At 33.6% G+C, this 72,089-nt stretch overlaps 4 protein-coding genes across 6 annotated transcripts; 2 read left to right on the top strand and 2 right to left on the bottom strand.

Annotated features, from left to right (window-relative positions):
- Positions 1-24,210: 24,210 nt before the first annotated feature.
- On the top strand, positions 24,211-29,861 carry LOC115712643 (UBP1-associated protein 2A). 3 transcript variants are annotated; one of them, XM_030640949.2, is made up of 2 exons: positions 24,211-25,904; positions 27,405-27,725. In XM_030640949.2, exon 1 carries the CDS (start codon positions 24,390-24,392, stop codon positions 25,902-25,904), a length of 1,515 nt encoding a protein of 504 aa, XP_030496809.2. In that variant the 5' UTR covers positions 24,211-24,389; the 3' UTR covers positions 27,405-27,725. The 3 variants fall into 3 exon arrangements, with proteins under 3 accessions (XP_030496809.2, XP_030496808.2, XP_060970081.1); XM_030640948.2 differs by having other exon boundaries at positions 24,251-25,915; XM_061114098.1 differs by lacking the exon at positions 27,405-27,725 and adding an exon at positions 29,721-29,861 and having other exon boundaries at positions 24,264-25,904.
- On the top strand, positions 29,838-34,361 carry LOC115712642 (ABC transporter F family member 5). Its single transcript, XM_030640947.2, has 9 exons — positions 29,838-30,737; positions 31,169-31,510; positions 32,088-32,228; positions 32,352-32,531; positions 32,633-32,788; positions 33,379-33,480; positions 33,583-33,711; positions 33,793-33,897; positions 33,983-34,361. Exons 1-9 carry the CDS (start codon positions 29,838-29,840, stop codon positions 34,076-34,078), a joined length of 2,151 nt encoding a protein of 716 aa, XP_030496807.2. The 3' UTR covers positions 34,079-34,361.
- Positions 34,362-34,733: 372 nt separating this feature from the next.
- Positions 34,734-37,252, bottom strand: LOC115711981 (DNA-directed RNA polymerase II subunit 4). The gene is made up of 6 exons (XM_030640184.2): positions 37,038-37,252; positions 35,867-35,975; positions 35,591-35,668; positions 35,425-35,458; positions 35,232-35,300; positions 34,734-35,031 (listed from the first exon to the last, which is right to left on the bottom strand). Exons 1-6 carry the CDS (start codon positions 37,084-37,086, stop codon positions 34,954-34,956), a joined length of 417 nt encoding a protein of 138 aa, XP_030496044.1. The 5' UTR covers positions 37,087-37,252; the 3' UTR covers positions 34,734-34,953.
- Positions 37,253-42,233: 4,981 nt separating this feature from the next.
- LOC133037217 (uncharacterized) lies at positions 42,234-44,408 on the bottom strand. The gene is made up of 2 exons (XM_061114097.1): positions 44,218-44,408; positions 42,234-44,096 (listed from the first exon to the last, which is right to left on the bottom strand). The coding sequence occupies exon 2, from the start codon at positions 43,905-43,907 to the stop codon at positions 43,353-43,355; it is 555 nt and encodes a 184-aa protein (XP_060970080.1). The 5' UTR covers positions 43,908-44,096; positions 44,218-44,408; the 3' UTR covers positions 42,234-43,352.
- Between the last annotated feature and the right edge of the window lie 27,681 nt (positions 44,409-72,089).

The raw sequence follows: 72,089 nt of genomic DNA on the forward strand, positions 1-72,089 counted from the left end.
ATTTTATTCCTTAAAAAAAATAAAAGGTATAGCTGAGTTTAAATTTTAAATTCCTAGATTTTATCTAATCAGTTGAATATATACGATATGGTTTTACCATTCAATGAAACGATGAACACAAATTTCAGCCTCTACTTCTTTCTCTCCACTTAGATAATTCTTAAATCTCTCATAGCCTCTATCACACCAAATTACAGCATAGCATAAATTGAAGCCTCTATCACAGTATTCGATTTCTAAGGTAAAAACTTTTACTGTCTCTTAATGTTAGGGTTGGATGTAGGTTTTTCGTAAGTATGTTTTATTTTCGTTTCCAGAGAAATAGGTTTTCATAAAACTGCCATATCTCTCTCCTTGTATGTCCGTTTTCAGTGATCTAGGTACCGTTTTAAAGATAATTTAATGTTCTACATTTTTCATGAAGAAACTATTTCCTAATTCTGATTATTTTGATGTCAAAAAATTCATGTTTTACACTGACTTTCGAATTACAGTTTTTTTAAAATTTCTTTTCGATATTGCCTTAGTAAAAGTGTGATATCCCTCTCGATATCTATTATTTTCAAGCGATTCTTGTACTGTTAGAAAGATAATTCAATAATCCATATTTTCTTTGAAGAAACCTTTCCCTAATTCGGAGTTCTTACCAGTCAAAAGTTAGTATCTTTACTCGGTTATGATATTTCGTTTTAAGTTTTATTTCAGAAAAAGTGTCTTCAGTAAAAATTCAATATCTCTCTCACTTTTGATCCATTTTAAAAGATATTTATCTCGTTTTAAAGCTTAGAAAAATAGATACATTTTTTATGAAGAAAGTATTGTCTAGATCGGGGTGTAACTATTTTATAAATATTTATTTTTGGGCTGTATTCAGAAATCAGCGTGATCCAGAATTTTAAAGAAACTGTTTTGAGAAAACATGCATAACTCCTAGGTTATAGCTCCGATTTTGATGATCTTTATACCGTTAGAAAGGTATTTCAATTAACTAAAAACTTTGTGAACAGTAGGACTTCTAATTCAAACGTTTTATGAGTCAAATTCTAGGCTAAACTTGCTGTACAGTAAGAGTAATAAATATATTGAGTTTATCGGTGGACTAAGGGTTTCACTAATTGTTATAGGGCCTAGAAGGTATCGTAGGAGTTAATTACAGCGGAGTTGAGGTAAGAAAAAATAATTATACTTTATACTTGCTTTTTATATGATTTGAGTATCTAGTATGACTGCTTGAATAAATTGTATTGAAACTGTGGAATGTGATAGTTTCGGTGAAATAGTGTTTTATCGATGAATTGTATATGGCTGTTTAATCATGTTCCAGGTACTTGGAAGTGGTTGGAAACCACACATGTATGGTGATGTGGTAAGTGAGGCAGTGTACGTAAGGGTGCACTGGTTATTGGTACTGCGTTCTGGTTAAGAACGTAAGACACTCCAGATTTGTATGGAAGCTGGAGTGTGATTGTGAGTGTGAGTGTGTGGTATTTCAGTATTTGTGTGGCTGCCTCTATTTATACTTATGATTAGGTTGTTGTATGTTTGATGTATATGTTTGTGCTATGATGTGTGAATGCTGGTACATAGTATTTTGTTTTTCCTTACTGGGCTTTGCAGCTCACCCCTTATTTACCCCCTATGTGCAGATAAGTAAGCCTGTAAGCTTTCAGTGACAAGTTGAGTCTGGGCAGCATGGGGTGTATCTCGTGTGATCATGTAACTGCGTGTGGTCTTGGCCATCTTCCGCTGAATTTTTTTTTTAATTTATTAAACTTATCGAGGATGTTGTCGCTTAAATTTTCTATTACTTTTCCCTAAGTGGTAATACTTTATTTTCAACTGGGTACTCATGTTTTGAAAAGTGTTATTTTTTTTAATAAAGGCAACATTAGTATCTTAACGCCAGTTTATTTATGGCATCTTATTTTACGTAAGTAAGGGCGTTACAAGGCGAGAGTCAAGGTTATTCTTATTTTATGAGCTTCCACCATTGTTTCATGTTTTATAAGTTTATCTCTAAGTAGTCAACGTAGGGGAGAGTCTAATAGAGACGAAAACTTACAAAACACTTATCAAATGAGATCTTACGGTGTTAAATGCGTTCAACGAATAACCATCCATAGGGGGACGAAGTCTAGCGTCTCGAGGTTATATTGAAAACATTTAACTATTGTAAGACCAACAATGGAGACCGAATGTCCTAATAATAATAAAGCTCATTATTTAAGGAGAGATGTATTTTCTTTGATACTTATTTTAATCTATTTAATTTAAATATATATTTATTTAATTAAAATTTCCAATTTAGAATCAAAAATTCTAAATATAAATTTTAATTTAATATTTATAAATTTTACTTAGATGGATATGAAAATAACATAAATTATTTCCATCTTAGTAATAATTTCCAATAAATATTTAGAAAAATATTCAATTTAAGTTGTTACAAAATTAATTTACAACTCAAATTTAATTTTCTATAAATATATATTGCATTTCGAAAAATTGAAGTATTTAATAATACAATTTTCGAAATTGCTTGTTAAAATAAAAATAAATCCTAGAAAAATTATTCTAATTTAATGTTGGCCCAAAATTAATTAATAAAATTAATTTACAACAAAAAAAATATAATTTTCCTATTTAATTAAATATATAAGAAAAATTTCAAATATTTAAGTATGATGATGAAAATCAACTTAAATATTAATTTTCTATTTAATTAAATACACTAGAAAAATATTTCAAGCAAAAACAGATATATCTATCTAGATTTTCATGGACTAATTAATTTATTTTCTAATTAAATATATTTTACTTCATTTATTTTCATTAATCATTAAAAAAAATCATTGATTTAAGTTGGCCCAAAATTAAAATAAATAATTTACAACTTTAATCTATTTTTCAAATAAAATTCGAAATTCCAGCATTTAAGAAATGCAATTTCAAAATTTGATTAATAAAATAAAGAAAAAATATATTTTGAAAATTATTTAAATTTAGTTGAAAAAATAAATTTCAACTTAAAATAATTTTCTATTTAATTAAATGTCATGAAAAAGAAATATTTAAGTATCATGATGAAAATCAACTTAGATATTTAATTTTCAAATTAATTAAATGTATTAAATTCAAGAAATAAATAATTAAGTGTAGAGAAGGCTTAATTATTAATCTCTAATTTAATACTACGAAAAATATACTTAAAATAAATTGTACCAAAATTAATTATTTAAATAATTGATTTCACAATGTATAATATTTTCCTATTTAATATTAGAAATAATAAGTAGTCTAGAAATAACTATCTAGAAAATATCTTATTTGACTAAGTATCTTTTCCTCAAAATTTGAAAAAATATCTAATTTAAGTTGTTTAGAAAAAATCTAGAACTTAAATATTTTCAAATTTAAATTTAAATAAATGTCAAAAATTAAGTTGTAACCACTTAATTTGAAAATATTCCATTTTAAGTTAATATTTGAAAAAATATCAACTTAAAAAATATCTAAAGAATCTTAATAACCAATTCCTAAAATTTCTCAACTTAATTTTGAAATTTTAAATCCAAATGATATTCAGGTTTAAGTTGATTAGTTAGTGATAACTAATTTTCAACTTAAATAGGAATATTTGATGAAAAATTCAAATTAAGCTTCAAAAAAAATCTAGATGGTTATAATTCTATATTTAATTAAATACAAGAAAATATATATAGTTTAGCTTAGAATAAAATTCTTTAAACTATGGTTTTCTTAAATTAATTTCAAAATAAATAAAATTAATTATGTTGCTAATCAATTTTATTAGGTTAAACTAATTTAATTAACCTAGTACAGTTATTCAAATCAGGCAAATGGACCTTCACAATTGGGGTGGTTCATGTGAGGGGGTGCTGGGTTCAGTATGCCGTACCCACTTCTATGGCTCCCAACTCTCACACAAGGCCCAAAAGAGAGGAATTTAACCTTAAAATGAACAACCGTTATTAATTGAATAGGCCCAAAAACTAAATGGGCCTAAATAAAATCTATCAAGAACTATGATATTTTATTTAGCAACAACAACCTATATGCATCTATAATAAAATTAAACACATAGGCTCACATAGGCACACAATTTGGATGGATCCTATCGTGTTGCTAGGTCATACACAGATGAAAGAAGATTGTGAAAATTACCTGTTACAAATTATTTACTTGACCAAGGGAGCCATGAGTTAAAATCAGATCATTGGATCTGTCAACAAGTTAACCATGGCTATTTGCAATCAAGCAATAATAGGTTTTAAAAACTTACAAACAAGCTAAAACACATACTCCTGCAACAAGGTTAGCTGGATAGTTAGATGTAGGATTTATTTAATTTTAAATAATTAAATAAAAAAAAATTATTTTCGAAAAATAATAAAATAAAATAAAATTTAAATATTTTCGAAATTAATAAAATAATATTTAAAATTAAACCTACAATTTTAAAAAATTAGGTTTCAACTAACCTAAATATCATTTCAAAATTTGCTAACTACCTTTTTAAAATTTAATGTTATTTTATAAATTAAATATTCAATAAAAATAAAAAAGATAAATAAATATCCTTTTCAGATTTTATGATTTAATTTAAATAAGATAACAAAATTTAAAAGTTAGCAAAATATCTTAAATCTATTTAAAATATCATGATTATAGTTATCTTATTTTAAATTTAAATAAGGTCAAATTATTTAAAAAAATTAATTTAAAAAATTTAATATCTGACCTTAAATTTAAAAATAAGATAAGATATAATCAAATTTAAAAATAAGATAGATAATTAAGCAAAAAAAAAGATAGATATTTACTATTTTCAAATTTAAATTACACTAATATCATGAATTAAATTTAAAAAAATATTAATTAATTAATTATGATAATTAGAATTGAATTAGGAATAGTAAATGTATAAATACAGAACTACACAAAAAATCGGAAGTTAAATCCATGAAATAGCATGAAAAAACGAAGAAAAACGAAAAATTTGCTAGATGTACGGACAGTATGCATTGCATACTATCCATGGGCGCGCAACAGGGTGCTTGGGCGTGGTTTCTCGGCGCAGGGGGCTGCTAGCAGCCTCTCCGCGCGCGCAAATGGTGCAACGACACCACCCCGATATTTTCAAAACTTCAAAAAATCATAACTAATTCAAATTAAATCGAAATTGAGTTCTGTAAAAAAGTAAATTTCTTAATTTTTTCCATACTATCCAATAAAAATAATTTCAGAAACAGATATTCAATTATTTTTTACAAAAATTCACAAACATCAATCAATCATCATATAACACTCAATACAACATGATACCATCCAAAACATCAAACAATCGTTTTAAGTCCAAATTTCTTGCAAGCAAATCAATTACCATGGCTCTAAGGCCAGTTGTTGGAAATTATTTTACCAGGATCTTAGATCTACTCACAAGTATGTTGATTAACACCCTAAATATGAACTTTCTAAAACGATGAAATAAACACATATAAAGTTTAGGAATCCTTACATTGGGTGCAGCAGAATAATATGACTCCTTCCGTTCAGATATCTAGCCCTTGATTCCTTTATGTAGCAGAGCATTATCAATATTTGAACATGGATCTCTTTCTCTTATTCTTTAGTGCTGAAACTCCTTCTTGCTGAAAGTCTTTCTTCACGATCTTCCTCACTATGATTGAGGTATCACTTGCTGTGTGTGGGCACTACTCTCACACTAAGAATTTCGAAATCTCAATGAGGAAGAGAGAGAGAGAGTGGTCGGCCAAAGATAAGGAGAGAGAGGCTCAATTTTTCTAAATGAAAAAGTCAGAAGAAAAGTGTGAAATTTTAAGTGTGTTAAATTTCCTGAAGTTTTCACTATCTATTTATAGCATTCCACTAGGGTTAGGTTTGAATTATTTGGCATTTAAAATAATGAAAATATCAAAGGAAAAACCCTACAAAAGTGGCCGACCATGAATAGTGGATTTGGGCCTCACTTTTTGTAATTTTGCAGTTTTATCTTTTCTACATCTGATTTTCTCAAAAACGCCAATTTTCAAATTCAACCATTTAAATGCCAATTCTAACTATTTAATAACTATAAATAATATTGTCATTTATCATATTTATTAATTGAACCATACAAAGTATCATAATTAACAAATATGCCCCTAACAACTCTTTCTTTACAATTTCGCCCTTACTTAGTGAAAATTTGACAAATAGACATAGTCTAATTTGAGAATTATAATTGATTAATCAAAACCAATTACATGAGTCTTACAAACAATATTATCTCAACTAGTGCGGGGACCATGGGTCTATATAACTGAGCTTCCAATAAGCAGATCAAGAATTTATAACCTAAATTCACTAACTTATTAATTATTCGTTGAATCCACACATAGAACTTAGAATTGCACTCTCAGTATATAGAATGCTCTATATGTTCCACCATATAGACACATCATTAGTTATTCATTGTTATAATCCTAATTTGATCAATGATCCTCTATATGAATGATCTACACTGTAAAGGGATTAGATTACCGTTACACCCTACAATGTATTTTATCCTTAAAACACTTAACCCCGTATAAATGATATTTCAGCTTATGTGAAATGAGATCTCCACCATTTATTTTCGTTTGGTCAAGCTCAAAGGAGATCATCCTTTACTTACTATTCGCCAGATAGAAGCTATAGATTCCATGTTTATGATAGCACTCCCACTCAATTGCACTACCGTGTTCCCAAAATGTACGTATCACCCTGACCCAAAAGTAGGCTTAACTAACAAATCAAAGAACACGAATAGCCTCTAGAGATCGAGCCTAATCATAACAGGATTAAGATCATTTGATCTATGATCAACTAGGCGATATTGACTTGAATAGATATTACGGTAAGTTTAATAAATCTAAGTCAAAGTTCAATATCGGTCCCTTCCGATGCATACTCCATGCATCCAACCTGAGCTTTACTTTAACCAATGCTCTGGAAAGAACATAGCATTTCTCCAAATGCAAGTAAACTCTGTTGTAGATTATCTTATCAGTAAAACCCTGTGTCTGATAAATCTAGGAAACTTTATTCACGTAGTCATGTTTACTTTCCAATGTGTTGACAGCACAATAAACAGAATCAAGTATGTGAAAAGGGTTTCAGATGAATTCATACATTATGTACATATAATCATGAAATAAATCATGTGAACCATGGAACATTAAATGTCATTTCTGATCTATATTAATAAGTAAATCTGATTATATTGAAATGAGTTTTATTTAGGGCATAAAACCCAACAGAACCATGTTATTTTCTGTTATTAAGTTGTAGTTTAATTTCAAATCTTCATTGTTGGTCTAACTTGGTTTGTTTTTCTAATGAGATAAATTCGTAATGGATTTTCACCATTAGACTAACATAATAGTGTTAGATCTCGAAAGATAAATATTGTATATGCAACATCTAGATGTTCATCAATTGATGACACCTTAGAATAGTATTTTACAATATGAAACAAGAAGATTGTATAAATAAGATTACTTTGACTCTCGCTAATCGGAGCATCGTTGGATTCTTATTTAATACGAAATTATCCTAATTCCTCTTAGCTTATTCATTTCGAATTAGCTCAATGACATATTATTGGATGAATGGTCTATAAATCATATAAAGTCATTTTATATTTTCTCTTAAGAAATTAAATGACGAATATGATTATATTCCCAAAATTCTATCTCGAAATGATATAAATCCTCAATCTTAGAAATCTCCTACTTGTATGGGCAAATCAACTTAGAGTTAAAATTACTAGTGGTGGTCCAAGAAAGAATTACTCATTATACAGTTACACTTTCACAAGTGTTTAATAACCATTTTCTTTCAATGGATTCAAACTGTATGAGTTTAGTATTCTGTGACCAGAATCCACTTGCACTATTCTAAGAACTCTTTGATGTAACTAAACCTAAGTCATCAAAAGACACAACCATATTTTATAAATCTATGGCATTTGTATCTTGTTCATAGTGGTTTTGACAAGATCGTTCTCTGCAAAGAGTTAATATGCCTATATCCACTGAAATTAAGTTCATCTCATTCGCAGATGGATGTACAATCAGGGGTGGATATGAGTTTTCGTTGTATTCTTAAAACGATCACTCTATATTTTACCTTATGCAAAAAGAAATTTGAAATGTTTGAAAAATTTCATGAATTTCTAGCAATGGTGAAAAACCATCAAGGTAAGTGGTTAAAGATCTTGCGAACTCATAGGAGTGGAGAAATAGTTAGTTGATATGCAGTTCAAAGATCATCAATTTAATTTTTGAATTATATCCAAACTTACCTCCCCAGAAATTCGATTTGCATATTGATAATTAGTTACTAGTCGTTGCCTAAATCTTTCTATGGTAATATAATTTCAGAATGATGCAATGGTTGTATACTTAATGTAAATCATTACTAGATTCATGGATGACCTAATCGAAATCTTAAGAAAAGCTAAAAATGCTAACCATGGTTTGCATATTTGTTAGCTATTCTAAGTGATTAGGGGTGGACCATCCCATAGTCATTAGATAAGAAAGTGTTTGTTTAAATAAATACTACTTTTCTTAGAAAATGACTAAGTCTGAAAATAAAGTAGCAAATAAAGGAGATAATTTTTTTTCTTGATTCCAAAAGTGTTCTATCATCTTATTTGACATATGATGATTCCACTGCCTCTGTTGTCTTGACACAACCGAAGAGGTCAATACCATTTAGTTTTCTTAGACATAGTTCACGGTACCTTGTCGTAGTGGGAGAGTTTCTAGGAACTCACTCTTCTTATGACTCGGAAGACACTAGTGGTTAAAATCCAATGTGAGTTTAAACAAGTAATGGATTGTCAAGATAAGAAACTAAGAAGAAAAACCAAGAGAACTATAGTTTGATCCATTCACATGGAGTAACCTAAAGTTTTCTATTACAAGGACATAAAAGGAAATTTTCGTTAATAAGTCTATTCAATGGACTTAACAAAACTTCTTGTTCCTAGTATTATAGGTTTGAGTTTATCTAAACCTATGGCTTGTGGTATACCTGGTAATTACTTACTCTAATGCAAGCAACTTACTTTAATAAGATGCTGAAGCATTTTCTTTCCAATGGCAATCTATAGAAGTTTCACAACTTCTAAGCATAGATTTTATTTATCTAAGGAAAAGTCTCAACTATTCCAGAAAAGATAACGCCATGAAACAATTTCTTAAATCAACAGTGAGAGGTGTCAGATATGCTTTTGTATGCCTTAGACCAGACACCTGCTGTTGAGTGGGAGTAATGAGTAGATATCAGATTAATCCAGGAAAGGAACATTGGAAGACAATCAAGTAAAGCTTAAGATTAAGAAGATGAACTATATGTTAGTCAATAAGGGTGTGTTTAAAACTCTTAGACTACACCACATCAGATTTCAAGACTTGCCTTCGTGCTAGAAAGTCTGCTAATAAAATGGTGACTACTCTGGGGGTGGAGTAGTGACTTTGGAGAAGTGTAATAACCTATCTGAAGTCTCTTAGTCTACCAGAAAGAGACTGAATGTTAAAGTTGCAGGAAACGTACTTATTCAGTCTAAGGAAAGTTCTATACATTTGTGGCACCGTTCCAACTTGCCTTTTACTAGTGTTACTTCCTGAATAACCAAGAAGTAGTTGCCAAAAGTATAGAATCCAGTATCCCAAGAGAGTAGACATACAGAGAGGAATTTCACGTTATCAAGGATTTTGTGATTAAGGAAGAGTAATGGTGGAGAAGAGGTTGTGTTTAATTCAACCTGTCAGATCCTATTACGAGGAGTTTACTACTATTACACTTGATTTGTATATCAAGGTGTTGAGATTATTTGAAATGCACATTTTGTTTTATATTAGTGCAAGTGGGAGTTTGTTGGGTTTTATGCCCTAAATAAAACTCATTTCAATATAATCAGATTTACTTATTAATAAAGATCAGAAATAACATTTTATGTTGCATGGTTCACATGATTTATTTTATGATTATATATATAATGTATGAATTCTATTTAAGTCCAGAACATATAAATTTGTTAAAGATTATAGTGTTGTCAGCACAGTGGAATATTATCTTAATTATATGTTCGAAAGTTTATTCCCTAATTTATCAGAACACTTGATTTAGACTGACATGGTATAATCAGCGATAGGTATTCTTACTCCTTGGAAAAAGTGTTATGTCCTTTCCAGGACATTGGCAAAGTTTACCAGTATCGGATGTATGGAGTATACATCGAAAGGGACCGATATTGAACTTTGATTAGATATATTATAATTTACCGTAATATTTATTCAATTCAATATCACCTGTTGATCCTAGATCAAATGATCTCAATCCTGATATGATTAGGTTCAATCTCAAGAGTGTTATTCGTGTTCTTTGATTTGTTAGTTAAGCCTACTTTTGGGTCAGGGTGATACGTACATTTTGGGAACACGGTAGTGCAATTGAGTGGGAGTGCTAACATAAATATGGAATCTATAGCTTCTATCTGGCGAATAGAAAGTAAAGGATGATTTCCTTCGAGCTTAACCAAACAAAAATAAATGGTGGAGTACTCATTTCACTTAGCTGAAATATCATTTATACAGGGTTAAATGTTTTAAGGATAAAATACATTGTAGGGTGTTACGGTAATTTAATCCCTTTACAGTGTAAATCATCTATATAGAGGATCATTGATCACATTAGGATTATAACAATGGATAACTAATGACGTATCTATATCGTGGAACATATAGAGCGTTCTATATGACTGAGAGTGCAATTCCAAGTTCTAAGAGTGGATTCAATAAGGAATTAATAAGTTAGGGAATTTACTTGATAAATTCGGTTCGCCTTATTGGAAGCTCGGTTATATAGACCCATGGTCCCCATACTAGTTGAGACCATACTGCTTGTAAAACTCAGTTAATTGATTTTAATTAATCAATTATAATTCTAAAAGTTAGACTATGTCTACTTTATGAATTTTCACTAAGCAAGGGCGAAATTGTAAAGAAAAGAGATTCTAGGATTATTTATTAATCAAGATACTTTATATGTCTAAATTAATAAATATATTAAACGGCAATGTTATTTAATAATTATTCTTAAGTTATTAAATAATTAGAATCGACATTTGAATGGTTAAATTGGGAAATTGGCATTTTTGACAAAATGGGAATGAAAAATAACAAAATGGGAAAGTTGCAAAGTGAGGCCCAATTTCCTTATATGGGCCGCCCACTGTGCATAGGCTTTTACCATTTTATTTTTTCATTATGTTAATGCCATACAATTCTAACCTAAACCTAGAGGGTATTCTATAAATAGAAAGTGTTGGCTTCAGGAAACTCATGACTTGCACATTTGTTTCTTTCAGAAAAAGCTATGCGCCACTTTCTCTCTCTTTTCTTCTCTTCTCTAAAATTTCGAAAAATTCCTTGAGTGATAGAGTAGTGCCCACACACATCAAGTGGTACCTCAATCATAGTATGTAAGACTGTGGAAAATCACCAACAAGAAGGAGAGAAAGAGATCCAGATTCAGATCTTGATTATGCTCTGCTACAGAAAGGAATCTAGGGCTAGAGATCTGAATGGAAGGAGTCATAATATTCCGCTGCACCCAATGTAAGGTTTTCTTAAACTCTTATGTGTTTATTTCATTGTTTTAGAATTCATATTAGGATGTTAATAAAACATACTTGGTAGTAAATCTAGATCCTGGTAAAATATTTCCAACACACCCACTTGCACTAATATAAAACAAAAAGTGCATTTCAAATAATCTCAACACCTTGATATACAAATCAAGTGTAGTAGTAGTATACTCCCCGTAATAGGATCTGACAGGTTGAATTAAACACAACCTTTTCTCCACCATTATGTTTCCTTAATCACAAAAACTTTGATAATGTGAAATTCCTCTCTATATGTCTACTCTCTTGGGATACTGGATTCTATACTTTTGGCAACTACTTTTTGGTTAATCAGGAAGTAACACTAGTAGTTAAGAAATGTTGGAACGGTGCCAAAAATGTATAGAACTTTCCTTAGACTGAATAAGTACCTTTCCTGCAACTTTAACATTCAGTCTCTCTCTGGTAGACTTAGAGACTTCAGATAGGTTTTTACACTTCTCCAAAATCACTACTCCACCCCCAGAGTAATCACCATCTTATCAGCAGACTTTCTAGCACTAAGGCAAGTCTAGAAATCTGATGTGGTGTAGTCTAAGAGTACTAAATACACCCTTATCGACTACCATATAGTTCCTCTTCTTGATCTTAAGATTTACTTAATTGTCTTCCAATGTTCCTTTCTTGGATTAATATGATATCTACTCATTACTCCCACTCAACAGCTGGTGTCTGGTCTAAGGCATACTAAAGCATATCTGAGACCTCTCACTGTTGATTAAAGGCATTCTTTCATGGTTTTATCTTTTCTGGAATAGTTGAGACTTTTCCTTAGATAAATAAAATCTATGTCTAGAAGTTGAGAAACTTTTATAGATTTCCATTAGAAAAGAAAATGCTTCAGCATCTTACTAAAGTAAGTTGCTTGCATTAGAGTAAGTAATTACCAGGTATACCACAAGCCATAGATTTAGATAAACTCAAACCTATAAAACTAGGAACAGGAAGTTTTGTTAAGTCCATTGAATAAACCTACAAACGAAAATTTCCTTTATTGTCCTTGTAATAGAAAACTTTAGGTTACTCCATGTGAATGGATTAAACAATAGTTTTCTTGGCTTTTCTTCTTAGTTTCTTATTTTGACAATCCATTACTTGTTTAAACTCACAATAGATTTTAATCACTAGTGTCTTCCAAGTCATAAGAAGGTGAGTTCCTAGAAACCCTCCCACTACGACAAGGTACCGTGAATTATGTCTAAGAAAACTAAATGGTATTGACCTCTTCGGTTGTGTTAAGACAACAGAGGCAGTGGGATCACCATATGTAGAATAAGATGATAGAACACTTTTGGAATCAAGAAAAAATATCTCCTTTATTTGCTACTTTATTTTCAGACTTAGTCATTTTCTTAGAAAAATAGTATTTGTTTAAACAAACACTTTCTTATCTAATGACTATGGGATGGTCCACCCCTAATCACTTAGAATAGCTAACAAACATGCAAACCATGGTTAACAGTTCTAGCTTTTCTTTAGATTTCGATTAGGTCATCCATGAATCTAGTAATGGTTTACACTAAGTACCCAACCATTGCATCATTCTAAAATTGTATTCCCATAGAAGGACTTAGGCAACGACTAGTAACTAATCATCAATATGCAAATTGAATTTCTAGGGAGGTAAGTTTGGATATAATTCAAAAATCAACTTAATGATGTTTGAACTGCATATCTACTAACTATTTCTCCACCCCTATCAGTTCGCAAGATCTTTAACCACTTACCTTATTGGTTTTTCATCATTGCTAGAAATTCATGAAATTTTTCAAACATTTCAAATTTGTTTTGCATAAGGTAAAATCTAGAGTGATCGTTTTTAAGAATATAACGAAAAACTCATATCCACCCCTGAATGTACATCCATCTGCGAATGAGATAATTATACTTTCAGTGGATATAGGTATATTGTCTCTTCGCAAAGAACGATCTCGTCAAAACCACTATGAACAAGATACAAATGACACAGATTTATCAGAATGTGGTTGTAGTCTTTTTTATGACTTAGGTTTAGTTACATTAAAGAGTTCTTAGAATAGTGCAAGTGGATCCTGGTCACAGATTACTAAACTCATATTCCATACTAACATACAGTTTGAATCCATTGATAGAAGATGGATATTAATCACTTGTGAAAGTGTAACTGTATTGTATTCTGGAAATATAAATATAAGAAATTTCTGTTTGGAATCTAAAGTTAAAGTCAAAGACTTTTATAGCAAATATAATGAGTAATTCTTTCTTGGGCCACCACTACTAATTTAACTCTAAGTCTGATTTGCCCATATAAGTAGGAGATTTCTAAGATTGAGGATTTATATCAATTCAGGATAGAATTTTGGGAATATAATCAAATGTGTCATTCAATTTCTTAAGAGAAAATATAAAATGACATTATATGATTTATAAACCATTCATCCAATGATATATTACTGAGCTTATTCGAAATGAATAAGGTAAGAGGAATTAGGATAATTTTGTATTTAAATAAGAATCCAACGATGCTCCGATTAGCGAGAGTCAAAGTTATTCTTATTTATATAATCTTCTTGTTTCGTATTGTAAATACTAGTCTAAGGTGTCATCAATTGATGAACAGCTAGATGTTGCATTTACAATATTTATCTTTCGAGATCTAACACTATTATGTTTGTCTAATGGTTGACAATCCATTAGGAATTTGTAACATTAGACCAACAAACCAAGTTAGACCAACAATGAAGATTCGAAATTAAACTACAATTAATAACAGAAAATAACATGGTTCAATATAAATTCACACACAATTCAGAAATTATTAAACAAACAGCAAGTAGGAATGACAATCGAAAATACTAAAACATACAATCCTAAATAATTCCCAAGGTCTTCAACAAACTGATATTAGTGTCCCGTTTAGGCGAGAGTCAGTGATACCATCCATTGAATAGAGTTGTCAGCTCATCTAAAATGACAAACATTATAGCAACCTTTTATTCGATCAAGATTAGAATTCAACGTTGTCCCGTTTAGGCGAGAGTCAAGGCTATTCTATCTTATGAGCTTCCACCATTGTTTCATACTTTTGTAAGTCTTATATTGTCGCCACCATTAGGGTGATCATTACAAATATAAAACACTTACAAAAATACTTATCTTTCGAGATTCTACGGCGCTAACTTGCTAATGAACGTTCCTCCATTAGGGAGGATTACTCACTAAAACAATAGCTATGTAAAACCAACAATGGAGATCGAATGTCCTAATAATAATAAAATTCATTATTTAAAATGTATTTTCTTCTAATATTTATTTTAATCAATTTATTTTAAATATATATTTATTTAATTAAAATTTCCAATTTAGAATGAAAAATTCTAAATATAAATTTTAATTTAATATTTATAAAATTATACTTAGATGGATATGAAAATAAAATGAATTATTTCCATCTTAGTAATAATTTCCAATAAATATTTAGAAAGTTATTTAATTTAAGTTATATCAAAATTAATTTAAATTAATTTACAACTCAAATTTAATTTTCTATAAATATATATGTCATTTCGAAAAATTGCAGTATATAAGAATACAATTTTCAAAATTTCTATTAAAATAAAATAAAATAAATTATTACTAGAAAAATACTTCAAGTAAAAATAATATCTATCTAGATTTAATTATAATATATTTTAGTTCATTAATCAATAAATGAAAAAATCATCGATTTAAGTTGGTTCAAAAATTAATTAAAATAATTAATTTACAACTTTAATCTATTTTCAAGAAAAATTCAAAAATATCTTGCATAATTAAATGCAATTTTGAAAATTGATTAATAAAAAATATATTTTGAAAATTATTCAAATTTAAGCTGTTATGAAATTTTAAAGAAAATTTCCAATTTAAAATAATTCTCTATTTTAATTAAATAACATGAAAATAATAATATTTAAGTATCATGATGAAAATCAACTTAGATATTTAAATTTTCAATTTAATTAAATGTATTAAATTCAAGAAATAAATAATTAAGTATAGAGGAGACTTAATTATTAATTCTAGTTTAATACTAGGAAAATATACTTAACTTAAATTGTACCAAAATTAATTATTAAACAATTAATTTTACAATCTAAAATATTTTCCTAATTTAATATTAGAAAATAACTAGTTCTAGAAATAACTATCTAGAATATATTTCAATAACTAAGTGTTTTTCTAAAATTTGAAAAAGTATCTAATTTAAGTTGTTATAGAAAAAAAAAAATCTAAAATATCTAACTTAAATATTTTTCAAATAAAATTTAATTAAATATTAAAATTAAGTTGTAACCACCTAATTTTAAAAATATTCCATTTTTAAGTTGATGTATATTTAAAAAATATCAACTTAAAAAAATATCTTAAGAATCTTCAATAACCAATTCCTAGAATTTTTCAACTTAATTTTGAAATTCAAAAGATATTCAAATTTAAGTTGATAGATAAAATTAGTTAGAAATAACTAATTTACAACTTAAATAGGAATATTTAATGAAATAATTAAAATAAGCTTCTGAAAGAATCTAGTTAGTTATAATTCTATATTTAATTAAATACAAGAAACATACAATAGTTTATCTAGAAATTAATTCATTAAACTAAGTGTATTTTTCTTAAATTAATTTAAAAAAAAAACTTTGAAATTAATTATGTTGCTAATCAATTTTATTAGGTTAAACTAATTTAATTAACCTAGCACAGTTATCCAAATCAGGCAAATTGGCCTTCACAATTGGGGTAATTCATGTGAGGGGGAGCTGGGTTCAGTATGTCGTACCCACTTCTATTGGCCCCAACTCTCACAGCCCAAAAGAGAGGAATTTAATCTTAAAATGAACAACTATTATTAATTGAATAGGTCCAAAAACTAAATGGGCCTAAATAAAATCTATCATGGTGTGACATTTTATTTAGCAACAACATATATGCATCTAAACATAAAGTAAACATATAGGCTCACACAGGCACACAGATTTGGATGGATCCTATCATGTTACTAGGTCATACACAGATGAAAGAAAAATGCAAAATTTACCTGTTACAAATTATTTACTTGACCTATTGACAATTGAACCATGGGTTAAAATCAGATCATTGGATCTTTCAACAAGTTAACCATGGCTATTTAGATCAACCAATAATAGGTTTTAGAAAACTTACAAACAAGCTAAAACACATACTCCTGCAACAAGTTGAATTGGATAATTGGATGTAGGATTTATTTAATTTTAAATTAATTAATTAAAAAAAATCGAAACTAATAATAAATAATCAAAAATATTTTTTTTTAGTTTTTTTAAAATAATTAAATAAAAAATTTAAAATTAAAACCTACAATTTTGAAAAATTAGGTTTCAACTAACCTAAATATCATTTCAAAATTTTTTTGCTAACCATCTTTTAAATTTCATGTTATTTTATAAATTAAATATTTAATAAAATAAAAAATTGATAATTAAATATCCTTTTCTGATTTTATAATTTAATTTAAATAAAAATAACAAAATTTAAAAGTTAGCAAAATATCTTATATCTATTCAAAATATCATGATTATAGTTATCTTATTTTAAATTTAAATAAGGTCAAATAATTTAAAAAAAAAATAGAATAATAAAAAAAATTAATATCTGACCTTAAAATTTTAAAATAAGATAAAATAACCAAAATTTAAAAATAAGATAGATAATTAAGCAAAAAAGATAGATATTTACCTATTTTCAAGTTCAAATTACACTAATATCATAAATTAATTTTAAAAAATCCAATTAATTTAATTCTGATAATTAGAATTGAAATAGGAATAGTAAATATCTAAATACAAAACTACACAAAAAATCGGAAGTTAATTCCATGAAATAGCATGAAAAATCGAAGAAAAACGAAAAAAATTGTGAGCTGTACAGATGGCTTGCAAAGCACACCATCCAGGTGCACATCCTTAGGCGCAAGAGGCTGCTTGGGTGCACAAAAGGTGCTGTCAGTAGCATCCCGCGCGCACAAGGGTGCGTCACCACCCCAGATTTTTGTTGGAAATATTTTACCAGGATCTAGATTTACTACCAAGTATGTTTCATTAACATCCTAATATGAATTCTAAAACAATGAAATAAACACATATAAAGTTTAGTAAACCTTACATTGGCTGCAGCGGAATATAATGACTCCTTCCGTTCAAATCTCTAGCCCTTGATTCCTTTCTGTAGCAGAACATAATCAAGATCCGAACCTGGATCTTTTTCTCTCCTTCCTTTGATGTTGATTCTCCTTCTTGTTGTTTGGAATCTCCTACAGTCTTACACACTATGATTGAGATACCACTTGATGTGTGTGGACACTCACTCATTCTCTCAAGGTTCGAAATTGAAGAGAAGAAAAGAGAAGAAGAGGGTGGCGGCTATGTATAGAATAGGAGGCTCAACTTTCATCTAACAAAGTTAACAAAGTTAAGTGTGAATAAGAGCCATCACTATCTATTTATAGGTAACCACCTAGGTTTAAGTTAGAATTATTTGGCATTAAAATAATCAAAAAATAAATGATAAAAGCCTATAAGACTGGCCAGCCATGGGCTTTGGATAATGGGCCTCACTTATGCAATTTTGCTGTTTTATCATTTCTGCATCTCATTTTCTCAAAAACGCTAATTTTCAAATTCAACCATTTAAATGCCAATTCTAATTATTTAATAACTAAAAATTAATTATTAAATAATATTGTCATTTAATATATTTATTAATTAGACATATAGAGTCTCTTATTAACAATAAAACCTAGAATTTCTTTTCTTACAATTTTGCCCTTGCTTAGTGAAAATTCACAAAGTAAACATAGTCTAACTTTAGAATTATAATTGATTAATCAAAATCAATTAACTGAGTCTTACAAGCAGTATGGTCTCAACTAGTATGGGGACCATGGGCCTATATAACCGAGTTTCCAATAAGTCGAACCGAATTTACCAAGTAAATTCCCTAACTTATTAATTCCTTATTGAATCCACACTTAGAACTTGGAATTGCACTCTCAGTCATATAGAACGCTCTATATGTTCCACGATATAGATACGCTATTAGTTATCCATTGTCATAATCCTAATTTGATCAATGACCCTTTAATAGATGATCTACATTGAATAGGCATTAAGTTACCGTTACACCTTCAATGTATTTTATCCTTAAAACACTTAGCTCCGTATAAATGATATTTCAGCGAAGTGAAATGAGATCTCCACCATTTATCTCTGTTTAGCCAAGCTTGAAGGATATCATCGTTTCACTTCTAAATTCTTATAGAAGTTATAGACTCCATATTTATGTTAGCGCTCCCACTCAATTATACTATCATGTTCCTAAAATGTACGTATCACCCTGACTGTTCAAAAGTAGGCTTAACTAACAAATCAAAGAACATGTATAATACTCTTGCGATCGAACCTAATCTTATCAAGATTAAGATCATATGATCTAGGATCAACGGGTGATATTGAATTGAATAGATATTCCGGTAAATTTTAATATATCTAATTAAAGTTCAATATCGGTCCCTTCCGATGTATACTCCATACATCCGATACTGGTAAACTTTGCCAATGCCTTGGAAAGGACATAACACTTATCCAAGGTGTAAGAATACCTATCGCTGATTATCATGTCAGTCTAAATCTAGTGAACTGACAAATCAGGGAATAAACTTTCAAACATATAATTAAGATTATATTCCACTTGCTGACAACACTATAATCATTAACAAATTCATATGTTCTGGACTTAAATAGAATTCATACATTATGTATATATATAATCATGAAATAAATCATGTGAACCATGCAACATAAAATGTTATTTCTGATCTTTATTAATAAGTAAATCTGATTATATTGAAATGAGTTTTATTTAGGGCACAAAATCCAACAATTTTTTTAAAACTTCAAAAAATCATAACTAATTCAAATAAAATCGAAATTAAGTTCTGTAAAAAAGTGAATTGCTTAATTTTTTTTTTCCAAACTATCCAACAAAAATAATTCCAGAAACGAAAATTCAATTATTTTTCATAAAATTTCACAAGCATCAATCAATCATCATATAACACACAGATCAACATGAAACCATCCAAATCAACACATATCATTGTTTTAATTCATATTTCATGAAAGTAAATCAATACCATGGCTCTGATACGAGTTGTTGGAAATATTTTACCAGGATCTAGATTTACTACCATGTATGTTTTATTAACATCCTAACATGAATTCTAAAATAATGAAATAAACACATATAAAGTTTAGGAAATCTTACATTGGGTGCAGCGGAATATAATGACTCCTTTTGTTCAGATCTCTAGCCCTTGATTCCTTTCTGTAGCAGAGCATCACCAAGATCTGAACCTGGATCTCTTTCTCTCATTCCTTTGCTGCTGATTCTCCTTCTTGTTGATTGGATTCTTCACAATCTTCCACTCTATGATTGAGATACCACTTGATGTGTGTGGGCACTTACTCATTCACTCAAGGTTCGAAAATAGAAGAAGAAAAGAGAGGAAGAGGGTGGCGGCTATGTATAGAATAGGAGGCTCAACTTTCATCTAACAGAGTTAAGTGTGAATGTGAGCCATCACTATCTATTTATAGGTAACCACCTAAGTTTAGGTTAGAATTATTTGGCATTAAAATAATGAAAAAATAAACGATAAAAACCATTAATTGTGGCCGGCCATGGGCTTTGGATATTGGGCCTCACTTATGCAATTTTGCTGTTTTATCATTTCTGCATCTCATTTTCTCAAAAACGCCAATTTTCCAATTCAACCATTTAAATACCAATTCTAATTATTTAATAACTAAAAATTAATTATTAAATAATATTGTCATTTAATATTTTTATTAATTTAGACATATAAAGTCTCTTAATTAACAAATAAAACCTAGAATCTCTTTTCTTCATAATTTTGCCCTTGCTTAGTGAAAATTCATAAACTAGGCATAGTCTAACTTTAGAACTATAATTAATTAATTAAAATCAATTAACTGAGTCTTACAAGCAGTATGGTCTCAACTAGTATGGGGACCATGGGCCTATATAACCAAGTTTCCAATAAGCTGAACCGAATTTACCAAGTAAATTCCTTAACTTATTAATTCCTTATTGAATCCACACTAAGAACTTTGAATTGCACTCTCAGTCATATAGAACGCTCTATATTCCCACGATATAGATACGCTATTAATTATCCATTGTTATAATCCTAATTTGATCAATGACCCTCTAATAAATGATCTACATTGAATAGGGACTAAATTACAGTTACACCTTCAATTTATTTTATCCTTAAAACACTTAGCTACGTATAAATGATATTTTAGCGAAGTGAAAATGAGATCTCAACCATTTATCTCTGTTTAGCCAAGCTCGAAGGATATCATCGTTTCACTTCTAAATTCCTATAGAAGTTATAGATTCCATATTTATGTTAGCGCTCCCACTCAATTATACTATCATGTTCCCAAAATATACGTATCACCCTCACCCAAAAGTAGGCTTAACTAACAAATCAAAGAACATGTATAATATTCTTGAGATCGAACCTAACCATATCAGGATTAAGATCATTTGATCTAGGATCAACATGTGATATTGAATTGAATAGATATTACGGTAAATTTTAACATATCTAATCAAAGTTCAATATCGGTCCCTTCCGATGTATACTCCATACAACCGATACTGGTAAACTTTGCCAATACCATGGAAAGGACATACCACTTATCCAAGGTGTAATACCTATCGCTGATTATCATGCCAGTCTAAATCCAGTGAATTGACAAATCAGGGAATAAATTTTCGAACATATAATCAAGATTATATTCTACTGTGCTGACAACACTATAATCATTAACAAATTCATATGTTCTGGACTTAAATAGAATTTATACATTATATATATAATCATGAAATAAATCATGTGAACCATGCAACATAAAATATTATTTCTGATCTTTATTAGTAAATCTGATTATATTGAAATGAGTTTTATTTAGGGCACAAAACCCAACACAATGCTCATATAATTTAAACTGTTGCATAAATAATTTTAATATTTTGATAAAATTTGGTTCGGGATAATTTTTTTAAATCTTTATAGATAGAACGTGGCTATCTGACGGTTTTTGTTGGTTTAATGAAATATTTTAAGAAAATAAAAATATTCTATTAAATTTAACGGTGTTAGTAGGTTTAATTTTATAAATATATATAATATTAATATTATTTGTTTTAAGTTAATTCAACTTATACTAATTTTAAATTATTTTAAATATATGTAAATATTAATATAAATTCGAACTGAGGATGGGTTTTTGGAGTTAGCACAGCCTCGAGGGATCGCGACCCTTTGTCATTATTTATAATATTATTATTCTTTTATTATTAATTTTAATATTGAGTAGTATATTTAATTTTAATTATCTTAAATTTAATATTTATTTTTCTTACATTAAAACTTTAAATATTTTTTAAAAATAAATAAAATTAAAAAATTAATTGATTTTCTTTAATTTATAAAATTTTAAAAATACACACAACAAAAATAAAATTAAAAATATAATTGAGTATACTTAACAATAATTTAGTATATTTATATATTTTGATCAAAATTCAACATTTAATTTATTGGGTGATTTTTATAATGCACCCCTTTAAAAAGAATGTATTGATACACCCTTAACTTATTTCGGCATCTAGAAAAAAAATTTAGTCTATTTTTTTTTTTCATATTCATGTACGTTATAGCTATTTAAGATATCCTACAAAATTTTGAGAAATTCAGAATAATTTACAATATAGAAAACAATGTTCAAACAGTCGATTTTACACGCGTATAAAATAAAATAGTCACAGGTGCAACACACTATTTGAACATAGTTTTCAGCATGTTAAACTTTTCCAAATTTCTTAAAATTTTGCAGGATGTCTTAAATAGCTATAACGTACATGAATATAAAAAAAAAAACTAAAAAATTATTTTGGATACCGAAACAAATTAAGGGTGCATCAGTACATCCCTTTTAAGGGGGTGCATTGTAGCTATATTTTTTTAATTTTTAATTACTTTTTAAAATTTATTTAATTTAAAATTTGATAATTCGGTATGTTTACTAATGGGTGATTTTACAATGCACCCCCTCAAAAGAGATATACTAATGCACCCTTTACTTGTTTCGGCATCCAGAAAAATTTTTTAGTCTAATTTTTTTTCATATTCATGTATGCTATAACTATTTAAGATATCCTACAAAATTTTAAGAAATTCGGAATAATTTACAATATAGAAAATAATGTTCAAATAGTCTATTTTACCATCGTATAAAATAAAATAGTCACGCGTGCAATACACTGGTTGAACGCAATTTTGGCGTGTCAAACTTTTTAGAATTTCTTAAAATTTTGCAGGATGTCTTAAATAAGTATAATTTACATGACCATGAAAAAAAATTGACTAAAAAAATTATTTCGGATACTAAAACAAACAGAGATATATCGATGTATCCCTTTTAAGGAGGTGCATTATAGAATTTCCCTTTACTAATTTATATATAGTAGAGCCTCTATTTAAGAATACTCTATTCAAGAATAACCTCTAATTTGTTATAAAAAAATAAAGTCCCAATTTGGGTCAGTTATAAATAAGAATAATCTCTAAATTGTAATTAGTTATACATTTTCTAAGTCCCATATTAACAAAGTATACCTCTATATAAGAATAATTACATCTTAATAAAATATATACATATGTTTTGTAAATTTATTTACATAAAATTAATAATTTTATTCCAAATTGTAACATATGTATTACCATTATATTTATTCTAAAATAATTCTATTATAATATAGTATTAATAATTATTTATTGTTATTATTGTTACATTGATATTTTTTAGTATTTTAATTTTTTTTTCTAGTATAACTCTATTTAGTTATAACCTCTCAATTAGAATATAGTTTGATTGGTCTAAAGTCTATTCTTGAATAGAGGTTCTACTATATATATAATTTAGGATGATTCTACAATGCACCCCTCACTTGTTTCGGCATCCAGAAAAAAAAATTTAATCTATTTTTTTTTTTTTATAATCATGTACGTTATAGCTATTTAAGATAATTTATAAAATTTTGAGAAATTTCGAATAATTTATAATATAGAAAATAATTTTCAAACAGTCTATTTTACACGCGTATAAAATAAAATAGTCACGTGTGCAATACACTGTTTGAACGTAGTTTTCGGCGTGTTAAACTTTTCCAAATTTCTTAAAATTTTGCAACATGTCTTAAATAACTATAACGTACATGACCATGAGAAAAAATTTGACTAAAAAATTATTTTGAGTGTTAAAACAGATAAGAATGAATCAATGTATGATTTTAAGGTGAATTGTAGAATTTCCCTATAATTCACAAATTTTATAAAGAAAATAAAATAACAGGAAAAAAAAATTAAAAAAAGGCTTGGATTCTGACTTTGGTCGGGTTTTGGGCGTAGCCATCGTCAGCTCTCTTCTTAGAAACCCTAACTATCCGCCACTCCTGAACCTCCGCTCCGGCTCCGATGGCGAGGAAGCGAAAATTGGAGTCTAGATCCAAAGATCCTAACAAACCTCCCAAGAAGCACCAACAACTACAGGTTTTTGAGGATCCTAAGTATCCCGAGGAAGAAGAGTACGAAGAAATTGAACAAGAGTACGAAGAAGTTGAAGAAGAGGAGGAGGACGACGACGACGATGAAGAAGAAGAGGAAGAAGATGAGGAGGAAGACGATGAGGAAGAAGATGACGACCAGGAAGGTGCTCTTAAGTCAAGCGCCGCCGCCAATCGTGTAAAGCGGAAGGTTGAGACATCCGCCTCAGGTAGGGCTGGTGACATCGATGATGAGGAAGAGATTCAGAAGCTTCTTGAACCATTCAGCAAAGAACATCTTATGAATCTCTTATGCGAAGCAGCGGATAAGCACCCGGACGTGGCGGATCGGATTCGGAAGGTTGCTGATGAGGACCCGGTTCACCGTAAAATCTTCGTCCACGGTCTTGGTTGGGACACCAACGCAGAGACGTTGAAGAACGCCTTCATAGAATATGGTGAGATCGAGGAATGCAAGGCTGTCTGCGATAAAGTCTCAGGCAAGTCCAAAGGGTATGGCTTTATCGTATTTAAGAATAGGGGCGGGGCGCGTAGGGCACTAAAGGTGCCTCAGAAGAAGATTGGTAATCGGGTGACGGCTTGCCAACTCGCTTCACTTGGCCCAGCTCCAACTCCTGGTGCTGGGGCGTCGGCAGCAGCCCAGTCGGCGCAGCTGCAGACTCCGACTTCTGAGTACACGCAGAGAAAGATATACGTGAGCAATGTTGGGGCGGAGCTGGATCCACAGAAACTGCTTACATTCTTTTCCAAGTATGGAGAAATTGAGGACGGGCCATTGGGGATGGATAAGCATACTGGGAAGCCTAAAGGGTTTTGCTTGTTTGTGTATAAGTCTGTGGAGAGTGCGAAGAAGGCTCTTGAAGAGCCACATAAGAATTTTGAAGGCAACATTTTGCATTGCCAGAGAGCGATTGATGGTCCTAAGTCGGGCAAGTCCCAACAACACAATCACCACCACCATAACCATAGCCAAAACCCAAAGCAACATGGTGCTCAGTTCCAGAGAAATGAAAATGCTGGGTTTGTTGGCGGGAGTGCAGCTGGGACGGGGCACTTGATGGCACCAGGTGGAGCTGGGACTGGATTCAACCAGGGAGCTGCGGCAGTTCAGGCATTGAACCCTGCACTTGGGCAAGCTCTGACTGCGTTGCTGGCAACTCAGGGTGCTGGTTTGGGGTTGACTAACTTGTTTGGGACGATGGGGGCTGGTACTGCTGTGACCCCAGGAATAGCAGGAGGAGGTCATGGAATGCAGGGTGCTTATGTGAATCAAGCTAATATGAGTCCCGGTATGATGGGAGCATATGGGAACCAAGGGGGAGTGCCAGGTGGATACCTGAACCAGCAGATAGGGCAGGGGGGACCTGGGAGAGGACAGCAGGGCGCCGGTCAATATGGGGGTGCTTCAGCATATATGGGGAACTAGGTGAGCCACAGGTATTGTATATGTACTTTACTAGGTGATTTTGATCGGTAATTTAAACTTTTTTCTACCAAGTAAACAAGAAATTGAATCATCAAAGCACAATTTACGTAATTATATGATTGACATGCTAAGAATAATTGGAAGTGTGTAAGCATTTCCCTTTTAAACTTTGCCGTATATTTGTTCCCTTAAAAACCTTCCTAATTTCTTTCTGAAGCTGTGATAGTGAGACCAAAGTTTTGAGATATCGTAGCTAATAATAAACTGATGTTGTAGAACGTACCACAAGTTAGATAGTTAAGAGCATTTCTTTTTGATTCACATAATTTAATCTATCATATATTTATATATTAATATAGTTGACTAGAAGGATGCTCTAGTATATTATATCCCCTTATTTATATATTAATTTATTTGACTAGAAGGATGCTCAAGTATATTATATCCCCTTGCAATATATCTATGTGTATAAATACACTTGCATACTGTGATATATTTGCTGTAAAACATTGTACTTAGCTATTTGTAAAGTAGAATTCTGCAATTCTTTTGCTTGTTTTTGAGAAGAATTCAATGCTCAATACCCTATGGGAAAAAAGGGAGGATTTAATGAGAGTATTGAAGTGTATCTGGCGCAAATATTCATTTGAAGGAGAGAGGGTCCTTGTGCTCAAAGATTTTGCATACAGAAGGTGTGACTTTAGGATAGTAATTGGTGGAATCAACGGCTGCATCAAGTTAGTAATCATCCACACCTGCGTTTCAATGGATTATAAAGTCTCGTGGAAGCTTTATGAAGAGTTCTGTTGATCTATTAGGTGTATAATCAGTGTTCATTTTGGTTATTTAGAATATTGTTTTCCAAATTTATTTTTTGGTCGTACACATATTCATTGATCATTTAGATTGTTGAATATTAACAAGGATATTTGATATTGACCTCTACCTGCAAGATTGGCTTGTTATGTAGTGTATCTAATTTGTGCAAGAAAAAATTGATGGACCATTTTAGAAGGCAACATATTTTTCTTGGGGATCTGATGAGAACCTGCTGCCAATTTCTTAAACCAGTAGCAAAATACACACACAATAGCAAGAGTAACTGTTGGGCTTCTCCTTTATGAAGAAACACACGATCTTATTTTAAAAACTATTTTTAGAATATGATTCAAATTGTTTTTAGAGATGTCATTGTTATCCCACTTTTTAATTAGCACCTGATGTGTTAAGTGACTTGTTGGCTTTTGATTGGTAAATGTATTAATATTTCCATCAATTGAAAGTTTGAAACATGACAAATCACAAACACATGCGCTATTTAAAAGTTTGGATAATACCTCACATTTTTAGCATTAATTTCTTTGTAAACTATATTTATCGCCACTCATCATTTTTGCATTTTATGCTTGCATGTACCGAAATGTTTTAAAAGAGTTACGGTTTTGAACTGATTTGGTTTTTTTTAAATTGTTTCTTTATGGTTTTTTATTCAATGTGCAGATCCACATAGGTGCATCAGTCTTTTTGTACTGGTATGCTGAATCTTCTGAAGTTAAGGAGCTGATGGTTATTGCAAAGAGCAGAATCTTAAAAATCTTAAAATGAAAATTCTATTTTCATGATTGCATTTTCCTCTCCCACCCCCCTTTAAAAATATTTGTAGTTTTCTCTTGTTTAAAAGCTGAACCATTTCAGTACTTAATTATAATGATCAATTTGTGTACTCTTTAAGTTATTGAGCTTGAACAAAAAATGCTTTTTGAAAATTTCAATGTTGTGTTTTAAATAAGTTTTATATAAGATTTGTTTTAGTTGTTTCAAGTTTATTAATCAATTTCTTCGGCGTCTTGTTTTTTTAAGTTGTTAGATGCAATTTGTTTAACTTCGCAAGTGTTCCAATTCTATTTGATTCTACCTCGTTGAACAATTTTATGTGAACTGTATTTTCTCAGCTCTAGAGTTGAACCATCACTTCTTTGTAACCATAATGGTGTTTATGTTTGAAATGTCCCAGTGAGGTTTTAATATGTTAATAAGTCCGAGTTGATCCTCACTTGTTGCTCTTGTCCTCAGTTTGCTCAAAGGACGGACCTATCTTTGGTAAGGTATATAATAATTCCAACTGAGTTGGCTTTAATTGCTAGATTTGTTAGTGAAACAGTTGTTATATTGCTTGTTAGCGAAGCTACTTGGGTTGGTTACATCTTAAATTTTGATGGCTTGTTTGCTTAATTTCAGTAACAACAGATGTGTTACTCTGTTCTTCCCCTAGAAGAAAGTATTAACAGTCATATCAATTATCGAAAGTAATGTGAGTTATAGCTTTATACCATGTGTGTATACATATATTGTGTACAAGAAGAGGATCTCATCTCTATTTCTTATTCTAAAAGAGTAAAATCTCACTGACAAGTGTTTCTCTGAAGTTCCATTTATGCTGACTTTTAAATTTTTTCTTGTGAGGTTTGGTTCCATTTATCAGGTGCAGTGAATTATTTTTTGAAGGAATAGGTATTAAATTGAAGTTTGTGTGATTGCAGATATGATATATTTCTTATGTAACTTGTCAAAGTTGTTGGTGAAGTGTTAATCTCTTTGCCTAGAAGAATTGGAGTTGTGATGTATGATTTTAACTCTGAACTCTTCTTGGCCAAGATATCACTTCTTAACTTGAAGCTAATGTCTTGCTCTTGAACAGCAGGATAGCAATGTCTTTGGGATTTGTTCTTTCACCTCTCAAGATAAATAATAATAACAATAACAGCTCTTTTATATGGTGAGCTGAGTATTATCTTTAATGGCTGTAGCTGTTTGACAAGGGGGCGACCAAGATATTTCTTTGCGACTATTGGTTAAAAAAAAATAAAGAAAAAGGTTTTGGTACTAGGGTATTCTATTCTTCTTTTCATTTCTAATAATTCTTAATAATAATGTTGCAAATAAAAGAACACGATAAAATATGAGAGAATAGTATATGGAAAAGTAGATAGAAGAATTTGATATTCTTTTTTGTGCCTCACGTTCTCACTATAAAGTTTCTTTATGAACTTCATAAATGTCAGGAGTTAAAGGGATATATATCCATTACTCCCAAGTATGTCCTAACAAATACTAATGAATTACACTTGTGGTCAATGTTTTCCATTTTTTTACGTGTCTGAAACCATTAGGGCAGTAATGAACATATTTTTCTTTAATATCTCCGAATGTAATGGCGTGGGCTTTCTTTTACCTCAAAATTAATGACACGTGTCGCGAAGTTGCAGGAGTGTATCGAATTCTTGAAATTCCGCCCACCTAATAAGCACCACAGAAATTGTTTTTGCCACGGGCTCTGTTCTGTTATCTTATAACTTTCATTATCTTTATTTTTCCCAGCCACAAAATAAAATTGTGCGTCTCAGCAATTTTACTTTTTTAACCTCAGTATTCCATTCACTTTCTTTGTATTTATACATTCGTCTAAGCACTTTCAGTAAATTCCTAATTATTATTATTATGTCTTTTTTTCAAGCTTGGATAAAAATCTATGTCACAAACTCGTAAGAGTAAAAAAATAGTGTTGGAAATTTTGGAAGAACTATTGGCGTTACTGTCAACAGAACTATATAGTATTTTCGCTCGAAAAAGAAAGATTGGAAAATTCCAAATTAAATAAGAGCCAAAAATAAAATCTTCATTACTTATTATTTTTCACATTCTTCACCGCTTGTTTTTGTTTTTAATTTTTAATTTAAAAAAAGGTGGAGATTTGTAATCTTATTATATTATATCTGAATTTTTTCATTGGCTATCTCTCTCCCTTGCTCTGTACAGAACAGGAGAGCCTCTCACAGTGTTGTTCGTTTCATTTCCTGATTCCTGCAAAGCAAACGGAAGTTTTTATTTTGAAGTTTTATCCATAACTTTCCCACTCTTTCTTAGTCCCCAAACATGGACTTAGCCGCTAAGCTTCACCGCCTCGACCTCCGCTCCAGCTTTTTTGCCGGAACCGCCCTGGTCGATGCCCGAAACACCGTCGCCCCACCTCTTCCCCGCTCTGTCTCAACTCGTAATTCTACTCATTCCACTAGAAGTAACAATTATTCTATCAAAACCAGAAATTTTAGTACCCCAAGAAAGGCCAGTTCTTCTATCACAGCTCGGTTATCCACTGTGGCTGTGGAAGAATCGTCCTCTGAAACTATGAGCAAAGAGGACATTGAATCCTTGTTCTCCAATGAGTCTGTTGATGAGTTTGATCGGAAACGTAATGGTAAGCATTCGAATAATGGGGCTTCTGGTATTTCTTCTGGTGTTAAGCTTGAAAATGTGACAAAGACCTATAAGGGTGTCACTGTTTTGAAGGATATTAATTGGGAGGTGAAGAAGGGGGAGAAAGTGGGTTTGGTTGGTGTAAATGGAGCTGGGAAAACAACCCAGATGAGAATTATTGCTGGCTTAGAGGAACCTGATTCTGGGAATGTGATTAAGGCGAAATCCAATATGAAAATTGCGTTTTTGAGTCAAGAATTTGAGGTTTCGTTGAGCAGGACGGTGAGGGAAGAGTTCACTAGTGCGTTTAAGGAGGAGATGGAGGTTTCAGCGAAGTTGGAGAAGGTGCAGAAGGCTTTGGAGAGCACGGTTGATGACTTGGATTTGATGGGAAAGCTTTTGGATGAGTTTGATTCGCTTCAAAGGCGGGCACAGGCTGTTGACTTGGACGAGGTTGAGTCAAAAGTCAGCAGACTGATGCCGGAACTTGGATTTTCACCAGAGGATTCAGAAAGGCTGGTGGCGTCATTTAGCAGTGGATGGCAAATGAGGATGTCTCTTGGGAAGATTCTACTTCAGGTATATAATAACTTAAATGTTCTAGATGACAGGTGCTGATCAAGCAAGTGATTGCGATAATTATGCTTGCTAGGTTCTATAATTTGCCAGGAAAATCAAGCAAGTAGATTTTTGTGCTCCTTTCAGTTATGTGACAAAACCTATTAATGGTAGTTTAGTGAAGGTTAAGTCCTTATTACCAAACTATAACAGATAGGAATATAAATGTATTTACTTTAATACTATACGAGGATTGCTTCAAAGTGCTATTCGCTTGTTGAATGCTGCAATTCTTGTATCACTGTGGTTGATACAATTTATGAGGTGGCTAAGAGACTGCGTATAGTGTTTCTTTGAGTCCCTTCGGTTATTCCTGCATACCTGGTCCTGCTGTTGTGCTATCCTCAGCTTGTGATTGATTGTTTTTTACTGTCTTGAATCTTGTTCTTCAGGATCCAGATTTACTACTACTGGATGAACCCACAAATCATCTTGATCTTGATACAATTGAGTGGCTTGAAGGTTATCTTGCTAAGCAAGAAGTACCAATGGTTATCATATCCCATGACAGAGCTTTTCTTGATCAGCTCTGCACTAAAATAGTGGAAACTGATATGGGTGTGTCCCGAACTTATGTTGGAAATTATTCTGAGTATCTCCTTTCAAAAGCAGCATGGATTGAGGCTCAGTATGCAGCTTGGGAGAAGCAGCAGAAGGAAATAGAACATACGAAAGACTTGATAAGTAGGCTTGGTGCTGGGGCAAATTCTGGTCGTGCTACTTCTGCTGAAAAGGTACAATGCATTCACATGTATAGTAAGAATGCATACAGTTTCATTTATCATCCCAGTACAAATAGTAATTTTAGATTTCTACCTGTAGTTGTTGAGGAAATATTTCATTTTCAAATGCTGCAATATGTTGTTCCATCATAAGTTCTTTTGGATATTGGGCAAAAAGAAATTGGTTTATTATTTTCAGCTACTGGAAGCTTCAGTTGCCATATTTACTACACTATTCTTACTATTTCTGCCACCCTGATTTTCTTACTATATCTCTACTTTCTGTTTTCACTTCAATATGCAATCTAGACTTTTATAAATTCTTACACTGCTCAGACCTAAAATACAATCTTTTTAACAGTATGTTTCATAATTCTGCCGCTTAACTTTTTGTTACAATGTTAAATCAAAGATTTAAATTTTCTTGCTTGCCTTGCAATGGGAACTTTTGTTTTGTTTTATTCTGTCCTATTTTTCACAATATACTCTTGATTATTTTCACGGTATGGCATTTGGTGTATATATTTAACTTAATCACTCACCTAGCAAGTTCTTGTTTTTCTTTGTCTTCCAATTTGGATAACCACAGAAACTGGAGAAGCTTCAAGAAGAGGATTTGATTGAGAAGCCATTTCAAAGAAAACAAATGAAGATCAGGTTTCCTGAGCGTGGAAGAAGCGGGAGATCTGTTGCAACAATGAAGAACTTGGAATTTGCTTATGAGGATAACGTGAGTTGATTCACATCACAAATGAATGAAAATAATTATGAAGTACTTGTGCAAATATACATGTTTGCACACATGCACAAGCATATATTCATAATTATAACTGCGATATGGGTGTTGTGACAGGTCCTATTTAATAAGGCAAATCTTTCTATTGAAAGGGGAGAAAAAATTGCAATCATTGGCCCCAATGGATGTGGCAAGAGTACTTTGCTGAAACTAATAATGGGATTAGAGAAACCAAAAGCAGGGGAAGTTCTTCTGGGGGAGCATAATGTCCTGCCAAACTATTTTGAACAAAATCAGGTGCGAATATAATATCATATGCTATTGTTGGGTGGTCTAATAGGCATGGCTTTTTCATAATGGAGTACAAGACTGCTTATTGAGTTTCATTATCCTCGTAGGCCGAAGCTCTTGATTTAGACAAAACTGTGCTTGAGACAGTAGAAGAAGCTGCTGAGGATTGGAGACTTGATGATATAAAGGGTCTCCTTGGGCGTTGTAATTTCAAAGCTGATATGCTCGATAGAAAGGTTTCGCTTCTAAGTGGTGGTGAGAAGGTAGAGAATTTATGAGTTCTGTCTCAAACACACTTGTCTCTATTTTATTAGGCATTTTCTCTCGTTTTTGTGGGTGCTTGCGTGATATGTGTTGTTTCGTGTTTTGTATATCTAATTTGAACTAGTTGGAAGCAGGCAGCAACACCAGACAATCTTTATGATTTCATGGAACCTTGTTGTCTGCCTTCTTAATGGTTTGATGTGGATTTTAAACAAATCAACATTCTTTTTCTGGTTAAAATAAATAAAATATGCATGCATGATTCTGAAGAATTAAATCTACATTAGCGATTATGTCTTAAGATAAATTCTTTAGGAAGAACTTTATTATTTAGCGTGAAATTTGTCTTTTATTCTTTGGGTTTTTACTATGTTATACAACTATTATTTTCTTCCTATCGTTCAGTCCTGACAATGCTTGGGTTTTCTGGGATACCTTGTTAGTTTTTTAACATATGAATCTCTGGCAAAGATTTTACTTACCATTGAAACGAGCTCATTTTGTATAACACTGTTTTAATCATCTTGCTTTCATCAATGATTTGGTGTCAGTTGGTTTTATGCGAACATTAATGTTTCTCTTCTTCTAGGCACGTCTTGCTTTTTGCAAGTTCATGGTGAAGCCTTCTACACTTCTAGTTTTGGATGAGCCAACTAATCACTTGGATATTCCTTCAAAAGAAATGCTGGAGGTTTGTCTCTCATCTCTCTCCATAATGCTGTTAACTACTGCAAATGTTCCATAAAAGTTATCATCCCATCTTTTTAATACAAGTTTCTTATTCTTCTATCAGGATGCCATAAATGAGTATTCAGGTACTGTCATCACAGTTTCTCATGATCGATACTTTATAAAGCAGATAGTTAATAGAGTAGTGGAGGTTAAAGATTGCAGTTTGCAAAATTACGCAGGTGATTACAATGTAAGTGCTCTCTTCCGCTCCTTGTTGATTTTACTTGATTCTGAATTCTGAATTCTGATCTCAATTTTCATCACCCTGCAGTATTATCTAGAAAAGAATCTTGATGCAAGGGCAAGAGAGCTAGAGCGTGAAGCAGAGCTGGAAGAAAAGGCTCCAAAAGTCAAAGCCAAATCAAAGATGTCAAAGGTAATCCTTTGCTTTAGTTGTATCTGAAAACCTAAATATAAAATGGCAATGTGGGCTAACATTTCTAGTTGTCGTCCTGATTTAGGCCGAAAAAGAAGCAATGAAGAAACAGAAGAGGCAGGCATTTCAACAAGCGAAAGCAAAATCAAAAGGGTCCAAAAATGCCAAGAGATGGAATTAATTGGAACATTTTCTTTCAAAATTCACCAGTATTATAAAGTTTCTTTTCCTTGTGAAAGGAGTAGGAGGAGGTTGAGTAGCTTATTGTTTTAGGGCTACTTCACCATGTGTATATTTACTTACACACAATTAATAGACTTTCACGTTTTTGTTGCTGCCAATGATCTTTCTGTAAATTTTCATTATTTCCTCTTTTGATTCAAAACTTACATGAGCTGTTAACTTCTTAACATAAGTTACGCTTAAAAACTACAAGGTAATATACTTTACGGGTCTTACAACAATTTTGGTGTTGTTACAAAATATATATATATATATATTTTTTTTATATATATATATTTTACTATTACACTTTGTATTAAATTTTTAGAAATGCTATCTTAAAATTTCATAATTATTGTAATAGAGAAACAATTGAAAAAGAAGAATTACCCATGTACTATATTTTACAATTTGAGTAGTTTTTTTAGTAGTTTCAATGTGAATTATTATACCATTTTTAATTGCAATTTAAATTGTTCTGCTAATTGCAATAAAATTTTTTATATAAAACTTCATAATATTATTTAAAATTTATTGTTAACAATAATTTTAGTTTAATTACGTAATTCTTTTAATTTATAATGTGTAATGAATTTAAATTTAATTTATAATGATTAAAAAAACAACAACAATTTTATTATATAATTACATTTAACATAACATAAATATTCATGCATAATTTAAAATTTTAATAATCGCTCTGTTCCCTATTAATACATTAAAACAAAGTGCGGATGATATAATAATTATCAAAGAAAATCCCATGATAAAAAATTCTTCCAAATTCTAAATTTCTTAAATTACATTAGTAAATAAAAATAGCAGATGAAGCCGCTACTCAAATTTCTTTATTAATGATAAATCATTCAACATTTTCTCAATAGCTTCATCATCGTGTGCCCTTCCTTTGGTCTGCAATACATTAAAATCATATACAGATGTGAAAAATCTTTTGCCTTAGTTTTCATAAAAACAAAAAAAAAAGAAGAGATTGGTTTTACGAATCCTGTTAAGATTAGACAACATTTACTAATAGAAAATGAAAAAAAAATAGTTTTTTTCTAAAATATGAGACCCATTGCAAAATAAAAGAGAGTGAAATAAAATTATACCTTTATAGATGGTACCATAGCAATTGCTTCTTCCACAGTTTCAGGACAGAGATTGCCAAGCACACAAAGCTGCATAATCAAGGAGACATTAAGGCAACTGTTTGTAAGAATATTCACAGAATGTAAGAATATTCACAGAATGATAATTAAATCCTTAACTACAAATTACCACACCAGTAAGCATATTAATTACCTCAAATTCAGCCAATTGATATCTGCTTAGAATTCTGAAGAGCAGCAGTTAAGATCAACGAGATGGACAAAAGTTTGGAAGAAAAGAACAAGATCATGAGTATTCAAAAATTTAATAACCAAAACAACATTATAATCAATGAATATTATCACAAATTTAAACATACTCTCGAACTTGTCTAACTGCATCAGGATTTTTATAGCGGCTAAACCTCTTTACATATTGCAGAGACTTCTCAAACACCCTGAAAAAGAGATAAAATAGCCAATAGGACTTAAGAATTTCGTTTGCATGTTAACAAATTAGATGATATGAAATAACACATTTACGTGAAGTAGGAACACAAATCCTAATCAACAAATTATATGTTGTCCGAAGCCATTAAAATTGAAGAACTTAACATTTGGCTTGATGGTAGAAAAAATTAAGGTCTGGTACTTACTGAGAAACTTGATTTAGCGGATCATCAGACATTTGTTGAAGCTGATCATATTTACGTTCAAGAATGAGCGCAACTTCACAATTCATAAGACATTTTGCCTTCAAAAACTCTAAAAGAGAGAAGAACGAAAACAACAAGTTAAAGAGGCATTGATCTGGATTAATTTGCTCATAAAATATAAAGAACACGAGCAATTGTATAATATCAAATGATTCAGATTTCATCTAGCTACTTATTGTTGATTTCTTTCATTGTTAATGATAATTAATGCTACAATAACAATCTTGCTAATAATAGACCAATTTAAACTAAGCAAATCTACCCATTGTTTTTTCTTTCATGAAGCTAACTATTGATAATTACATGAATATTTTGTCAGTTTTTCTGATGCATTACAAAGAGAAAAAAATAATTTTTCAATCCTGTCATTTACTTCATATTAATTTTGTTTTATAATTAATGTTTTATATGTATATTTCCTCCACAATAGAAAAGCTAAATTATCTACCCCTAACACAACACCTTTGGCAGCTACCTTTTTCTTCCAAATTCAAAAAATTTCAAACTTATTTTCTCTCAATAGAAATGGCAGCTAGGGTTTTATGGGTTAAGAATTTTTTTTTTTTTCTTCTTCTTGCGACAGCCGCACACAAGTTCTAGGGTTAAAAAAATCTCTTCTTCAGAAAAATGTGTTTTCTAGGGTTTTGAATTTTCTTTCTCTTCTTCTCTCTAAACTCACGGGTAGGTTAGGATTGTTAGGGTTTTGATTTCTTCAAGCTTTTCTTCTTTTATTCTTACAACTGCTCACACCCGAAGCTCAAACAACCATGGTTCAAGTCCAGAAACTCGAACCAAAGCTCACGGTTTAAACACACAAACCCAGCAAAATAATACCTCACACAAACCCGAATAATAAACTCAGAAAAAACAAATTTTGGTCAAACTCCCAAACAGAAACAAGAACAATAATTCAAACAAACAGATTTTTTATTTGCCCAATTACGAACCTAATATTAAGTATAACCAACAAATTTAATAATTTCCTAACCTCAAAAACAAAAGAATAGGAACCCTCAAAATAATTCAATTATTGTTTTTTGTGATTAAGATGCTCTGAAGTTAAATTTTACAGGTTAAGAGAGAGAATGATAGAGAGGGTTAGAAGAAGTACCATCTCCAATTTTGAGCTCAGCGGCATTCTCTTCCTCTTCTCCAGACATTATTTATTAGTAAAAGTTACGAAATTTGATTATGGTATTGTAGTCCGAGGATTCTAATTTCAGAGCTTAGAAACACTTTAAGGAGGTGAATGGTGATCAACGATTTGGAGAGTGAGAATGTTGAGAACCTTATTTATAGACTGTCATACTAATCCTATTCCTAAACTATATATATATTTATTTAATTTTTAATTTTATAAAGGGAAATTTCACTTTTTGCCCTTAATAATATACCTCATATCAAAATTTATACTCTCCCTTAATTTGTACAAATTTAGTCCATTGATTACATGAACTTTCCATTTTACCCTTTTTTTTTTTAAAAAAAAAATAAAATTGGTAAAAACTGAAATTGGTCTTTCTCTCTCTCTTCCCTCTCTCTCGTGCACCACTCTCTCTCTAGAAAAAACTGAAAAATTTGTCAAAAAATTTCTCTCTGTCCGTCCCACTCTCTCGTCCCTCTCTCTCTCTTCCCTCTTGAATGGTTGTTTCTCGGTGGGTGTTGGTGGAAAACCGAAGCACAACCCAATATCACTCAAGAATCTTACACCATTATAATGGGTAAGTTGTGTTTTAAGCATTTTGTTTGACTTTATGTAGTTTAAAATTGTTATATGTGTGTTATTTGTTGGAACTGCTGTTTTTTGGTCTGAAATTGTTGAGATCTGGCAGATCTGGTTTTCAGTCGAAATCTGGGTTTTCCAGTGTTATCGATGATATATCGATAACTTATCGATGGTTTGTCGATGATTACACGAGGAAAGGTCAGTGATGACCATTATCGACGTTATGTCGACAGTATGTCGACATGTTATCGACATTAAGCAACCAACATATTATTTACATTTTGTCGACAGTTTGTCGATATCATGTCGACAAAAAGCATTTATCTTTTTTTAGAAGTTGTCGATATTTTGTCGACACCATGTCGACATTATATCGATGCAAATGAAAAAAGCCATTAATAAAACATAACATAACATTAAAATAAACTAACATAAAAACATAACATAAAAAAACATGAAAAAAAACAGAAAATAAAGTTCATAAAAAAAAAAACAAACATTAAATAAAACTCACCACAAGCCATAACATAACAAATTATTTTTTTTTAAATTCTTTGGCTTGTGGGTGAGCCTTGCAATACTTGCATAATGTTCCAGGCTTCACCGGTTTACCGTTAAAGATGCCTAGTTTGCAACGACGGCATCCTTCGGGGAACCCTGGTGGTGGAGCCGGCCATACACCAGTTTTGCAAAATTCTCTTTCAAGTTTCATGAACCTGAACTCGTTCCCACATCGTTCTCTTTCGAAAGCTCTTTGGGCGTCAAAAACTTTCTGCATTTCAGGAGTAATGATGCCATCATCCTCCTGCTTTAGCTCTTCAGGAGTTAAGATAGGGAATTTGCCCTTGTTCTTTCTTGGCGCCATATTTAGAACTTAAGAATAAGAGAAATTTTTAAGAGTAAGAGAGAAGTAGAAGACAAGAGCACTTATGAATAGGAAAGGGATTTGCTTTTATAGAGCATTATACATGTTGGGAATGTAGGAAAATTTAATGGCCATTAAATGTGTAACTGAACAGGTGAAACGCATGAAAAGGTGTATTTGTCGACCAAATATCGATACTATGTCGATATGATGTCGACAACATGCCAATTTAGTGACACGGCAAACTTATTTGTCGATACAATGCCGACGTCATGTCGATAGCATATCGATAGTACACGTGTCTGACATGGTTGGGAAGGGTTGTTGGGAACGTAGGTAAAATTTATTAACATTAAATGTGTAACCGTAAAACATGAAACGCATGCACTGTGTGTTTGTCGATTGAATGTCGATACTATGTCGATTGTTTGTCGACATAGGAATGGATTTATTACCATTGTACACGCGTCTGTCATGCAAATTCCTTTGGGAGAATATGTCGATATAATGTCGATGGTGTGTCGATGTTATATCGATGACGAGCATGCTTGGTGTGGTTGTCGACGTTATGTCGATATTATGTCGACAAAATGTCGACAATTAGTGTCATATTTTCTGCTGTTGTTGTTATCGACATTATGTCGATTGATATCGATGGGATGTCGATTTTTTTTTTTTTGGTGTTTTTTCCTTTACTCACCTTGTTTGTTTGGTTTGCAATTGCAGGAGAGAAAGTGTTCCTTGTTGTATCGTACGATGGTGTTTGGTTATGTGAGAATTATAATTGGATTTACAAAGCAGATAGCAGCTTGACGTTGACAGTTACAACTGAGACAACCCTACAAGAACTGCGACAAATTTTATATGAAGAGTTGGAAGTTGATCCTGTAGCGTATGATTTAAAGTTGGAGATTTGTTCCTTGTACATGAAGGGACAAATGGTTGCGCCAGAGGTTATTAAGAGAGAACGCCAACTGAGAACGTTCTTAGAGATGAGGGCAACAATGTCAAATACAGAGCTTATGCCATTATTCGTGACCAAGGTGAGAAAAGTTGGGAATTCGGAGCCTACGTCGCCTACTAATCCTCTCCCTCGGAGTGTGGTAGGGTCTTGCGTTCCCTAAACAGATGTTGGGATTGGTGTGAATGAGGAGGTTCTGACCAATTTAGAGGTTCCGACCAATGTAGAGCAAGAACAAGAAGCGACAGGATTTCATCAGTTTGAAGAGTTCGATACAACCTTCTACAATAACGATCTTATTGTAGATTTGAATATGGACGATGAACATGATTTGGCAGTCGATAAAGCCGTAGCGGGACCTTCGTTGAGGTTAGAGTGTGTACCGAGTAACCAAGGTACACAGCGAGAACGACAACCTTGTAGTGAAAATCGTACTACACCTGGAACTAGCAGTAGTCGACAAGGCAGAACTGAAGAACATGCTCGTCATGCAACCTTCTCAACGTTCTCCTCTTTTGAAGTTTGTACCAAGTTCAAAGCTCCCATGTGGACAAAGGAAGATATAATGGAAAATCATGAGCTAACTACTTGTTTACAAAGTAAGGAAGCAGGGGTGATAGAGCTTGGTAATTTTTATGAAAACAAGGAAGAACTGAGACAAGTAGTGGGTAGGTTTGCACTTAATAACAATTTTGAGTGGATGGTGAAGAAGTCATCCCCTGATGTGTTGTACGTTACATGCAAGGCTCCAGATTGTAAATGGAGAAGTAGGGGGAGGAAGAAGATGCATTCTGACAACTTTGAGGTCACTGTATTTCACAATGAACACACATGTAACTTGAATGCGAGACGTTCAGATCACCGTCAAGCAGCACCATGGGTAGTTGGCCACCTTATTAAGGGGAAGTACACCCAAGATGGAACTAAGTACAAGGCTAAAGACATACAGAGGGACATGTTTGACAACTATGGTATCAGTATGAGTTATGTGAAGGCGTGGAGGTGCAGGGAGATGGGACTTACGTATGCTAGGGGTACGCCTGAGTTTTCATACATGAAGCTTCCTGGGTACTTGTACATGCTGGAACAGAAGAATCCAGGTACCATTACTGACTTGTACTTAGAGGATGAGTGGTTCAAGTACTGTTTTATATCACTCGGTGCATGTAGAAGGGGTTTTTCTTTTTATCGTCCTGTTTTGAGTATCGATGGCACCTTCTTGAAGACGAAGTACGGCGGTATAATGTTAGTTGCTGTGGCATACGATGCGAACAACCAATTGTTGCCGGTTGCTTATGGTATCGTTGACAGTGAGAATAACGACTCCTGGACGTATTTCTTACAGAAGTTGAGGGTAGCAATTGGCGTGGTTGAGAACTTAGTGTTTGTGTCAGATAGGCATCAAAGCATTGATCATGCTGTTGGACTCGTTTTTCCCGAAGCAGTCCACTGTGCATGCTATCACCACATTGTTATGAACGTGAACGCCAAATTCAAGACTGATGCTTTTCACAACCAAATATATAATGTTGCTTACGTATGGTCGAAGACTGAATGTGATAGAGAGTTCGAGAAGCTTAGAAAGATGAATCCGACCATTGCTGCATATGTGGAGAGTATAGGGTTTGAGAAGTGGGCTCACCCTTATTGTTTAGGCGATAGATACAACATCATGACGAGCAACGCTGCTGAAAGCTTCAATAGTGTCACAGAAGAGTTCAGGAAATATCCAATAACTACTTTGGTTGAATTTATCAGGTTCACACTCCAATCGTGGTTCGCTGATCGCCTCGAAAATGCTGACAAATGTACCACCCCTTTGGCCACGCTCTTTGAAAAAAACTTGGCAAAAATTCATGAAAATGCAAGGTACAGGCGCGTCCAACGAAATGAAGCCAATTTGTATAATGTTGGTAGGGGACCTAACGGTGAAAGAGGTGGTGATGTGAATCTAGTTGAAAGAACATGCACCTGCGGCGTGTTCACGTTATTGAAACTCCCTTTCCTTCATGCATGTGCCGCGGCATTGAAAACGAACACAAGTGTGTACACGCTTTGCTCACCTTATTATTCAAAAGAAACGTGGAGGAAGATTTACGATGATACCATCAATCTTGCTGGTGACGAGGATGATTGGGTTCTCCCAGAACACATCAAGAATATGAAAGTTGGGGTACCTGTGGAAAAGAAGCCTGTAGGTCGTCCAAGAAAAAGCAACGCTGGAAGAAGACGGGAGAACCGTTTCCCGTCTGGTGATAAAAAAGGTTCTGTACCACGAAACTGCAGCCGCTGTGGCAGTTCAGGCCACAACAGAGCAACATGCAAAGCCCGCATTTGAGGCGTCCTGTACTTATTCGTTGTAATAACATGTTTTCTATTGGGAAATTCGATAAATTACCCCTATCCTTTCACTTTCCAGGGCGTATGTCGATACAGAGGCAACGGTTAGCGTGATGAACTATTTTATAATGATGCATATTTTGTCATCATTTGTTTTTATTTTCATGTGCTAACGAAATTATATATATATATCTAAATGAGTTCATCTGCAACCTCCTGAAATATATAATATAGCATAATAGACATATATATGGTATATTGAAGAGACTCTTTTTCTTCCTCAAATATATAAGTACTATATATAATTCTTCATTATCCAATTTACCTTCACTTGGTCTAACATATAAAGAGAGTGATAGAGAGTGGTCTAATATATAATACTGAAGTATGGGGAGTGTCTTCACTAGTAACTGGTCTAACTATGAATAATTATCGCTATTTCAGGTTCGAAACTGCTTTAAAATAATGTCGAGGTTGAATATTTTTTAAATATTTTAATTATTTTTAGGTTTAATAGTTATTTTTGTTGAATAATATCGATATTTTATATTTGAAACCACGAATAATTATCAAAATTTGAACGAAGAGAAAGTCTATATATACATAACTGTAATGTTAATTACACAAAATATACAATGTCTCAATAATTACACAATAATCAGCCAACATTTTGGTAAAATAAATCAACACACCACCGTTGACGAAACATAGCTATCCGGCCTGGCGTCACATCGGTCAATCCACGTTGCATCATGAGATGCTCCACATACTCAATGCAATAGACGCCACAATCACCACTAAATGCAAAATAAAATGTAAAGTCAGTCTAACGTAAAACATATTTTAATACTATAGTACTTTTTTATCGCTATGTACCTGGTTGTTGCCTTCGGAACTAAGTCGTGAGTGGCTCGAGTCGAATGCATTTTTGGAAGCACCGTGATGTCCCTGTTAGTTAACGCCATGATCTGGTTGTTACGTGGAAATTTACCGGTTGCAAGGATTAGCGAGGGCAGCAGTTCTTCCCAAGTCTTCAGGATGGGTTCCATGGCGGTCCAATGACAGACGCTGGAATCACAGTCGTAGACATTAATTTTCCACAGCTCTATGTCAACTTCAAGTGTGACCCAGTGCCTTGCCTCGGGAAGATGCAGAATGAAGTAAATATACTCGTTACCCCTCCATCTCTCAAAGACTTGGGACTGTAATTACGGAGAACAACGAAACAATTAACAAACCATAATAATCCTCCCAAACAATTAACAATCGAAGTTATAATCATAGTTCAACATTTAAAATCTTACTAAAACAATACCTTATGAACCCCTCTGCAGTAGTCCAGGATATAATCCTCCCACACAAAGTTTCTCCTCGGACCCTTGTGGTTCGTCCATGCACTGCTGATCATGGTGGTCACGAATGTGGAGAGAATGACACCCTTCTGAGGAAATGTCAGTGGATAGTCGGTGCGTCGCCTCCTCAGCATATGCATTGTTGCATATAAAGGGAAATGTCAGTTAGACAAAAAAATATATTAATTGCACATAAAGTTGTAAAGTGAAGTAATATTATAAAATACTTTACTTACGTCATCTGTAAGCCATTCCTTTGGTGTGAGCATTATCCAAAAGAATGATGGACCGTAATCACCACTTCTCAAATCCCGAAGTCGGTGGTTCGGAATGAGTCCAACACACCACTTTCGGAAAGTAACTAACAATTTCTCATCCGGTGGCTCCAGGGGATCAAACGTCGAAGATGGCCTATGTCTCCTCTTCATCTCCGTGTAGTCACCGAACCATACAGGAGGATTTCTCTTCCTCTTCCGACTCTTAACCACTGCAGGTTGTGCCTCTATCGACAGAATCTCACCCTGCGACTCGGTGTCATGTACATGGATAACACCTGTATCGATGGGAGTCGCTGGAGCTCCCTCATAAGGATCGTACCCGTCGGGGAAGACCTCCTCCTCTTCTACTGGGGGTGATGCAGCTGGTGGTGGGGTAGATGGATCTGCTGGGGCCTCCGGTGCTGAAGCTGTCGTTGGCGGACGATTCAACATGGCCAATATGTCTCTGAGCTGCTCCATAATTACGTTCTGACCACCCTTCAGCTCTACATGGCTGGTCTCGTATGCCTTCTTCAGCTCGACATGAGCAGCATACAGACCCTGAGTGTCAGCCTCGATCCTATCCAACCTCGCCACTAAATCAGTGTACTCGGCACCCCGAACGCCTGATGAAGATGGTGCACTGGGCTGAGGTTCTGAACCAGTGGCCTGAAAAAATATATACCAAAAAAATACGGTAAGCATACGATAATTCCACAATGTAACAAATATCACAAAACAAAAACAATAAAAAATCAAGACATAAAAAAAAAGTTCCAAAAATTGGTACCTGAGTGTCTGTTTCCTGAGTGTCTGGTACCTGAGTCTCTGGTACCTGACTACCTGCCTCAGCCTCTGTGTCATCCACACCATCATCAACCAGGTTCTCCACACCATCGTAAGATATGGTCCTCACAAATGCCTCCTCCTCTGTCCGTGGAAGTAGCCCCTTCACCACTTCAAGATTTTGTTTATGGTTCAAAAAATATCAAAATAGAACCATTTAGCATTTATGTTAAATAATTATTCTGAACATAAGTGAAATTCATACCCGTCTAGCAAATAATGCGCTGACGTCTTTCTTCCTAATATCGCCCTTGCTCGTCCAGCTAAGCATCCTGGGGAACCGAATCCCGTGATTCGTGCCATACCTCTTCCCAACCTCCAAAATGGCCTCGTACGCCCAATATTGTATTGCAGGTGCGAAGCCATATGCTGTGTATTTGCACTCGTGCTGAACATCCGAACTCAGCTTCTTCTCGTAGTTGGCCTTCTGTTTCAACATGTCTTTTTGAAGCGAGTGCATGAGTCTGGCGAATGAGTGCTTCCCCCAAGGAATCCGGAAGAAGAACTCGAGGTCTTCCACATATCTAAGTATGTGAGGCGTAATCAGCGCGTTTGCCTCGCGGCCCAGAAGCACTGACTCCACAAACAAGCACAAGCCGAGCTTGTACAAGTCTTCCGGGTTCTGACAGTTTGTGAACCTATCTTGGAGTGCTTCTGTCTTCACACTATCAGACCGGTTGAAATATTTGTTGATCAATCGGTCTGACCCTGAGCGAGCAACCTGCGCAGCCTTCTCCTCTTCTGTTGGCCCCGAGGAGAAGTCCAGGCCTGTAATGAGTGCAAACTCCAGCACTTCGAATCTGACCTCCTTCCGACCAACGTAAAACCGCATCCTCAACTCCTCCTGGGCATCTACCTTCATTTTGTGGAGCATAAGCTGGTGAAATAACACTGAGGAGAATGTCAACGGTACGACATTCCAAAAGCTGCCGAAACGGCTTTCCTTCGCCGTGTTATTCAAGTTGAACTCCTCAAACCGAGACTTTATTTTTGCAAAAGTTCTGGTGCCTCTGTAAGTAACGCGTCCGGTAAAATGCGCAGGTGCTGGAATTATGAGTCTGGGAGCCATCTGAAAAAACAAAAAACAAATAAATAAAGCTGCCAAAAAATTTAAAAACCATGTCGACATTATATCGACATGCCGTCGACATTATGTCGACATTATCAAAAGCAAACTCAATTCACTTATGTCGACAAAATATCGACATCCTGTCGACATTCAGTCGACAATTTTAAACTGGCAACAATTTCACAGCATGTCGACAAAATATCGACATCCTGTCAACATTCAGTCGACAATACAAGCTTAAATTCAACAAGATAATATAATCGACAACATATCGACAACCGGTCGATATGCTGTCCACAAATTCAATCAGACCACAATTTCACAACAAGTCGACAACCAATATAGGGCAGAAAATACATTTAAACCACCAATCGACATCCTATCGACATACAAACGATATCCTATCGACATACAAATAACAGCTAAATTCAAACAGACACCCAATCTATCGACATCCTATCGATATCCTATCGACATGTCATCGATAAACCCTGTAATAAACACAGATACCATTGAAACACTAACATCTACAACCTAAAGATCACAAAAGCTACAAAAAATCTACTAATCTCAACAACATTATATGATTGGCATCAAAATCTATGAAAAATATATTTTTTCAAAAAAAAAATCTTACCTTTGGGTCGAAGATCGACAGACGGTTTCGGTTCGCCTGGTTTGTGGGTTTGGTTCGTGGGTTCGCTTGGTTCGTTGGTTTTTTGGTTTCGTGGTCGACGGCGAGTTCGTGGGTTTGGGTTTGTTGGTTTGCCTGGTTCGTGTGGGTTCGCCTGGTTGGCCTGGTTCGTGTGAGTTTGTGAGTTTGTGAAGAGAGCGAGAGAGAGGGAAAAGTCAGAGAGCGAGAGAGTGGGAAAGTCAGAGAGAGAGAGTGAAAAGTTTATTTTAGGGGTATTTTAGGAATCTTTTTAAATTATTGGAATCAATTTGTACAAAAAATAAAGGGCTATAAATTTTGATATGGGGTATTTTATTAGGATCAAAAAATGAAATTTCCCTTTTATAAATATACTTTACATTTATCATTTTAATCTTTTTTGAAAACGGTTATATGATACCTATTCCTAAACTAAATATACATAGATATATTTTTTTTCAGAAAAAAAAAAAACATAGATATAAATATCTCAAACTAATTCTAAATCACTTAAAATTAAATTTTATTTTAAATACAATTGAAATAATATACATAATTTTATTTTTTTATTTTTCTAACTAGTAAATAATTCGCACTTCGCAGCGAATGAGAAGATAATACTAAATATTAACTTACTAATTCTTAATATAATTACTTTAAAATATATAAAAAAGTAATACTAAATTTTTATTTCTAGCTCTTTTTAATTAGCTCAAAGATAAGATAAATAAATTAATAATAATTAGAATATTTGTTCAATCTTCTAAAAGTACATTGCTAGAGTAGAATTTGCAAAATTGTAGGCTCCTTATTGTCGTGAATCTTAACTTATCAAGAGTATCTAAGCTTTTAACCGCCAAAGTGATAGTCTTTCTAGTGAAGGTTTTGATAAAAATTTGCATCTAAATTTTAAAATTAAAACAAAATCCCATCAAAATTTTATAAAAGAAACTATAATTCAAATCAAGGAAAACTTTTATTTTCCAAAAAATAGATTTGTAGAATTTAAAAGAAAAAAATACACGAAATAAAGAAGGTATGAAATCCAAGAAGATCATTGATACAATATGAAGCCCTAAAATTATATAGGAAACCCAACATTATTGATACAAATTTTTCAATAATATGAAATTCAAAGATATTTAAAAAAAAAAGTAAGATTTTTTAAAAATCATTGTGTAGAATTCAAAAGTAAAATACAACCTTGACAAAAATTAAAAATCTCAAAGTTATATGAAATTAATATATACAATTCATTTAATTATTTGTCGAAGGCTTTCTTTGCAATAAACTATACCAAGACCCAGTGAAAGAGATATCTAAATACAAAGAGGCATTGTTATTGCCAATATGACCCTTGGTTATAGGATTTTTCATGTACTGAAAAAAATAAAATAATAATAATATATAGTACTGAAATTCTCTCACACAGAAACAAAAATAAAATATACAGATGAAGATAGAAAAATTTTTAGGTGAGAGCATCACTTTTGCTCTCACATGTAAAAGCATTATTTTACACTTTTCATTGGTTGAATAGGGTGGTTGTATGATATTAACATATATTGTTGTGTAGGATAGTGTTTGGTATATATATATTTTTTTTTTTAAAAACAAATTATATTATAATTTTACCTTCATCAACTTAAACTCTTTTGTTTCTTTATTATTTTAAAATATGTTGTTTTTTTATACTCATGAAAAGTATGACTTTTTTTTTTATCTTTTTTTTCTTAACTATGAAAAGTATGAGACTTATTTTCAATTTTTGAAATCTCTATTATTCATTCATAAATTTATATCATTCATAAATATGTAATATTAAGCTTAGATATTTTTAGGTTTTGCTAAGCAACTACATTTTTTCTTATAAGTCTTAATTTTTTTTTTTTTTTTTCAGTTAAACTAGTTAATCAAATTGAGCAATTTTTTTATTTTAGAAATTTTTTCTTTCAATTAGTGTAAGAAATTAAATAAAGAAGAAGAAGTGATTAACAAATAGATGAGTAGATACAATAAATATTAAATAAATTGAATATATTTTCTAATACTTCAAATATCATTTTTTTTATTGATTGAATATATATTCAAAACAGGATCCAAACACACAGAAAAAAAACTAATAGATGTTATAAAAAACACATAAATAAGAAATTGTAAAAAAAAATAAGAAAAAAAAAACTACTATACATACGTACACATTAAAAATACTGTTATAGTCTTTAAAAATTTAAAAATAATAAGAATATTAATTTAATAAAAATTGCTACATGTATAACATACATGTGACTTCTATATTAAAAAAGATAATTGAGAAAAATTTAATACAACACCCTTATGATAAACAAATAAATTAAAGCCATTAGATTGAAAATCAAAGGTTATAAAAATGCTCTTATTCATAAGAACAAAAGTGGTGCTCTCACCTAAAGAATACCCTATAGAAATATATACATAATAAGATGCTTTCAATGTATACATATATACACTGAAATTCTCTTAAACTGACATTGAAGAGTAAGCTTCCAACAAAGAACCATTCATAATAATTTAAAGAAAAAAGAAAAAAAAAATGTATAGGATTTAGGCTATATATTCGGTAGCATGATATCTCAATCAAGAGTACATAGTATTAAAAATTAAACTGATTGCTTAAGTTTTATTGTTCATTATTTCAAGTAACAATTAATTAACTTGCTATAAATTACTATTGGAAAAAAAATATAATAGTAGCAAAGAGAGATTAAGGGTCAGTTTAGCACAGCTATGCTGTGGAAAAAAGCAGCTGTAGCTGTGCTGTAAGGAAAAACAACTATAGCAGAACTGTGAAAAAAAACTGAGTTAAGTGTTTGGTAAATTATAATTTTTAAAGTGCTGCGACTTTTTAAGATTCTATTATAATAATGATAATATTTTAATCTAGTTCATTATAATCACAAATATATATATATAAAAAATATGTTATATTAAATTTTTATTTTTTATATATTTTTAATTATTTTTTTCTATAGTATAAATTTATATGCATTTGATAAAAATAATTTTAATATTTTTAAATTATATTTTTATCACTTGTGAAAGATAAAATTGTAATTTATAAAAAACATAAATTGATATTGTTTGTTAATAATAAAAATATAAATATAAAATATTTTTTAAAAATAAAAAATTAGAAATTTAAAAATTATTTATTTTTAAATATTTTTTCATTTTAAAAAATATTTTTATTTTTTATAATATATAATAAATAATTAAATAAATTTTTAGTAGAAATAATTTATTATAGTGTAACACCCCAATATTTTGCCTTATTTTACAAAGTGCTAATTTTGATGCATTAATTAAAAAGATTCAAAGCTGTTTGAAAATACACAGTGAGTTTTACAATAAATATGCAATCGTGAATGATCATTCATATTAAAACAAAATAAGTAGTTGAGTGTATTTTTCTTAAAAAAAATAAATTTGTAACATCCCACTGAGCTCAGATTACTTTACTAAATAAAAAACAAAAACCAAGGCTCCACCGGCGTTCTAGACCGTTTGCTCGTCCATAGCCCCTCGCAGTATACATACCAGAACTGACCCAACTCATCAAACTTACATTCAATGTTCCCTGTCTATTGCCTGTAGGGGGAAAATAAGGGGGTGAGCGTAAGGAAATGCTTAACATACAATAGCATTCAATACACTAAATATATCTTAAAATTTACAATAATACGATTCTTTATAATATTAACGTATCCAGTCTTAACAATGGTATATACCTTAGCTCATAATTGTAATTTAAATAACTTCAGATATGCAAAGCTATATCATATACCATATATTTGTACTAAACGAAACCATTACATATATGTAGGGACCACAACCCTGACATCATACTCATAGCACAATCATAGCAATAACATATAAAAATTATTTCAATCATATCATGTCTTTATCATAACATTGGCATATCATAGCCATTACTTACATAATCCGGGCCTAGCCTGGCCCTACAATATCCTGGGCCTAATCTGTCCATATAATAACCTGGGCCTATGTAGCCCTACCATTGTTATAGGATAGGGTATCTCTATATTCAACAGTAACATCACTATATCATACCCCACCATAACAATGTCATACACGAATCAGACAAATGTAGGGTAGGGTATCTCTACATTCAACGGCCTTACCCCGTATCATACCCCACCATGGCCCCTCATTTGTACCTGAGATGTTAGCATACAACATACAACATACAACACACCACATACATCATACAACATACAACATACAAATTGTACCAACCACAATATATATATATCGATTCACAAACTCATATTGTTTCCACACCACACATTCTCAGTACTATATACACATTCATAATAATACATCACAAATAATATTTCAATAGACAAATAATTTAAATTATGCCGTTCAACACATAAAACTACTTAATTTTCTTACCTCAAATCCCGCTGCTTAAGACTTGTTACCTCGTCACTACTACCTATAATAAGACATGGTTCAAGGCCCTAATATTAAAATTCGTACTCTTACAGTACAGCAGAAAGATCACTATTTTTGACCAAAAAATACACTAACTCAGTAAAAGTTGTCTTCATAAAAATTATAGGAAATTCCATTATCTTTCCAATGATATAAAGATCATTAAAAATGGATTAAAACTGAGGGAGTTATGATTGTTTTACTGAAACTATTTCTGAGAAGGAATATGGAGTAACGAATTATACGACTTAGCGAAAATACAAACTTTTGGCATTGAAAGGTTCAGAACTAGAAGATAATATCTTCATGAAAGTTTTAGGAAATTAAATTCCCTTTCCAATGATACCAAAATATTTGAAATTAGAATTATATTCAGAGAGATATTATAATTTTACTAAAACAGTTGTGCAAGAACATTATTCAAGAAACGAAGCAAATGATACAGAAGGAAAATAGCTTTTCGACATAGTATAACTCCGAATTAACGAAATGTTTCTTCATAAAACTTATGGGAAATCGAATAAGCTTTGAAACTATATATAGATCATTAAAAGTGGATGAGAATTGAGAGAGTTATGGTATTTTAAGTGAAAGTACATTTTTATGGGAATATAAAAAAAAACGATTTACAACAACATCAGAAAGATGATAATTTTCGACATATAATATCACCGAAATGGTGAATAGTTTCTTCATAAAAATTTTAGATCATCGAATAAGCTTTCTAACGATACAAAAATCGCTGGAAACGGATCAATATTGAGAGAGATATGACTATTTTACTAAGACAATAATTTTCAGAAAAAATAAAAAACGAGATTTCATAGTTTAACCTAAAAGTTCACAACAATAAGTGGAAGAACTCTCTTACCTCTTGATGACTCTTCTTAATCAGTGCTAGATCTTGAAATCTCAAATTATTAGAATGGTGATGATGATCTCAATCTTATGTTGATGAAAATCATGAGTGTTGTTTGGCGAAGAGAACGAAACAAGAAGGAAAATTATAAATCTTTGATAGATAGCGAGATGAATAACTTGTAGGGTATATGATTTTATGGGTGTCTTCTCTAAGAATTGTGTTCAGGTGGAAAGAATTACGTATCAAGAATGTGATAGATTTAGGTTTTATAATCTAATTAAACCTATAAAAGAAAATAATAAAATAATCTGATGCTAATTTAACTCTAAATAGAATAATTAAATAAAAATCTTATTTGTTAGATATAAGTTTTAAATTTGAATTTTAAAACTTAGGGATTCTATACTAAACTTAACAGGTCGTCACTTTGTAGCTTAATTTTGACCCCAATAAAGTTAAAACTACGATAAATCTATTTCTACATAATTGATAGATCTTTGAATTATCTTTCCAACGCCACTGAAATCACCTCAATCCGAGCTCTAGAACTCCAGATATGATCGTTTTAGTAAAACAGTTTTTAATCCTGCAAATTTATCCAAACCTACGAATTTTTAACATTATTTCTATAATAATGTTATTTGATATCACTTATACCATTAATTAAAATCCACTAAATAATTTATAAAACCCTAATAAACTTTCATATTGGGCTTTAATTAAATGATTACATACTTATGAAAATATCATAATATTTTACTTTCGTAGTTAATACAACTTTAACTTTCTTTATAAAATTGTTACAACTACTCTAAGCAATAATATCAACTCACTAACAACACAAATAAATGAGATAATTATCCTCGCGCAATTAATATCCAAAAAAAAAAAAAATTAAATACTATTTTAAACTGGATATTACATTCTACCCTCCTTAAAAGAAATTTTGTCCTCGAAATTTAACTTACCAACACTCGAGGTGTTGAGTCTTCATGTCTTTCACCACTTACCGCATTACCTCCTTATCTACTATATGGAGCCAACAAATATGCATTTAACCTATATCTTGTCGATCAATCCATAACACATATAATACAAATAACTTATTAATTAAGCATTATTATTTCTCTATACATTACTTAAATATCGAAACGTACTCCATCATATAATAACTTACATATACATGCTTTAAATACATAAGTTTTACAATCACATGCTCGTAATATTAGAAAAGTTTTTCTTTCTTTTATGACCATCCTTACATGCCATTAAGAGTGAAACTATTTATTCTTCTATGAGCATCCTTACATGCCATTTAGAGTATCACTATTCATTCTCTAAATGAACATCCTTACATGTCACTTGAGAACACATTATACAATACACAATTACAAACACAAAGAGTAGGGTAGAAGACCTTATGCAAACCTGTCTTTAATCATTCCCATTCTTTAGTTGAATGTTATTACCTATAAAAATCTTACTTCTCTACTTGATTTTCTACTGTAAGGCTACAATGTCATTCTTTCAATTTAATAGATGTTACTCACTCATCGACAGACACTTGTTCCACGGCACTTGAAAATAAACATTTAAGCTCTTTAAAAGGTCTTCTATATATAAATATTTAATGATCCATTTCGACCACTTTTTTTTTTTTTTGCGTAACATTCACTTCTTGATATCCTTTATCCATGTATTCATTGAACTTGTCACGCCTTCCCATTTTCCTAGGTAACCGCTGTCGGTTCCTTTTGTAGTCTCTTTCTTGTATCACTCTATTGTATTTTCCTTGCTACTCTCCTATGGTGCTTGGTCCTCCATTACCCCCTTCAATCAAGTTGACTTGATTATGAGATTAGCTAGTTTTCTATACTAACTTTTATCTACTTTGGTATTATCTTGCTATAGTGGTGAAGTTTGAATCTGTAATGCCGATAGATTCTGATAGTTATGTTCAATGATTGCTTCTTCTAATATACTAGCCATCTGAGGTATCACATAACTTCATACTTATCATAGCATTGATTATTCCAGCCATATTCATACCCTGTATATTGTAGCCTTCTTTAATTCACCAAAAAAAATATCTCAACTTCTTAATTGTACTTCTAAAACTTTTGAATCTCTTAAACATACATTCCAATACTGATTATTTACTTAAGACTATACCATATATGTATTAAAACATAAAAAGCACACTAATAACCCCTTTAAAATAAGTTCAACCCTACCATGGCTTATCGTAGCCTAACTATTTATTATCTGTTGACTTTTAACAATAAGTCAACCATACCAATCTCATAATGTATTGATCAGCCAAGTTATCAGGGTAAGGATACTATATATATAATTGGCAAACCATGTCGAACAGACCTTACTCTGTCCATCACTATTATACCTCCTATACCCCCACTTGTATTTGATTTACTACTAGAGACTCAGTATTTATAATTCCTTAGTGAGGGATCCTTGACTCTTATTTTCTAAACTACCTTTAAAAAATAAATTTATAATTCACTTAAGCATTTTAGTCCATATTTGAATGCAATCATGTTATCAATATATCCATCCCTTTCCTTATAAGTTCCTCACTTTCAATTAGATGAACTTTAGTTATTTTCCAGATAATGGCTATTGTCTCATTCCAGCTTAGATGTGTTCTTCTAGGATTCTCCATTACTAGCCCTCTAGGCCGGGAAAAATATCTATATTTATAAAAATTCATTCCTCTCAATAATTTTAACTTTTGTCAGATCCATTGTCATTCTCTTCTCGAGCGATGTAAGGCGTAGGAATACCATCACTTTTAATCAAAGTTGCACTCTTTGTGAGTTTTCTTCTTAGTTGACTCTTATGATGACACTCCAACATACTTATACTATTGTCCATAAAGCAAATTGTGAGTGGATTGTAGTTTTGTTTGCTTACGATGTGCCTTGAATTCATTTACATTTCATGAGCATTTTTTAATCCCAACACTTCTCAAAAACTCGTATGGCCCATGTCATGCCATGAAATTCTTTAAGATACGTCACTTTGGCCTTATATGTGTCTCACTTTTCCCATGTCTCTAATATTAGGGAGTCTTTCCTAACGTTTTCTCCTCAAGCTATGCACTACCCTTCTATTGTTGTGTCGATGGGTATGTAGAATCTAAGTATGTCACTCGTGAAAGTTAATTTCTCTTCTTCCTCTTTTGAATTTGTGATCTCCTCTCTATAGCTGTTTGTTGTACCACCCACCATAAATTTGTATTCACAATGTATTAGTTGTGCAATTGTGACCTGTTCCAAGTAGTTGTCCTCTTGTTGTCTCTCCTTCATGTTGTACCCAAATTGTTAGTCGTGCCTAGACCTTCTTAGTCTTTCTCCTTTGAAAATGTCACTGTCGAAACCATGCACATTTTACTCTATTGTCTCCTCCACCAAGTAGATGACCTTGATTTTAAAGTTTACAACTTTCCTTCGGTAATCTTTTATTTGTTAATGCTCTGTTTTATCTCTTAGTGTTTAAGATACCTTCATAAGCTATTACCTCAAGCAATTTTATCATGTCTCTTTCTAACTTCTTATTTTTGGATTCTATTCAGCACACTACACTCCTTTCTATATGATGGCATCGTCCTCTCCTGACTCATTTCTATAACAGACTTCTCTCTAAAGTCTTTGCATACACTATTCATACTTCTTACCATCTAACTTAGGAGTGTGTAACTTATGGAATATCCAACAAGATAGTACTTGCTCCTTAAAGATCTATTCTTTCATCCTTCTTAATAAGTGGGTTTCGTAAAATATACTGTCCCAGTTTGGTATAACGTCTACTATTCTAAGTCATCCCTACTTCCTATATGTTGGGCTTCCAACATAGCTAGGTGTGGAGACTTCATCTTTAACATTTGTAGACAGGTACAATTCTATGCATCGGTGCTTAGTTGGCTATTGGTACATTTCATTATGTGCTTCAAGTTCCACTACTAGTGTTGGTGATCTATTGTGCTTAGCCTATGAAACTCTTCAACAAATCGTCTTAGTCATGCTCACATTCCTTCCAATGCCTCTATTAGATCGTTAGCCTTAACTACTATTGGGTTCTCTGGAACATCAACCATTTGTGGGTCAGCGGAACACATCCTTAGCCCCCACCTCTACTAGTCATTCATTTCACATTGATTCTAACTGATCTTCTAGTTGCATGTGTGAGCTCTTACAAGAAATGTTGATTTAATAGAAACAAACAAGTTCAATTATAGGGAGAGAAGATTCCATGAACATATCTAAACTTAATGTTGTCAAGCTTAACTAGTAATATTCTATTTATCAAACAAAGTCTTATGAATTCCTAATATAATTTATTCTAAATTTTCAAGAAAGGAACACTGTCCTTCCTAGTTTCAATTCAAGACAATAAAGAAAAATAAAACCTATTCATATTCTTCGTAAAAAAGTGTAATCAATCATAACCGGTAGTATACTCTTAATTTCTCTAAGCACCCACTACAGATGAGGCACTAATTCTAGGAAACATATTTTAACAAAAATCTATGATTGATACTAAAACTATTAATGGCAATACTAAGCATATTAGAACTAACACTTACGTTATAGTGAGAGGGATCTTTTTAGTCTTCTATATGTATACTTGGAGTATCCTTCGGGCTAAGGAACGATTGGCTCTGATACCAACTGTAACACCCCAATATTTTGCCTTATTTTATAAAGTACTAATTTTGATGCATTAATTAAAAAGATTCAAAGCTGTTTGAAAATACACAGTGGGTTTTACAATAAATATGCAATCATGAATGATCATTCATATTAAAACAAAATAAGTAGTTGAGTGTATTTTTCTTAAAAAAAATAAATTTGTAACATCCCACTGAGCTCAGATTACTTTACTAAAAAAAAAAATAAAAACTAAGGCTCCACCGGCGTTCTAGACCGTTTGCTCGTCCATAGCCCCTCCCAGTATACATACCAAAACTGACCCAACTCATCAAACTTACATTCAATGTTCCCTGTCTATTGCCTGTAGGGGGAAAGTAAGGGGGTGAGCTAAAAGCCCAGTAAGGAAATGCTTAACATACAATAGCATTCAATACACTAAACATATCTTAAAATTCACAATAATACGATTCTTTATAATATTAACGTATCCAGTCTTAACAATAGTATATACCTTAGCTCATAATTGTAATTTAAATAACTTCAGATATGCAAAGCTATATCATATACCATATATTTGTACTAAACGAAACCATTACATATATGTAGGGACCACAACCCTGACATCATACTCATAGCACAATCATAGCAATAACATATAAAAATTATTTCAATCATATCATGTCTTTATCATAACATTGACATATCATAACCATTACTTACATAACCCGGGCCTAGTCTCGCCCTACAATATCCTGGGCCTAATCTGCCCATATAATAACCTGGGCCTATGTAGCCCTACCATTGTTATAGGATAGGGTATCTCTATATTCAACAGTAACATCACTGTATCATACCCCACCATAACAATGTCATACACGAATCAGACAAATGTAGGGTAGGGTATCTCTACATTCAACGGCCTTACCCCGTATCATACCCCACCATGGCCCCTCATTTGTACCTGAGACGTTAGCATACAACATACAACATACAACATACAACATACAACACACCACATACATCATACAACATACAACATACAAATCATACCAACCATAATATATATATCGATTCACAAACTCATATTGTGTCCATACCACACATTCTCAGTACTATATACACATTCATAATAATACATCACAAATAATATTTCAATAGACAAATAATTTAAATTATGCCGTTCAACACATAAAACTACTTAATTTCCTTACCTCAAATCCCGCTGCTTAAGACTTGTTACCTCGTCACTACTACCTATAATAAGACATGGGTCAAGGCCCTAATATTAAAATTCGTACTCTTACAGTACAGCAGAAAGATCACTATTTTTGACCAACAACTACACTAATTCAGTAAAAGTTGTCTTCATAAAAATTATAGGAAATTCCATTATCTTTCCAATGATATAAAGATCATTAAAAATGGATTAAAACTGAGGGAGTTATGATTGTTTTACTGAAACTATTTCTGAGAAGGAATATGGAGTAACGAATTATACGACTTAGCAAAAATACAAACTTTTGGCATTGAACGGTTCAGAACTAGAAGATAATATCTTCATGAAAGGTTTAGGAAATTAAATTCCCTTTCCAATGATACCAAAATCTTTGAAATTTGAATTATATTCAGAGAGATATTATAATTTTACTAAAATAGTTTTGCAAGAACATTATTCAAGAAACGAAGCAAATGATACAGAAGGAAAATAACTTTTCGACATAGTATAACTCCGAATTAACGAAATGTTTCTTCATGAAACTTATGGGAAATCGAATAAGCTTTGAAACCATATATAGATCATTAAAAATAGATGAGAATTGAGAGAGTTATGGTATTTTAAGTGAAAGTACATTTTTATGGGAATATGAAAAAAAACGATTTACAACAACATCAGAAAGATGATAATTTTCGACATATAATATCACCGAAATGGTGAATAGTTTCTTCATAAAAATTTTAGATCATCGAATAAGCTTTCTAACGATACAAAAATTGCTGGAAACGGATCAATATTGAGAGAGATATGACTATTTTACTAAGACAATAATTTTCAGAAAAAATAAAAAACGAGATTTCATAGTTTAACCTAAAAGTTCACAACAATAAGTGGAAGAACTCTCTTACCTCTTGATGACTCTTCTTAATCAGTGCTAGATCTTGAAATCTCAAATTATTAGAATGGTGATGATGATCTCAATCTTATGTTGATGAAAATCATGAGTGTTGTTTGGCGAAGAGAACGAAACAAGAAGGAAAATTATAAATCTTTGATAGATAGCGAGATGAATAATTTGTAGGGTATATGATTTTATGGGTGTCTTCTCTAAGAATTGTGTTCAGGTGGAAAGAATTACGTATCAAGAATGTGATAGATTTAGGTTTTATAATCTAATTAAACCTATAAAAGAAAATAATAAAATAATCTGATGCTAATTTAACTCTAAATAGAATAATTAAATAAAAATCTTATTTGTTGGATATAAGTTTTAAATTTGAATTTTAAAACTTAGGGATTCTATACTAAACTTAACAGTCGTCACTTTGTAGCTTAATTTTGACCCCAATAAAATTAAAACTATGATAAATCTATTTCTACATAATTGATAGATCTTTGAATTATCTTTCCAACGCCACTGAAATCATCTCAATCCGAGCTCTAGAACTCCAGATATGATCGTTTTAGTAAAACAGTTTTTAATCCTGCAAATTTATCCAAACTTACGAATTTTTAACATTATTTCTATAATAATGTTATTTGATATCACTTATACCATTAATTAAAATCCACTAAATAATTTATAAAACCCTAATAAACTTTCATATTGGGCTTTAATTAAATGATTACATACTTATGAAAATATCATAATATTTTACTTTCGTAGTTAATACAACTTTAACTTTCTTTATAAAATTGTTACAACTACTCTAAGCAATAATATCAACTCACTAACAACACAAATAAATGAGATAATTATCCTCGCACAATTAATATCCAAAAAAAAAAAAAAATTAAATACTATTTTAAACTGGATATTACATATAGAGTTTTTTAATCAAAACAGTTTTTTCTAAAAGTTGGGTTGTACTAGCTTTAGCTTTTAGCTGTAGATTTTCCATAAATTTTTCAATAAGCTGTTTTTAAACTATTTACCAAACACCTTTTTGGCACAATTTTTTTGAAAAACAGCTTTTAACTTTTCTAAAAGCTGCGCCAAACGGGCCCTAAGAGAAGAGAGAGCTCGTAAATATGCTTAGATGGTTTAAAATATATACTTTAGGACAATCAATTCCAAAAAGAAAAATTGATATTTATATATTTTTTTTTTGAAAAATAGATATTTATAATAGAAAGGAAATTAGAGAAAAAAAACAAAAAGCCTAATAAGATATAAAACGTGAAAGGTTATTTTTTGATTATTAGTTATATTTTTTTTAAGTTTTTTATTAGTTAGGTGGAATGTTATTTTTTTAATTAGTTATTGAATTACTTAATATTTAATGTGATTAAAAAAATGTAAAAAAAGGAGAAAAATATATTTTATATTAATTAATATATATGAAATTAATAAAAAATTAAAGAAAAGAGAGAATTAAAGAGAGAAAAAAAAAAGATGACTTTAAAGCATTTTTAGTCCGCCACATCACCGCCTCATACTTCTTTTATATATATATATATATATATATTTATATATATATGGAACACTTCTTAATGGGTAATACCCATTGATGGGAACTAAAAAAAATTAATAAGGTAATAATCTAATAACCTTTTATGCCAAGTTTCTATTTCTAACAATTATTTTTTTAAAAAAATTATATTTATTATTTATAAAATTGGAAATAATAATTACAACTAATAGTTTGAAAAAAAAATTATAAATTATTTTTAAAAATTAATTAAAATTACTACTTTATTATTTTATGAAATTGTGAGTTTGTTAATAATTTATTATTGTAAAACTAAAAATCATTTACATATATATTAATGTATTTTTTTTATTAGAAGAATAAGAGCTTGATTGTGGAATCCAATTGTCTTAATATTATTCATACTCTTAAAAATAAAACGCTACAATACTTCTTAGTTCTTACATAGGCTATCATTGTTAGAGAAATATTATTATCATCCAATGATTTTTTTGATATTACCATGCATCATTTTCCTAGAATAACTAATGAGGTGTTGTTCATTATTTATATTTTTAGGATTGGAAGATGATAATCTTGTCTAGGGGTTAAATATAATTTTTTGTGCATGAAATTCTTGTGTTGGCAATTACCATTATTTAATAATGTTTATGACACTTTTTTCTTCATTTTTTTTTTGTTAAAATTTTCTTCATTGGCTTTGTTCTTATAGATTTGGTAAGCTCAAGTATTTAAAAAAAAATAATAAAAATATATAAATAATTGTTAATTATTATAAAATTAAAGATTTTACGTTTAGCAAAAATCTTATACATTTTATATGTATTACAATTTAAAGCTTAAAATTATTATTATTTTTTTTTTGTTTTCAGTAATGCAATTTAGAATTCTAGTTTGGAGAAATTTTTTAAAAAGATAAATATACATTTTTTTTCTTTTTAATCTTTAAAATGATTTTTATTAAAAAAAATAGTTTGTTAGTTTTTTTGGCGTGTTTTATTTTTTAAATAACATTTCCATTTATAAATTTTTTATTTCTATTAATAGTTTTATCTATTTTAGGAATATAGAGAATAACAAAATAGGAAATATTAATTTTTTAATATTTAATTAATGATTATAAATATCAACCATTAGATATTTGATCCAATGGTCAAGAATAAAATACCCATACATGGGTAATACCCATTAAGAGCATACACACACACATATATATATATAAGGGTGACTATTCAATGGTTACATTTTTATTGTAACCATATAGTTACATTTTTCTTTGACCTGTAATAGCAGGTTACTAATAGGTAAGTATTCTTTTTTTAGAATTAATTAATTATAATTAACTATTTTCTTAAAATAATTAATTAAATCTTTAACAAAACCTTTTTAGCAATTAATATTTATAAATAATTTTTTTATTTATATTTAAATCCTTACTCTAATTATTTTAACGATTAAGTCATTTAATTATAATATTTATAATAAAATTTATTTTTTTTATAAAAATTAAAATTCTTTCTACACAAATTAAAATTCTCTTTTTATAATAAATTTTTAAATAATTAATTATTTTTAAATGATATTTAATTATTTTGTTAGAATTAGATGAACTAAGTATGAGGCCTCAAGCTAGTCAATCGATAACAAGTGTAGCAATTTTTTTCTAAAAAATTCTTCAACTTATTTTACTTTTTTTAAATATTTAAATAAAAAATTAAATAATTAAGTGTAATAATTTAAAATTAAGATTACAAGTATAATAAAATTTAAATTATGAAATCATATGTGTATAATTTTAAATTATAAAAAGTTTTGCTATAAAATTTAAAATAATTTAAGTGCAAAAAAATAAATTGCTTAAAGATCCTTATATAGTAATAAACTACAAAAAATTAATTAATAATTATAATTAATTTAATTTTAAAATATAATTAATTTTAATTAAAGTTTTATAAGAAAATAAATTATTAGGTTACTTTCAGGTTACAAGTTATTTATTATTTATTTTTATTTTATTTCTAAATTAATCACAACCATTTAATAGTAATCCAATGGCTTAAAAAAAATGTAACCATGATGGCTACAATAAAAATGTAACCATTGAAACATCTTCCATATATATAAATATATATATATATATATATCTATTCTATATAAAATATGACTATACAACATAATTCTTGGTTTATTAGAAATTATTGGGTGACTTTTTTTTTTTAAATAAAAAAAATAATAAATTATTATATGTTGCCACATAAAGGGTCAACATCTATGTAGTTAGTTAAACCTAAATATAATTAATCTGTGCAATTAATAATAAATTTGTTCATATTGTTTATTTTTTATTATAAATTATTTTTAAATTTTGATATTTAGAATTAGTTAAATTTTAAATATTATTTTAAATTAAATTTGAATGATTTGATAGTTTAACCAGATGAGCATTTTTCATTAATTCCGAAGATAAATTTAGGACGAATAATAATTTTTTTTAATTACTATTACAAAGTGTTGACCGAGGTTTTCGGCAGCTAATAAAATATTATAAGTTTATAGAGCTGTAAGAAAATTAGAGAAGGATATTTACGTGGTTGGGGCGTTAATGAGCCTTAGTCCACGAGTCTATCTTATTTATGGATGTATTTAATACAGAGAATGTATTTGGTGAGTGTTTCACCCTTATAAAATACAGAGAATGTTCTTAGTGAGTATTTACTCTTCTTGCTCTTATGCAACCCAAGATTCTCGACCCGATTTAATGAGCTTTGAGGGGGTATTTATAGTGTTTTTGGTGGGGTGATCCCCAGAACTATTGTACAAGTGTATCTGTAAGTGTCCATAAAGTTGGGCATTCCCAATGAATATACCATGAGTAATGCATGGTCAAATTGCTAGGTGCTGTAGGGCTTTTATGTGGAATGTCCTTATTGTCTCTTGACTGATGTGACTCTTCACAGTGTAGCCGTCGATAGACCTAAATGATCATTACTTTGTAGCTGCTGGTTGGAGGTTGTGCCGTCAGACTTTATTGCGTGTAGCAGTCCCAACACGCTTCCTCCCATGCGGCATTAAATGCGACTTGATTGCTCAGGGGAAACCTGACACCTCGCGGAGATGCCTTAGTGTTACTTGGGCTTCCGGGAGCATATGGGGTTCCATATGCCTTCTCCGGGAAGCATGTCCCGGATGCTGCTTTATTACATAAGGACTTAGCAAATAGTTTGGATGATAAGTTGCTTGATCCACGCGTCCTTGTCTGGTTGGTCCACATATATTGGGCAAAATCAAGGGCAACATTTACCCCCAAGCCTTGTTTATTTGAAAAATAAAACAAGGCTTGCTCAAGTGCCTCCGGTTGACTCCTCGGTTTCCTGGCACGAGCTTTGAGCGCGTGAGGGTGCATTTAATGATGGCCTTTAATGCAGCGATTCACTTTTTGCAGAGGTCGATTCGTTTCACGTCCATTGATTGATACGGTGCATTAATGGTGTCAGACGGACACTCAAACGTTTCCACCGCCTTAATTACAAGTCAATCTGATCCGTTGATCTTTGGGAATTCGAATCGTGCGTTTCCCTAGCCGTTCGATTGGTAGGTGATAGTGCCTGTTCCTCATATATTTTTGCCTATAAAAGCCACCACCTTTCCTTCATTTCGGTTACTTCCCATTTCTTGCCAACTTTGCTCGAGTTCCCCAGAGAGAAAAAATTCTCAGACCAAGAAAACACTGTTGAACACTTTGCAAATTTCCCAGTCGATCTTCGTTCACTACTGTCAATCCTTCTTATCTTTGTTTGATCTACAGCAGAACCCCCAGTCTCAACACTTCACTGTAAGTTTCTTGCACCCCTTGCTTTAAAGTTAATGTACATGGCATGCTTTTACTTATCTGTTCATTTTTTCTGGGTTTTGTATTTGAAGTTTCTGGGAATGCACTCTTTTAGATTTTTCACGTAACAGGTCTAGATTCACCATTTCTGGTGTTAGGACTGCTCTTGTAACGTATTTGTTACTATTTTCCTGCAAAGGACCATACGTTCTTCGTATACTGGTCGTCTAGGGCATAGAGGAGACTGCTTTTTTCTCGATTTTCTGCCCTTTCCTTTTCTTTAATGCGCAATGTCGTCTTCTGTGAATTTATTGCACCGGACTCTTGTCCAGGAAATCCTTCTAGGGTTTCCTATTTGACAGATGTCCGGAGGGGGCCTCTTTCCAGCGGTTAGGGGACCCCCATTCCCTTTTTCTTGGTTTAGGGTTTGGTATGGGGCCTAACTGCTGGAATCTTAACTCTTTTTTCAGAATCAAAACATGTCTACATCTGGTTCAAAAGTCGTCCAAGAAGAGTGGTAAGCGTCTAGCTACCCTCGAAGATGTCTCCCTGGGTCCCGTTGCCCAGGAGGGGTATAAGCCCCGGGCCACCAGATGGGAGGCGGTAGAGCTTCAGTCTACCTTAACCTGCCCCCATCAGCTGGAGAACATCGTGGAGGTGGCTGGAATCAAGCCTTCCACATCCGGGACGTACCACCGGCCGCCTCGAGATGCGGAGACGCCCAACCACAACTATGGCGACTTCGGGGCTTGGAGCCAGACGCATTTGATGTCCGGGGCTATGCTTCCTCTCCAGGATTACTTTGTTAATTTTTTAGTTTTTGTTGGCCTCGCGCCATACCAACTCATTCCTCAAGCATACCGCCTGCTCTCAGGCTTATTTATTTTTTACTCCGCCCGGGGATGGGGCTCTCATAGTCCGGCGGAGATTTTGTATTTTTACGAACTTGTTTCTGTCCCCAAAAAGGGGGACAAATTTAAGGATGGTTTCTATGGATTTCGGGCCCACCCTGCCAATGATGGGGTGGTCCCTTATAATAGGCAAACTCACGTTAAGGAGTACCGCCACCGTTTCTTCTTCTCCTCCAGGTTCCGAGCAGTGGAGCACCCGGAGCTTCTCACGGAGTGGGTAAGGATTCCTCCCTATGAGCGGACCGCGCCTACTCAGGTCTTTCTCCGGAGGGCCCAGGTCTTTGCAACTTATGACCGGGCGGAACTTGACGTCGGAGGCGTGGTCACGACGGAGAATTTCCGGAAGGCCAAGGTCATCCTGCCGCACCAATCAGTGGAGGACTCTAACCTCTCCAGGGTTATCTGTCCCAATGTGAGGGCGCCTGCCGCGGAGAAGATCTTTCGGGACGAGATCATCGCCACTGCCGAGAAGAAGTACCAGGAATATCTCTACCGGAAGGCTCAGGAGAAAGCTTACTCCAAGGCTCAAGCAGCTTCCGAGAGGCCACTTCGCGTGGGGAGCCCGGTCGAGAGGAGAAGCCAGGCGATTGCTGGGAAGCCCCTTCGTATTGGGGACTCGGCTGAGAGAAGGGCTCCTAGGCCAAAGCCTTCGGCTCATGAGCCGAACACCGGGGCTCCTGGCGCCAGCACTTCTGGCTCCGGTAAGTCTCCTTTAGCAGTAAATTACGTCCCTTCTGTTGGCGAATACGCCAGTCTTAGGCCTGTAGGGTTCGATGAGCGTCTTTATAGATTTAGGATGCCCTCGACCCGGTGGGGAGACCATATGAAGGAATTTTATTTTTCCAACTTAGGAGATTTCCTAGGTCGGTCCCGGATGGGTTCTGGTCCTCCGAAGCCCGTTCCCTTAGACCCTTCGGCTTATATTTCATCTAGCTGGTTCCGGCCTTCGGACAGCTATCTCGGAGACGATGCTGCCAGCGTTAAGATTCAGAACTTTGCTAGGGCCGAATTAGAGAGTCAGGGTAGGACTAGCTTGATTGCTATATCTGAGTGTTTGTTGTTTTCCATGGATGTTCTAACACTTGCCTTTTTTCTTTTGTTGTAACAGGTACTTCCATGGATGCCATTTTGGCCGAACTTGCTGGGGTTCACACTCCTGAAGCTCCCCCTCCTTTAACTTCTTCCCAGATGGCCACCCCTTTAAAGGCTTCTTCAAGTGCCCCTCCAGACACTATTGACCTAGTGGATGAGGAGGTGCTTCCGGGAGAAGGTCAAGAAAAGCAATGGGGCTTTTCTGAGGAAGTTGAAGAAGGTCAAGAAGAGCAACGGGCTCTTCCTGAGGAAGTTGAAGAAAGTGAAGAAGAGCAAGAAGTTGCTTTGATTCGCAAGCGCAAGGGCAAAATGGTTGCCCAGGAGGATCCCAAACGGCAACGGAGAGCTAATACTCCGGCCCACGGTCTTGATGGCGGGATCTCTCCCGAGATGGAGGAACACACAGCCCCTCCCAACATTGTGCTGACTCCGGTTCCTGGAGATGAGGCGAGACAGGAGCTCCGGATAGCTAAACACAACTACGCCATGGACGAGTACTCCCGGGGGTATGCTGAAGTGGAGGCTCCGAAGAGGATTTTGCGAGTTGAGATGCAAAATACTCTCAACAACCCGGAATACCTGAATCCGTGGGATTTAAATTTGGATCCCTTGTCGGATTGGTTCGATCGTTTCCTCGGGCCCACACTAGCTCCCTTTGCCGCGGAGATGACAGGCGAGTTTGCGTCCCAGCTTACCCGGTGTGCACCCAGGCGGTTCGCTGCTTGTGCATCCTTGAACTCCATCTTCCAAGTCCAGGATCTCAGCCACTCCCTCACTATGGTAAGTATTTTGTAGTTTACTTTTCTCCTTATTATTTTTTCTGGGAGATTCTTACTTATACTTGTATCCTTTCCCAGCTTGCTGCTGAGGCCGGCCGCCTTTCCAAGAACATAATTAATCATGGCTTCGTCCTGTCCGATTTTGGGGACATGGACGAAGTCAAGAAGATCCTTCAGGACCTTACTGCTGAAAGGCGGCTTTATCAGGAGGATGCTAAGCGCTGGGAGGCCCTTGCCAAGGCCAGTGAGGAAGAGGCCAAGCGGAGGGAAGCACAAGCGGAGGCAATGATCCGGGAGGAGGCCCTTCGGAGAGATAGGCTGGAGGCCAGGCACCAAGAGAAGCTGAGGGCGGAGGTCGAAGCTGCTGCTAAGGTTAGGCGAGAGCTTCGGGAGGCCAGGGAAGCCTTGGATAAAATGGCTGCCAAGGTGAGGTCCTTAGAGGAAACTCACCAGGCAAACTTGGAGTCCATGGCCAACCTGGCCGTGGAGCTGAAGGAGCTCAAGGACTTCAAAGACCAAGCCTTAAAGAAGGCAAAAAGAGATGAGCTCCTTTCTCCCCTCTCCTGCAGCCGGTGCGCCAAGCGTTTTGATGATGGCGTCTTAATGGCCTGGTCTACAAATGACCAGAATATCAAGCTTACCTTCTACCCCAAACCCGAGGAGATGATCGCAAAGTTTCGGGAGAAGAAGAAAAAGCTCGATGCCATGGTGGAGGCGCGCATCGGTCCTCACCTTCCTCCTCGTATTGATTAGGCCGCTTCGAGTTCAACCCATTACAACCAGGATTTCACTCTTTTTCTCTCTCTTTTTTTTTTTATTTACAGCCAATTTTCTTGTATTTAAGACAATATTTACATAGCTGTTTTTATTTAAAGGGGAGACAATATTTAAGGCCTGTCCCCGGGCCATTTGTATATATTTTGACCTGCCCTTAGGGCTAGGATTTTTATATTTATATATGATCTTTTTCGATGCACATATCTTTCTTTTGGACCTACCCTTTGGGTCAGGATGTTTATACATATGCTTTTCATTTTTCTTTTTTGTGCATACTCTTGGTTTTACCTGCCCTTTTGGTCAGGATATTTTGACCTGCCCTTTGGGTCAGGATATTTTACTTAGTTTGTTTTTTGTCTGTCCGTGTGGTATACCTTAGTACCCCCCTGAGTGGCATAGAAACTTTGTTTTTAAGGCACTCAGTTTTATTTAACATGCGGAGGCTGTATACATTTAGACGGTACAAACTCTTTAAACAAAATCTAAGTTACATTTTTGGCTATTGGTAATATTTTCTGAGGTGATCGACATTCCAGACTCTTGGCACAATGGTTCCGTCCATCCTTTTTAGCTTGTAAGTGCCTGAACCGATTTCGTCCTCGATTTCATATGGTCCTTCCCAATTTGGCCCAAGTACCCCCACTCCGGGTTCTTGGGTGGCTGGGAAGACTCTTCTTAAGACCATATCCCCAATAGCAAACTTTCTGTTTTTAACTTTGGAGTTAAAATATTTGGTCACCTTCTTTTGATAAGCTGCCATCCGTATTTGAGACTCGTCCCGGAGTTCTTCAACTTGATCCAGAGCTTCTTGAAGCAAAGCCTGATTCGTGGCTGGATCGTAAGTCGTTCTCCTGTGGGACGGGAATAACGTTTCTACCGGGACCATCGCTTCGCAACCGTACGCCATTGAAAAAGGCGAGTGGCCGGTCGTGGTTCTAGGGGTCGTCCGGTAGGCCCATAACACTCTTGGCAACTCTTCGGGCCAGTTGTTTTTGCAGGCCAGCAGCTTTTTCTTCAGGGTGACCTTTAGGATTTTATTGACTGCTTCTGCTTGACCGTTTGTTTGCGGTCTTGCCACCGCGGAGAAGCTTTTCACTACTCCGTGTTGGTTGCAGAAGTCAGTAAATTCTTCGCAATCAAATTGCTTTCCATTGTCAGAGACTATTTTGTGAGGTAGGCCATATCGACACACTATGTTTTTGATAACAAAGTCTAGTGCTTTTTTAGCAGTTATAGTCTTCATGGGCTCAGCCTCCGTCCATTTGGTGAAGTGTCTACTGCTACTATTGCATACTTTACTCCTCCTTTTCCTGTTGGCAGGTACCCAATAAGATCTATTCTCCACACCGCGAAGGGCCAGGGACTAGTCATCAGGGTAATTTCATTGGGAGGAGCTCTCGGTATGTTCGCGAACCTTTGGCACGAATCACACTTTTGGACGTAGTCTATGCAGTCTTTTTTCATTGTTGGCCAGAAGTATCCCTGTCTCAATATTTTCTTTGAGAGACTGGGTCCTCCTGTATGATCTCCACAGAACCCTTCGTGGACCTCTAGCATAATTTGTCTAGCTTCAGGGTCCGATACACACCTTAAATAAGGCATGCTGAGTCCTCTTCGGTAGAGAATTTGATCCATCATTACATAACGATGAGCCTGATACTGAATCTTTCGAGACAGTGCCCTTTCTTGGGGCAACTCACCTTTTGTTATGTATTCTATGATGGGGACCATCCAGCTGGGTTCTTGCCCAACCGTCATTATGGCCTCTTTTACTTTGATGCTTGGCTCTGCCAAGCGTTCCACTGGTACTACCCCCAGCCCTTCGATTTCACTATCTGAGGCTAACTTAGCCAGACAGTCCGCATGAGCGTTCTTTTCCCGGGGGATTCTTTCTACTTTGTAGTCCGTGAACTCGTGGAGCAGCTCCCGGACTATTGTTACATACGCGGCCATTCGCTCGCCTCGTGTTTGGTATTCTCCAGATATCTGATTTACGACCAACTGGGAATCACTATAGACTTCCACTCTTTTGGCCCCTACGGCTTTCACTAATTTCAGCCCTGCTATTAAGGCTTCATATTCTGCGTCATTGTTCAAAGCTGGGAAGTCGAACCGTAGGGCTGCCTGGAGTCGCAGTCTGGTCGAGGATATCATTACCACTCCTGCTCCGGATCCATTTTCATTGGAGGCTCCGTCCACAAACACTCTCCATGTGGGGACCGATGGTCCTGGCACATTTGCGGTTGCCTCGACTTCGTTGCATTCGGTAATGAAGTCTGCGAAGGCTTGGCCTTTTATGGAGATTCGGGGAATGTAGTGTAAGTCGAACTGACTTAACTCCATTGCCCACTTGAGGAGCCTTCCAGATGCTTCAGGTTTTTGGAGGACTTGCTGGGGCGGGTGGTTGGTTAGTACATTGATCGGGTGCGCTTGGAAGTATGTCCTTAATTTTCTTGAGGCCATCAGGAGGCAAAAGACTAGCTTTTCGATGATGGGGTACCTCGTTTCTGCTCCTATCATGCGCTTGCTAACATAGTACACGGGATGTTGAGTTTTCTCTTCTTCCCGGACTAGGCAGCGCTGACTGCGTGCTCGGAGACAGCCAAATATAGAAATAGGTCCTCTCTGAGAACAGGTTTTGACAGGATAGGAGGCTTGGCCATATGTTCTTTCAGCTTCTTGAATGCCTCCTCGCATTCGTCCGACCACTCAAACTTTTGACACTTCTTCAGTATGTTGAAGAAGGGGATGCACTTGTCTGTAGACCGTGAGATGAAACGGCTCAGGGCAGCAACCTTTCCGGTTAGGCTCTGCACATCTTTATGCTTTTTGGGGGATGGCATGCTCAGGAGTGCTTGGATTTTCTCTGGGTTTGCCTCAATTCCCCTCTGGCTGACGATGAAGCCCAGGAACTTCCCTGATTTAACCCCAAAGGTGCATTTCTTTGGGTTGAGCTTCATGCGGTATCTCCGGACTACCTCGAAACACTCCTCTAAGTCGTCCGCATGGCTATTGCATGCTTTGGACTTGACGAGCATATCATCTACATATACCTCCATGTTTCGTTCCAAAAGGCCTTTGAACATCCGGTTGACCATTCTTTGGTAGGTTGCTCCGGTGTTCTTCTGTCCGAAGGGCATGACTAGGTAACAGTATACCCCCTTATCGGTCCTGAAGCTAGTGCACTCTTGGTCCACCGTATGCATCTTTATTTGATTATACCCAGCATAGGCGTCCATGAAGGATAGTAATTTGAATCCAGAAGTGGCGTCTACCATCTGGTCGATCCTGGGCAGCGGGAAGTAGTCCTTCGGACAACCTTTGTTTACATCAGTGAAATCTATACAAACTCGCCAAGTTCCATTCGGCTTGGGCACCAGGACCGGATTGGCTAGCCATTCCGGATAGTATAGTCGCGGATCAGGCCGTTAGTCAGAAGCTTATCCACCTCTTTCTCTAGAGCCTCGGCTTTCACCGAGTCGAGAGGGCGTCGCTTTTGTTGGACTGGTGGCATGTCCAGATTGACGTTGAGGACGTGGGTGATGATGTGGGGACTTATGCCAGTCATGTCCTCTTGGCGCCATGCAAAAATGTCGATGGCGCCCTTCAGTGTTTTTATTATTTTTTCTTTTTCTCCTGATCTAGGCTCTTTCCCAGCCGGAGTACTTTGGTTGAGTCGAGGTCGCACACTGATATTTCCTCGACATCCTCCATTGGTTCCACAATTTTTTTGGACCCCACACGGGGATCCAACTCATCTTCTTCAGCCATTTCTGGCTCAATAGTTTCCCGGACCATCAGCACGGGCAGGTGGGTTGCAACAGTGTAACATTGCCTTGCTTCTCCCTGGTTTCCTCTCACCGTCCCGATTCCACTTTCCTGGGTAGGGAATTTTAGACACAGGTGCCGGATGGACGTGACTGCGCCAAAATCTACCAAGGCCGGTGGGCCGAGGATCGCGTTGTAAGTGGTCGGGCAGTCCACCACCACAAAAGTGCAGTACTTGAATGTGCTCTGGGGGGAGTCCGGACACAAGGTGACTGGAAGTCTTACTTTTCCCATTGGGATAAGCGTCGTTCCATTAAACCCTGTGAGTTGGGAGCCACTAGGTGAGAGGTTTCGGTCCGTCAGGCCTATTGCAGTGAATGCCTCCTTGAAGAGTAGATTCACGGAGCTTCCGTTGTCGATCAAGACTCTTGCCACCACCTTATTAGCGATGGGGGTCTCGATAACCAGCGGATCATGGTGAGGGAAGCGCACCATCTTGGCATCTTCTTCCGTGAACGTGATGGGTTGGTCCATCAGCCGGGGCTTCTGAGCTGGGAGTTGAGTAACCTCCCAAACTTCATTGTGCTTCACGGCCCCCGCGTACCGCTTTAGCTCCTTGCGGGTAGTTCCTCCAATATGGGGACCTCCGGAGATCATGGCTACCCTCCCGTTGGGTCTGGGCGGCAGACCGGGGATGTGCTGGGCATCGCCCGCGGGAGCAGCTGGAGCCAATACTCCTGCTGCACCCCCCGGTGTTCCCTGGGGCACAACCCATGTCGCCTGGCCCGGATTGAGGTGAGGCAGCCTATTCTTGATCCACTCATGGAGGTGGCCCAATTGGATCAGATTTTCAATCTCGTCCTTGAGATTTTTGCATTCATTGGTGCTATGACCAATGTCGTTGTGGTACTCGCATCTTTTGCTTGGATCCCTCCAGGAGCTGTCCTTGTACAAAGGACGGGGTCTCCGGTAGTGCGTATTTTGCCTAGTAGCAAAGTACACACGCTCTTGGGAGTCTGTCAGCTCCGTGTACTAGGTGTACTGGGGAGTGTACCCCCTTTTCTGGTGCTTCTCCCTCGTCCGGGTGCTGCCTTTGGAGGATCTCTTACTCCTCGAGCCCTGGGACGGGCCTGCCAGGCTAGCGGTTGGAGCGGAGTGCGAGGGAGCTTGTCCATTCATCCCTGAGGGATTTCCAAAATGGGATGATGCGGGCGCCAAAGCCTGGCCCTGACTGTACCCGGGGGTGGCAGAGAACTGTATGT

Source organism: Cannabis sativa, chromosome 4, assembly GCF_029168945.1.
Source record: "Cannabis sativa cultivar Pink pepper isolate KNU-18-1 chromosome 4, ASM2916894v1, whole genome shotgun sequence".
NCBI lineage: Eukaryota > Viridiplantae > Streptophyta > Magnoliopsida > Rosales > Cannabaceae > Cannabis > Cannabis sativa.

What these genes read in the sequence shown, in the direction of transcription:
- LOC115712643 (XM_030640949.2), top strand. Translation starts at nt 24,390, where the DNA reads ATGGCGAGGAAGCGAAAATTGGAGTCTAGATCCAAAGATCCTAACAAA.
- LOC115712642 (XM_030640947.2), top strand. Translation starts at nt 29,838, where the DNA reads ATGGACTTAGCCGCTAAGCTTCACCGCCTCGACCTCCGCTCCAGCTTT. An exon ending in AATTTGCTTATGAGGATAAC is followed by an intron (nt 32,229 to 32,351) that starts GTGAGTTGATTC and finishes GTGTTGTGACAG; the next exon opens with GTCCTATTTAATAAGGCAAA. An exon ending in CTTCAAAAGAAATGCTGGAG is followed by an intron (nt 33,481 to 33,582) that starts GTTTGTCTCTCA and finishes TTCTTCTATCAG; the next exon opens with GATGCCATAAATGAGTATTC.
- LOC115711981 (XM_030640184.2), bottom strand. Translation starts at nt 37,086, where the DNA reads ATGTCTGGAGAAGAGGAAGAGAATGCCGCTGAGCTCAAAATTGGAGAT. An exon ending in CCGCTAAATCAAGTTTCTCA is followed by an intron (nt 35,669 to 35,866) that starts GTAAGTACCAGA and finishes TCTCTTTTTCAG; the next exon opens with GGTGTTTGAGAAGTCTCTGC. An exon ending in GCAGTTAGACAAGTTCGAGA is followed by an intron (nt 35,459 to 35,590) that starts GTATGTTTAAAT and finishes GCTGCTCTTCAG; the next exon opens with AATTCTAAGCAGATATCAAT.
- LOC133037217 (XM_061114097.1), bottom strand. Translation starts at nt 43,907, where the DNA reads ATGGAGCAGCTCAGAGACATATTGGCCATGTTGAATCGTCCGCCAACG.